We start from the raw sequence: 72,089 nt of genomic DNA on the forward strand, positions 1-72,089 counted from the left end.
CCAGAAAAAAATATCAAAAATCGACCCACCCTATTCTACATCCATTGATACATTACACACTTAAATACAGACCTAGGCTACAGAGCTAGGTATCCTAAACTTTAAAGAACACTCTTCGCGTTTAAAACAAACAAAACCATAAATGCAAAAATATTTATTTATATATTTAAATCTTAATATTTCGGATTGTCAATAGTAGCATTTAGTCTTTTTATAAAAATGCATGGATTACAAAAATATAAAGATCATAATAATAATATTTTATAACAAGTAAAACTCTCTTGCAAAACTTCACAGCCAAGATGTTGGATAAACTCTGGCGCTAAAAGTCATACTAAATATGACTCAGTCATAATAAATATGACTTTATAAACTAATTTTGTCATAACAATGACTATAAATACAATATAAAATCCAATACTTTTACATAACCGCTGTCTTGTATGGGCATTACAAAAATGAATTATTAAATCTAAATGGCAGTATGGTTTAATAATTGTGATTTTCAAATTTCGTGTCAAATGCAGTATAAAGGAAAAATATTTGGATTTTGTCAACAACAAGTTGTACTCTAATAACAATGTTTTTTTTTATATTGAACGAGATCATAAATATGAAAACTAGGCCTTCAGGCAAATTAAGATCTGAGGTTTTCTTCTTTTTAGGATTTGATTTATTTAGGTACTGGGTTGAGCATAATTTCGAACTGTGTGAGCCCGAGTTTGTCCTTCTTGTTGTGTACCACTCCCTTGTACCAGGCTCTGCACTCCATGTGCACCATCTGACCCACGTGCTTGTCTGACACCTCAACCTAAAATATTAAGTTAGTTAGAATCAGATGGATCTAAAGGGATAAGATAATTGACGATAAATTGATGTACATCACTATTGATAATACACAAATTTAAAACTTATGTAGATTGCAATTATTGGTTGAATTATTTGGACACTCAACTTAATAAACCAACCAGTCATAATTCAGTAATAGTCCCCAGAGTTTTTCAGCCAACGAATAAGAAAGCGTTATTATAAAACTTTAGAACTTATGTAATAAACAGCCCTCTTCATTACATGAAATGTTTCACAATATCAATGTTCTTATAAATATGTCGTCTTAGAGCAATGATATATAAAATTGTACCTAGGCATTTTATATTTTTATAAAAATGTAGTACGGATTTTAAGTTTGTCCGCTAAGATATTGCTATATCTAATTTGAAAATTTTAAGTCTGGTTTGGATTTAAGCTATTTTTTGAGCGACTCCAACCAAGAACAAGAGTAACCATACCTGGAGAGCCATCAGAGGTGACTGATAGTTGCCCCCGGTGTAGGGGAAGTACTTCAAAGGGATGCTCTGGGTGCTGGGGAAATACTTGAGGCTCACAGCCTCAATGTCAGCTGGGAAACGGCCGAAACAGTCGAAGTAGACACTGTTGGGATTAGCCGAGGCTCTGATGGTATCCTGAGCATTAAAAAGATATTTTTAATTTCATCCTACTAATATAGATAAAGCTGGGCTGGGAGGGATGAGACAATGAACGATATGTAAATTATTAGTTTTTATCCCCAATGTAACAAAATATTAAAATTTCAGTCTAAAATTGATTTACTAGTTTAAAATAACTAGGGTAGCGTGGGGTTATTCCGGTCACTTTTTTGCTTCTACCCCAAAAAAACATACTTTTTCCGTTTTTTTGATCGCTAATGAATGATATGGCAATGAGGAAGAATCCTGTCTTGGTCCGATTAAGATCTTGCAACTAGAAGTTGGTCAAAAATCGGTGTAAAGGGCGGCGGGTGGCCTACACCGGAATTAACCCACGCGTGGGGTAATTCGGAATTCCGGCTACATACATACATACATGAAGGGCTCGGTGTTGAATAATATATAAAACTTTGGGTACCACTTCACTTACCTTGAGCTGTGCAGACATATCCTCATACTCGGGTTGGTCAAGGTCGGCAGCCATGATGGGCTCCGGGTTAAAGATAACCTGATATATAAAACTTTGGGTACCACTTCACTTACCTTGAGCTGTGCAGACATATCCTCATACTCTGGTTGGTCAAGGTCGGCAGCCATGATGGGCTTGGGGTTAAAGATAACCTGACATATAAAACTTTGGGTACCACTTCACTTACCTTGAGCTGTGCAGACATATCCTCATACTCGGGTTGGTCAAGGTCAGCAGCCATGATGGGCTCCGGGTTGAAGTTGTAGATCTTGTTCAGCTTGAAGAAGAAACAGGGCTTCACCTGAATTAAGTTTAAGTTTACCTAAGATTTAAAAATCTTAAATGGATGAATTATGAACAGACAGTTGTTTGTTCAGTTGTCATAATAAGAAAAAAGAAAGAGTGATAATATACAATAATTTACTACAGAAAAAAATCACAAAACCTTTAAACAAAAAAATAAGTATTTATGTCTCTTGAGGCATGGCCAACAAACCGACGGACAATGAAAAATTATGTTCTGGGCATTAGTAGAGGGAATCTTCTCCAAAAATTTAAGCTTTCTATTTTTAATAGCGTTCAAGAATATCACATTTTTTCAATAGCATAACGGATAGACAAAGTATTTTAAAGTTACAAACCTTATTAGGACCTATGAGATTCTCCAGAGTAAAGGAGGAGCATATAAGTTAAGTGGTTAGAAACGTACCTTTCCATCAATAGGCATGAAACCATAGTTTGGCTGGGCACAGTCCTCCAGAACATCAACGTTGAAGATACAGTTTCCTTTGTTGGCGTCATCATTGTCGGCACACTCATGCAGACCAGTGTTGTTGTTGTAGCGCTCCATAAACAGGTCCATTCTACAATAGTAAACAAGGTTTGAAATCAATAGGACAATTCTAACACTCGTGCAGACCAGTGTTGCTGTTGTAGCGCTCCATAAACAGGTCCATTCTACAATAGTAAACAAGGTTTGAAATCAATAGGACAATTCTAACACTCGTGCAGACCAGTGTTGCTGTTGTAGCGCTCCATAAACAGGTCCATTCTACAATAGTAAACAAGGTTTGAAATCAATAGGACAATTCTAACACTCGTGCAGACCAGTGTTGCTGTTGTAGCGCTCTATAAACAGGTCCATTCTACAATTTTAAACAAGGATAACAACATCCATAAAAGCAAGGCTCTAAAATCAAATGAAAGGACAAACGAACAATAACTCTTGTAGAGTTAAAAATCTACATGTTTTCTATGGACATACAGACTTTCTTGCACCTAACGTTTATAGAGTAGCTTTCTTATTCATCCCTGACTGTTATAGGAATTATCATTATTAAGGGAGAAATTATAGACAAGGGAACAGCGTTGCGGAGCCGTTTGATTTAGGTGCGGCTCCGGTTCCGGGGAGCCGCCTGTGAAGATAACGGCTCCGGCTCCGACCTAAAATCAAGAAAAACTCGTCATATTTTTTTACTAAGTCTATTTTTTACTTTTGAAGATTTTATAAGTTCAATTTTTGATAGAAATGGACTTGAAAAACTTAAAAGTGGCATTTATGCACACGACGCAACAGAGTTATTAAATTATTACCTAATTAAAATATCTTATTTTAGCTAACCCGGAGCCGTTTTTAAAGAAAATAGCGGCTCCGGCTCCAACAAAATATGGCGGCTCCGGGATTGATTATCAGACCAACAATTCTAGGAAAATATCAACAAAACCTCTTGGCGTACATTCTGTATGGGAAGGTGCAAACTTAATATATTAGGCTGTGGTCGTCTTCCATGGCGTATTAACAAGACCCTGTCACCAACTCTCAAGATTCCATTAAAATACCCATAGTTTATAAGTTACAAAGAACATATGTTTTTTTAAAAATTGGGTACAAGTTCGGTCAAAAGTATCCTCAACACAACAAAAAATCAAAGGATTAATCTTATTCCGTTTTTTAACCGTGGATACCGGAAATATAATTTTATTACCTTCTAATGATATCAGCGTTCTTAGTGCCTTCACCCTCTTTATTTGTCGGCGCAGTGGATGTATCCCCCAGGTTGAGAATATAAAGAGAGGAGTCAATATGCTCGTCGTCCATGATGGGCTTCATGCCCACTCCGGGGTTTGAACCAATCAGGGATTCGTCCAGGGTCCATCTAAAATAATAGGATGTTCTATACAAATGTTTCAGTACGAAAGGGTTAATAAAAGTTTTTTTTATCATTCAAAGGGATTATTCCATGAAATGCATTTAACAAGTTTAGATACTTAGCTTAATTAAATATTAACTTAGAGGGGGAAAACTCAACTATAGTCCCCACTCCCCAAAAAGCTTTATGACAAAAAAATATGAGGAGTTAACCTTCTTGGAACAATTAGTCATGAAAAAGTAGTTAATAAGTTCAGATTATTTTGTTTGAACTACATATACCTAGTAAATTGATCGAATATTCAAAGTTTCCCATAAATAAAAACCGCCAATTTGTTTATATTAATATTAAAAACGTCAGAATTGAGCTTAATGCTCAAGACCTTACTTTTGAAACAAATTGTTTTTTTTTATGTAGAAAAATCAATAGGTAGGTGGAAATTCAACAAATATTAAATAAGATATTTTTTATACCAAAACTTAAATTTAAAGTTGAAAAATAAGTTATTTTGAACTACGGTTATAGTTTTTAAATAAGTAAACATTATAAACTTAATCGTTATCATGTTTGACAAAGCTTGGCATAATAAATGATTGTTTAATCAAAAATTAAACAAGATAATGTAAACAGAAATATTTCAAATTAAATATTAGTTTACATCAGGGAGGGAGGGGACATTTGGCTCCTTATCACACTAGTTCCCAAAATTTTATATCAACGTTTTCTTATTCGTTGGATAACTACTTTGGGGACTATTTGTAATCTACAGAAAGGGCAATTTTGTGTATAATCAATTGAATATTCATCAATTTTTCGGCCATTGTCTTATATTTATCTTGATTTATCATATATCTTATCTTTCAAACTAATAACAAATCGAATTTGTTTATGGAACTGTATTACTATTAATGCTATAGTACCTATATATTATAGATAGAAATTTAAAACTACCAGAGATCTAAAGCGATAAGACAAAGACTAATAAATAGATGTACAATGTAAATCCCCAATGATGATGCACAAATTTACCCTATCTGTATATTACAATTAGGGTTTGAAATGTTTGGCCACTCAAATTAATAAACCAATCAATCAAAATTCAATAATAGTCCCCAAAGTTTTTAAGCCAACGAATAAGATTGCTTACCTAGGCGTATCTTCAGGTATGGTGAGGAAGAATACATGTAGGCAAGCCAACCAGAAGCCAGCCAACAGGGTGTAGTAGATGCAGTAGAAGGTGATGATCTTGAACCAAGACATGGGCGTCCTGGTCAGCACCTTGCCTGTATCGGGGTCATACAACATGTACCTGGAGGATAATGGATGTATTACTACTAGGATGTTACATCAGATATTTATGTTTTCTCTAGTAAAGTGCAACTTTCAGCTGGCTAAAATAATGATACACCCCATCCCCTTTCCTTCAACTGGATGAATGAACTGATCAAGAAATGATGTCCATGTAACACCCCTGCGAAAACAGTTGAAATCCATATATTAGGCTTGGATTAATTCAGGGTTTCAGATCCGGATCCGCAAGGATCCGCATATTTTTGAGTCCAAGGATCCGGACCCGGATCCGCAAAAAAATGCGGATCCGGATCCTTGGACTCAAAAAAATGCGGAAAAAATGGAAAAATCTACCTAAATTTATATAAAATCTCAGACATTCTCTTTATGAGAGCCAATCTTTAAGGTTTAGGGTCAGACTTGAAAATTAAATGTATTTTTGACTTCGAATTAAAGAATAAATATTTTTGAAAAATTTGGTGATTTTATTTTTATTGTCAAGGATCCGGAACCGGATCCGGTAGGATCCGGATCCGGATCCGCGCTGACCAAATTTGGAGGATCAGGATCCGGATCCGCAAAAAATCAATGCGGATCCGAAACCCTGGATTAATTATAACATTAAATGAATAAAGGTGTTGTATGTTAAAAAAAAAAAGTTTTCTAAAAATCAAGATTTTATAAATTCTCATTTGATTGATCTAAATTGTTGCATAATATACTTTTCATTGCGCAGGCGTTCGAGTATTTATCCAATTTCCTCTATAAAACTTGAAAATACAAGTTTATTTCATGATTCTATGTGGGTTTGGCCATAATAAAGTTATTTTTAATGATAGATTGGGATGCATAGATAGATACCTAAATTAGTTCCGTTGAAAAATAATGGATTATGGAAAGAAAACGAAAAAGCGGGTTTCGTCGTATTTTGACAGTAGCTTTTCTCCTATTTCTAACCACTGCAGTGGCTCTAACCCTGCGGGGCGATTATTAAAATTTACCTCAACTAACCTAAAATAAACTTTCAAAATCTACTGTGAAAATATGAAGAAATCCGCTACCTTGTTCTCTTTTTATGAGGATTCTAAACATTTAGGTGGACTTACTTGAACGATTCCCAGCCGGACCTGTCCCATCCCTTGGGCTTGATGGCGGTACCTCCCAGTGGTTGGTTAGCATCGTTATTTGTTGCCATTTTATTAAAAATTAGTTTGTTGTTGCTGTTGTAACCTGTCTAAAACTTTTTTGCAAGAGTCTGAAAATATAGAGATAATTAACTTGTACAGATTAGTGGATGAAACGTTTGGACACCCAACTTAATGACACAACAAATCTAAATTCAATAAAAGTCCCCAAAGTTGTTAAGCCAACAAAAAAGAAAACACAACTAAAAGACTTTGGGGACTAGTGTAATAAACAGCCCAATATCCCCTCCCTCCCTGGTTCTTTCCAGTATGGTTACGAAACCAATTAATGTCCGCTGGATAAGAATCGGTTTCTCAGACATACTGAAAAAAAACACTGATATATCATCGTATTACAGATAATTCCATAAATATTAAGACCAATTTTGTTAGTCCAGGCCTTCGGTCCCTCGGGACAACTAAAACTGGTTTTAATTTATAAAAAATTTTATTGTCTTATCCCTAGATATTCCTGAAGTGTACACTTTATTTGCTAAGCTAATTTAGCTTAACTTCTTGGTATAGTTAGGCAACGAGCATTACTAACAAAAAAAAATTTCTAACGAAAAAGTATTTCAGAGAATTTGTTAATTAAGCAAAATATGTCTAATTGTAGAATGAAAAAATAACCTTTTTTCATTTAGTTCATTTCTGAATCAATTTTAAGAATGATTTGATCACATGGGTACTATTAGCAAACTAAGTGAATAATCCCCCCCCCCCCCAATTCAAATTATGTGTAGTATTAACTAGTCTTAAAAATTCCACATTCCCAATGATTATACTCAAAACAACCCTTTCTATAGAGGTTGAAACGTTTAGACACTCAACTTAATTATCCAACCAATCACAATTCTAAAAAAAAGTCCCCGAAGTTGCTAAACTAGCTAATAAGAAAACATTATTATAAAACTTTAGGGACTAGTGTAATAAACAGCCCAATATCCCCTCTCTCTCTCTCTCTGACTAACTTGTAACTAACAACAGCTAACTACTACCGCACCCTAAAAGATAACTGACTGAGTAGTATTTGTAATTTGTATTAGTATCAACATGTGGTTTCATTTTTACAAAGCTAGCCCAACAAGTCATAGATAAGGAATAGGGATGCTGAAAACAAAATTGAATATGACTTCGAAACCGATTAATATCCGCTGGATTAAAACCGGCTCTTGGTCATACCAAAAAATCATTATCGTATCGTATATCAGACAATTTTCTACGAAAGTTAAAATAAAAACATAAGTTTTGTTAGCCCGGGCCTTTGTCCCCTCTCGGGCAACAAACTGATTTTCATCTTATAATTTTTCATTTTAATAACTGCGGATAGCTGTCTACAAAACGATGCGATAAATGAACTATTATTCCATAATTTAATCTTCTAACTATTTGTAAGAATCTTTATTCAAATCAATATTATGTATTTTTCAATTCTTGACAAACAGCTTTTTATGTTAAATTTACATGCCTCTACCGGGATAAATATTTTCAATTTAAAAAAAAAAAAATTGAACTCGATTTTCAGATAATTTAGCGGGGATCTAAAGGGATAAGACAATAGCCGATAAATTGATGTACATATTACACAAAATTTATATTTAGTGGTTGAAAAGTTTGGTCTCTTGACTTAATGTACCAACCAATCAAAATTTAATACTTGTCACGAAAGTTATTAGCCAACGAATAATAAAACTTTTGGGACTGGTGTAATAAACACTCCAATCTCCACTCCCTCCCTGGCTTTTAGGCTATTTTTTGGGGTTAGTAAGTAGCTTATATATATACTAGCGGCTTCGCCCCTAGCCTCTAGGGGCTTTGCCCCTAGAAAAAAATAATTTTCTGCACCAGCACCAGCAGCACCAGCTGCACCACCTGCACCAGCAGCACCAGCTGCACCAGCAGCACCAGGAGTATTTTTTTGGGGGGGGTAAATTTTCATTTTTGGGGGGGTTGGGGGTGTCCCACCCCCCAAGAAAATAGCTTAAAACCACCACAGGACCAGTAGGTATATTCCCTGAAGAGTAGAGCCCATTCGGTTCAGCGGTTACCGAGATCTTAAGCTTCAGACGGACAGACGGACAGACGGACAGACAGACGGACAGACATCGTTCTACTTTGTATTATAGATATCCCTGTTTTAATTTACTAGTATAAATTAAAATAGAATGAACTTGTTTGGTCCAATTTGAATTTCTAACACACACAAGTGTCGAATATCATTCAATTCAGGGAGGGAGGGGACAATTGGCTGTTTATTACACTAGTCCCCAAAGTCTTAATAACGTTTTCTTATTCGTTGGCTTAACAATCTTGAATATTTATTGAATTTTTATTGGTTTGTTAATTTAGTCGAGTATCCAAACGTTTCAACCAATGATTGTAACCTACATATGGGGGTAAATTTAGTGTATCATCATTGGGAATGTACATTATCGGTTATCCCTTTAAATCCCAGCATTCAACATATAAAACAAGGATAGCAACGTCAAGAAATAGCGAAGCTTAAAATAATGTTTGCGAATTTCAAAAGCCTATCTTGAAATCCATACAAGCTGTGTGCGTTCAAAGATCTATTAACGGCTAGGTTAATCAAGTGGAATTTTTTTAGGCAATTTTCAATTTTCTTATATAAAGTAACAAAATCTAGATTTGTCTGTACCAAAAGATCTAGCTAACCGCTGAACCAATATGGGTTTCGTTCACAGTGTAGCTTCTCTTTGGTCCTGGGAAAGTTTATATTATCGCTTCTAATTTTGGGGGAAAGTACCAGAACTCTCCCAAACGCTACCATAAAATTTATTAAGAACTTTCGGATAATATAATCTTTGTTTATACAAAAACATCGCATCTAAAAACATTTGATGAAAAAAAGGACATAATTTTTCGTTTTGAAAATACAAATTTAAAGTTTAAAAAATAAATAATTGCACATCTTACATAATCTGTAGGTTGATAGAGATTACTCAAGAGTAACTAACAAAACTAAGGCACTACCTACCTAGTACAAAAATATTTTTAAATTTAAAATGGACTAAAAACTCATTATCACATGTAAAACACATGTAGGCATAATATTCATTTATTCTTAGTACATTTTTTTACAGTAACGAAATTATGCAAATTACAATTAAAAGAGTCAATAACTGGTTTTTCTTCACGGTCAAGATCCTTACTCCTTTTCACTTGGCTCATTAAAGCATTGAACCATGAAGGAAATCTAGGTCTTACAGGCCATTTTATAAGAAATATCTTTATAATTTCTTATATGATCTTACACCAGATCATTATGTACTGTAATAAAGTGAAACTTTTAGCTGACTAAACTTACGATCCCCTTCCCATCCACCCCTTTAACCCCATCCCCTCAAGTACTACTGGATAAACGAACTGACCAATAAATGATGTCCATGTGAATAACCTAAATTCAGTGTTCCGGAGCCGGAGCCGTGAGCAGCAACATTTTTGGTGGAGCCGGAGCCGGATCCGTATTTTTCGATAAAAACGGCTCCGGCTCCGGACTAGCTAAAAATGATTTTTTAAAGTAATATTATAATTTGGCAACGGTCTATTTCCATATAATAAACTGAAAAACTATTGTTACTTAACAAATAGACACACATCCTTCTACTTTTATATAGCTTTAATCAAATAAAAGCAAAATATTTTATATTATTTATTTTATTTTATCAAATTCAATAATGAAAAAAATTAATATATTAATTTTAAGGTAGGAGCCGGAGCCGCATCAAAATTATACGGCTCCGACAACCTGCCTAAATTGATAGCAATTTTTCCCCTGTCATAACATTCATATGTTATGTATATACCTATTCTATACCCATTTTATTTGATATCCTCTTAACAGATTTCTACAGCAAAAATCATGGTTTTCATGGAATTTCAAAAATAACATTAAATGGTTGAAGGCTATTTTTAACTTCTAAACCGCCGTCCTTTGAGGCTAAGGTCAATAATACAAAGATTCTTTTTTATCATTATATTTTGTATCCAATAAACCCATCAAAACAAAAAAATGTACAAAGCTTGATTTCAACACTTATGTTAAGAGAAATGAATATAAATATTTATATAAAATGTGCGAACTGAAAAATACTCTCTCACAAAACTGACGTTTATACCAGAGAGAGATCTAAAGGGATAAGGCAAAGGCCGATAAATTGATGTAAATCTCAAATAAAGATAGTCAAATTACCCCTTCTGACGCGTAAATTTAGTGGTTGAAACGTTAACACTTAATTTATTAAACCAACAAATCAAAATTCACTTAAATCCCTTAAGTCGTTAAGCCAACAAATAAGAAAACGGTATTATAAACTTTGGGGACTAGTGTAATAAACAGCTTTATATTTATGTTTTCTTATTCGTTGGCTCAAAAACTTTATGGACATTAAGGGGGGGGGGGGGAAGTTTTGACACATTTGCGTAAACAGGAAGCATAGGCTTTATCTTTGCACTGAGAGGATAGGTTATTAGGGATAAAATCATTCATATATGTTGAATTTTCCCAAGTTTTTGGCTTTTTTGGATAGATCTCCAGGTTCAGAAGCTGCAGGCCTCCAGGTACAAGAGCTGCAGGCCTCCAGTAGGTCTCTGGACAGGTAAAAAGGAAAATTAATTTGTCTTTAAAGAGATAAGGTAACTTATTAACAAAATATGCATCTTTTTACTTCAAATATGTAAATAACATTTAAAAATATGCATATTTTGTTATATAAAATGACCTCTAACTTTTCAACAACACAAAATTTATTTTGATTTTTACCTGTCCAGAGACCACCTGGAGGCCTGCAGCTCCTGAACCTGGAGGCCTATCCAAAAAATCCTAAAACTTTAAAAACGTATATGAATGATTTTATCCCTAATAACCTATCCTCTCAGTGCAAAGATAAAGCCTATACTCACTGTTTACGCAAATGTGTCAAAACTTCCCCCCCCCCCCCCCCCTCTTGAATTTTGGATTGGATGGTTCAAATGTTTCAACCACCATTGTAAACTACAACCCCTCAAAAACTCAAATTCCCCTAGAGAACCTTAGGGGCTTAGCTTCTAATAAAATGTATTATAACAACAAGGATGACAATTTTCAATAATTAAAGCGAAGCATGACAAACACATTACAAATTAATAAGAAATTAATATTGGACATATTTACATTACTAGACTTGTTTATCTTATTAACCCCATTGTAACTAGTAGAATAATATGACTAACAAACATTAACACTTGTAGAGTGTCAAAAATGAAAAATCTTAATATAAATGAACAAAAGTAGAAACAAAATTGTTAGTAATTTTTGTCAAAAAACTGCTTAATTACAGGATAATTTTCAAGGACATACAAAAGTTTTAAATAGAGATGCTTCGCCTATAACATTGTACTTTGTTGTCCCAGGAATTATTAATCCAAAAATTAGAAAAATCGGATGATTTTATTACATAAAATTGGTTGTTAAAAAAGTTATAAATACGTACGGACATTCTGGAAACGATTATAGAGTTGCTCCGCTTTCTAAATTGTTTCTAACTGCTACAGGAATCATAATGCAAAGTTTGAAATCTATAGGGCAATTCTAACATGTCTAAATTAACGAAAAAGCTATCGACCGATCCTAATTATAGAAAAGCTTCGCTTTTCAAAATATATGTGAATATATACGTATGTATAGGGTTGTAACAATTAAAGGCAGGTGAAACAAATAGAATAATAACATATATACGTACAATATACAGGTAAATAAGGCAATTAATATGTAGAAATACATACAAACACATACATTATTCAAAGTACATTTCAAATAACACATTTTACTATATAAAATAAATCACTAAAGTCATACTTATACCAGCCAATCATTTGCATTCTAATCAAATATTAATTCAACTGTAAGATTAATTGTAATTTGTACTATTATATTTTCCAATTTTATTTTGGCTTGCTTGCTTTTCTCCTAGAAACCAAACCTGTTTGATTGATCCACGGACCACCTATCCCACAACAATACTACACTACACACACACACACACACACACACACAGCGCAACGCAACAAGGCCCCCTCCCTTCGCTTCCCTCTCGCCACATCTTGCCCCACCCCACATCCCATCCATTAGCCCCCCCTTCCTTCTTCCTCATTCAATCTACTGGTTGTCGTACATAGAGCATTTAATTATTTTTAGCTAAAAAGTTCAATATCATAAAATTCTTCATTTAAATCTACAAAAAAAATTTAAATGAAATTGTATTTTTTATAATATACAATAATTTTATTTACATTTTTCACTAAAATGTATAAATACTATTTTTATAGATGGGAAGAGAAATTAAGGGGAAGGAGTAACTCCCTCGCCCTTCTTATACTTCCTACGTCACATATACAACCTACTACAGGTGGTCAGCAAGTTAACAATTGCCGAAAAAGTTTGACAATATTTTAACGAAGAATATTTCGATCTTTTTTTATAAATATTAGGTTTTTTTCCTTTTTATTTAGATTAAAATGCTTTCACCCCAAACCATAAGATTTTTAATTAATTGTTTTATTTATAGCCTAAAACCACTGCTATGTAACTTTGTCATAAGGGCGGGGACCCTGCCTCGATTTTGTATTGGATCTTTGAAACTAGCCAACAGCGTCGGAAATATAAAAAAACAGCTGAGTTCCCACTAATGATCAAAGAGAATTTGCTAGCAGACGAAAAGACTATTTATCATTTTAGCCAGTTGGTCTGGATAAAAAATTTATTCAACTGTTAAGGTGAAGTAAGTTGTCACTATAATATTTTTTTAGCATCAACATATTTTTAAAAGTATTTTTGCAAAAAAAAAAAAAATTACATTTTGCAGTTTGTCTTTTTGCCGAGAACAAATACTTGTTATTATTGCCATTCCCAACTCAGTTGGGGGGGACAAGAGAGAGGGTGGTGGTGAATGGGGAAAAGGGCCTTTATCTATATATGCATGCTCCTACTACTTTCTACTACTGCCTTCTTTCCCCTTTTCTGAAAGCCCCTTTGTTGTTGTGATATATTTCCAATTGTATTATAGACAGTTTTCTGCGGATATCAAAATGAAAAAGATTAAGAACAGTTTTGTTTGTCCCAAGGGGCCTTAGGTCGAGTTAATAAACCTGACATTGATTTTATGATTTTTATTTTTATTTTTTTTATGGAAAATTATCCCACTACAGAGCTGAGAACCTTTTTTCTAATCCAGCGGATATTAATTGGTTTCAAAGCCGCTTTGCAGAAAATGTACTTTGCACTCCTCTCCTCATATTATTATATATTTTCTTCTTTAGCCTTCCCCTTCTATCCAAACAGAGCACTCTTTTCCTTTACACATGTGCATTGCGGGTGTGTATATATGTGTGTGCCTGTGTGTTATGTTTGTAAAATTCATGTAGGCAACAAGTTTTGAGAAATTTCAAAGGGGACCTTCCAGTTCCACTAAACAGGATTGTACTAGATTTTCTAATCGGACGGATTCGCTTGCATTTCTTCATACGAATATACTAACATAATTCAGAGATCTAATTAGGGATAGGACAATGGCAGATAAATTGATGTACATTCCCAATGATGATACACAAAATCCCCCCTTCGTAGATAGAAATTAGTGGTGGTAACGTTTGAACACTCAAGTTAAAGAACCAACCAATCAAAATTCATTATAGTCCAGAAAGTTGTTAAGTCAACGAATGAGAAAACAGTATTTTAAAACTTTTGGGGACTAGTGCAATAAACAGCCCATTGCCACCTTTCTCCCTCTTTGAACATAATTATCATTAATGGTCTAATAGACTAATATACTGTATTTTTAAAAGCGAAGCTTTCTATAAGTAGGGTCGGTACGTCCGTCCGTCCGTAACGGATAGCTTTTTTCGTTAATTTAGGCAAGTTAGAATTGTCCTATCGATTTCAAATTTTGCATGTTGATTCCTTTAGTAGTTAGGTACGATTTAGAAAGCGTAGCAACTCTATAATCATTACCAAAACTTCCGTACATCCATTTTAAACATGTTTATTTTTTTACTTTTTTAACAACAAATTTTTATGTGATCAAATCATCCGATTGATCTGATTTTTGGTATATTGATTCCTGGGAGAACAAAGTATAATGTTATAAGCGAAGCAACTCTATAATCAAGTCCTAAAAATGTAGGTATGTCCATAAACATTATCCTGTATAAAGCAGTTTTTCAACAAATTTACTTAGAATTTTGCTTCGACTCTTATATATTTATATTCTGATTATTTAGTTCTGACAATATATAAGTGTTAATGTCCGTTTGTCCTACCGTTTCAGTGCTTCGCTTTTATGGATGTTGTCATCCTTGTTTTAAAACTTTAAAACTAATATAGTAAAAGTTAGACTTGGATAGGGGGATATGTGATTAATTTTCTTGGCTCCTATAAAAGATAGAAGACTAATTTTTGACAAAATTCCTATTATCAAGGAGCATAACCAACTATAAAACATCCATAGCAGTCGAACTGTCTTTTAGCAGGTTTTTGGCTATTTTTATATTGTACATATTTCCCCTTATCTTTGGTGTTTTTGGTCTGAATTTCAAACTTTTTTTGGATGACAGTATCAAAATAATCATTTCCATTGTTCTTAGCAACCAGTATTTTATTTACTTTGACTGTCGGTCTAACAGTCATCATACAAAATAAAATAGGGTCTTGTGCTTTTTTCTCAAATAAATCTAAATCTACGATTTTTTTTGTGCTTTGCTACTAATGGATGTTGTCATGAAATAATCCTATCCCCTTAAAACGCCCTTATTAAAAATAGGTATATATAATCAAATTGCCACTGTCATGACAATACTAAGACTGTCATGACACCCCCCCCCCCCCCTTCTTACTGGATGAACAAACTAACCATTAAATGAATTCCATATTAGCAAGCTAAATTGACGACAAATATTCCCCTGTCCCAATATTCACGTATATTCTATATCCATAATTATCTTATTGGATTAATTCCTTATTCCAATTTACAAAGACGACATTTTTCTATTCAGTAAATTTGCGGCATTCACGCTTTGTTTTTATTATTTAGTAGACATGGCCAACTTTTAGTATGTTTGTTAAAAACGAAAATTTTCCATAACTAGGGTCGGTCAATCCGTCTGTAACGGTCAGCTCTTATCCTATATTTAAGGTTGTTAGAATTGTCCAATCGATTTCAAACTTTGCATAACAACTCTATAATCATTACCAGAAAGTCCGTACACGTCCTTCATATAAAACATGGTATTATTTAATTTTTTGTATGATAAAACAATCCTATACAATATACATCCGAGTTTTGGAATAATGATTCCTGTGACAATACGGTGCAATATAATAAGCAAAGCGTCTCTATAAACAAATATCCTTAAAGTTAAGGTACGTACGTCCTTTTACTTTTATCCTGTATTTAGAAAATAAAAATATTAAATATAAAATGTACTATATATACATTATGGTTGTGCCGGATATCCGGCCAACGCCGGTTATCCGGAAAATATCCGGTTATCATGCCAAATTACCTGATATCCGGCCGGATAACCGGCCAAAAATACGGAATACTTAAAGTAACCTCCTCTGTTTTTTTTCTATCCCATTTTCTGTGTATAAAAGGTAGATGGCTATAACTGAGTGACTTTCGAAATATGGGTATGACACATAACTGAGAGTTGAAATTTTTTTAATACCTCCATCCTGGCGGGCACAGGATGCCAGCAAATCTGGTAAGGTCATTAAAATATTTTTTTTACTTAAACAAAGCATTTTATGTTATCTAATATTAAAGTATCTTATTGTCGTACATCCTCATATGTAATATAGGTGTTCAAGTCGATTTCAGGTTCCAGTTATAATCCTGCAAGTCCTGAACCTCCAGGTCTCCAGAAATCTTTAAACGGTTCCTGTGACCGCAAATTTTTACTTGAAGATTTCAAATTTTAAACTTAGGCTTTTTTATATCTTCATGACATATTACAATTTCATAAAATCCGTTGCCGTTTACCTGCCAACCGTCGGTTTGCGGCTGGCAGCTGCCGAGTACTGCTGCCACCGCCAAAATTTATTTTTTTAGATTTCTAATATAAAATTTACATAAAGATAAACCTATTTAGAAAAAATTGTTCTTCTAGCTTTAATAATAAGAAAATTAAAGCCATTTAAGATTAAAAAAAAACAGAGATTTTTGTTGTAAAATATAAAAGATTATATTGCCGGATATCCGGCCGGATAGTTTCAATATCCGGTATCCGGCCGGATATTGAAAATGGCCGGATATCCGACCCAACCCTACTATACATACTATTTTACAATGGTAAAAGTGTAAAAAAAAAGAACTGATTTTTCAGATATAGCCATAATGTTATTACGCTTAGCCAAGCCTGTACTAATTCTGCCAGTCAGAAATCTAACCAAAAAGCCTAAAAGTATAATTACTAATTTAAATTACTTCAAGTCTGGTAAATCAGATGGACCTCCATTCACCCATTTTGTTCAGATAGGTAAGTTTCGGATTAAATTGGGTAGTTTTTTTTTTCAGAGATATAAAGAATTATGTCAATGTCCGATTTATTGTGATTTAAATCCCAAATGATGATACACTAAATTACCTTTTAGGTTGATTATATAGGAGTTAAAACGTATAGACACTGACTAACTAAATGAACCAATCCTTCAAAATTAAAGTACCCAAGGTTGTTGAGTCGACAACGGATAAGAAAACTGGTCATATCCTCTTAGAATTTTTTTTCAATTTTGAAAATTTGAAAATTTGAGAACCCCCCCCCCCCCCCCATCCCTCCCCGACAGAACTTTATGAACTCTGGCCGCAGCGCTCGGCTCCCTAGCCTGCCTAGCCGCAGCGCTCGGCTCCCTAGCCTATAACCTAACCTAAAATAGTTGATCGTTGTCGAGGGAGGGGGGGGGGGGTGTTCACTCAAAAAGAGGAGAAAGCCAGAAGACTTTGGCAACTAGTGTAATAAACAGCCCAATACCCCCCCCCCCCCTTCCTTCCTGAGGTTCTCTAATTTACCTTTTTATAATGCAACAGTCTAAAATATCTCTTTTTTTATGAAGCTTCCCTGTATAATAAAACCATATCGGTTCTGTGGTAAGCAAGATCCTTTGCTTTAGAGGAAAAAAAGCTTAATGTTATACATCATCGAATATAAATTTAATATAAATATAAAGTTTAATTTAAATTAACTGCTTGACCGATATCATAAAGTTGTCCTTTTTAGTCAAGCTACTCATAGGCCTTGTAAAGGTTTCAGACTGTTTTGGGAGAGGGTATATCAACATTCTACTAAAATAAATCGCTCCCTGAAAAAAATACTTTTTCTAATTAAGGTGATCCCGTACTAAAAGAAAAAAGTCAGTCAGTACCTATCGAAGAAATTAAGTCTGATGCAGTTCAAAATATTATCCAAACAATGGTTTACACTTTAGGTAAACTATGGCGTTACATTCATTATTGTTTATCTAGGTTGGTATATAATTTTTCTGTTTGTTTGTGAAAGTATTAGCAATGGATATATGATTTACGTGGATATATTGACATGATAAAATTTGTCGTTGATTTAGCTTGCTTTTTTAAAATTCATTTATTGGTTCGTTCGTTCATCCAGTAGATGGGGAGGGGAAAAGGTAAAGGGGTGGATTGGGGTATAGTTTTTTTAGCCAACTGCGAGTATTACTTAATCAGAGTATATGAAACTCTGGTGTAACATCCCAGTAATAATATATTGATTGTATTAGCTTCAAACCCAATAAACGGCCTTTCCAATTTGAAATGAATTTTGTCAAACTTGGGTGAAGAGGATAAGGACAAATAGCTTTAGCTAAAAGATATTCTGTATAACAACCAAAATATCTTTAAACTGTAGGTAGGTATTTAAATATTTTAAATGTTGCATATCTTTACATTTTAGAAAGATATGACGGCATCGGAATATCAGCTCCTCAAATTGGTGTCCCACTTCAAATTATAGCTGTCCAATTTACTAAGTAAATTTTTTATTAGTGAAGCTACTTTACAAGACATGTGTGCAGGGAGTAAGGGAGGGGACAATGGATCGAATATTCAATTTTTAGGAGGCTCAGACTTTGGGTACTGGCTTAAAGGGAATGTGCAGGAATTTAGCAGTTTCTGACTGAGTTTGGGTACTAGCACATGAAATGCCGCTACACGTTGTGTTTGTTTTGAATAGAGCAGACGGGGAGAAGGGAGGTGGGAGGTGGGGGCAAGGGAAATAACTAATCATAGTGTTAGTTTTGAATGTAGCAGACGGGGAGAAGGGAGGTGGGGGCAAGGGAAATAACTAATTGTTGTGTTAGTTTTGAATGTAGCAGACGGGGAGAAGGGAGGTGGGAAATAAACAGAATAAAAAGGGGAAGTCATATTCTTGCCCAGCCAGCTAGCAGCTAGCCGGGTCCAATAATCTTGTAATATAAAAATCACACCATAAAACCTCAATATATTTCATCAAAAACAAGTTATGATTTCACTTTACATGACGCTATGGAAATCTATTATTCAATTAACAATCCCTTTAAAATTTCCGCATAATTTATTGGATTAATCTGGATTTCATGGCCTTTCTTTCATAACTCTTTAATTAAATTAATTGCCCATTGTCCCCTCCCTTACTCCCTGCATGTGTGTCTGTCAACTGTTAAATAAAATTTGGTTCGGGGTAGTCAATTGCCCCCCAATTTTAATCTAAGTGTTATGAAAAGAAACTTCCTCAAAATAGTTGTAAACAGGGATAAGGGATGGGAAACGTAGGAAAATATTATTTCAGGCCTATTTCAAGCCTAGGCCTAATAAACCAGTTTTGGGATGACGCAGTGGTTCGTCCTAAACGCGAATAAAAAAGCTGTGTGTGTGTGTGTAGATAAAGTATAGAATCAAATTCAGGTAGCTAGTTTAAAGTAAAAAACATAACTTTTTATAAACCTATATATTAATGGCTTTTGTTAAAATGAAGTTTTTTCTCTCCCAAAATTTTTTTATCTTTTACTTTGGTAATTTGAACTGTCAGAAAGCTATCGTTGGGTTTCCCTCAGACAGATTTTAGTTTGTATTATTTGCATTTTTATTAATGAGTAAAAATTTTATTTGAAAATTTCATTGCTAATTAAAATTCAAAATAGATAAATAAATATGCACTTGGGTAACATTCTATCAAGTTCTTTGGATACTATAATGTAATGATATATCTGTACTGTGTTGTATTGTACAAAAATTAGGGTTAAGGTGTTGTATCAATTCAGTACTAAATTTTTAAAATTCAAAATACAACATCTAATTTATAAACTACCAAATGAAAATTCGTAGCTACCTTCTTTCCAAAAAAATAATCCCGTTATTTTTGTTTTTTCTATATGGCCCTTTTTTAATGTTTAACTCTAAGCAGATTTAATAATTAAACTAATGTGATCTAACACCATTTATATTTATTTTTTCGTAGCAGACGAAATTATTATTTTTTCTAGAATTGTCTGCTTCTAAAATTTCCGCCATCTGTGATTTGGCGGCGCCAATTGGTGATTGGTTGATACAAAACAAGCCCAAATCACAGAACACTATTGCACAGTGCAGCAAAGCTGGACATTTCAAAATTTTCAACCATCGAATTTGAACCTTAACTTTTAATAAATATATAATATTAGCATAATGATGAAGCTAGCAATTGAAATTTTTAGAAAATATTTAAAATTGACTGAGTACCAGCTCGTTGAAGTTGGCTACCTAAACATGAAATTATCTAAATTCAAGGAATTTGAAGATTTCGACCTTATGTCAATTGAGCAATGTTTTAACATATAAATTAATTTTCTAGTCGCTTTTAATTTTTAAAATCAGTAATGGCAATGTTAATACTAAATAAAAAACATAAAAAAGATATATTTTTTATATCATTATTTTGAATTAAAGGCATTTTTTCTAAAATGATTGTTTTTTCATACGTTTCATTTTTACGTTTATTTTACCTATGTTCTTTAGATTATTTCTTTAAAAAAGCCGCTTGGGTAACCTTCCCACATACATTTCAAATTTAGCAAGGTTATAATAATTATAAAAAAGTGGGTCCAATGTTTACCCAAGAGGCTTTTTTTCGTATATTCACATTTTTATACAGTCCCTACTTAGTGAGAAAGTGTGTAATATTTGACTTTATCAACGCATTTGTTAATTTATCTTAGCAGTTATATTTAGCTTAGGAAAGGAAAAACAACATAAAGAACCCTATTTCTTTATACAAGAACAATGAAAATACAAAAGGAAAAATTTTAGGCCCCTTTATTGAAGGGGAAGGGTGATTAATATTATCCCCGCAAAGATTTTAAAAAAAGTTTGGTTTTCATTATAATAAACTTATTTACAATCATAGTAGCGAAGATACTCTTATAATTTCAAATGTCAAACATTTTTCTTAGGTGCTATGCAAGATTAAAATTGATCTTTGTTTTAGCATTTCTATAAGCATCATTTATGTAACTCAATTAGTCCATCAAAAATGCTATGAGAGTAAAAATACTATTTTCTAGCTTCTTTAGATTTAATGTTCTATCATGGACATAAGGGAAAAATTGTGTATGTGTATAGATTGTACAATTTTTTATGATGAAACCTCTGACTCTAACCGTTAAGGCCCATCTACACTGCAACTCATTTGTTCGTCTGTTAGTCCAATTCTTTAATATTTTTATTGCTTTTTACAAATGAATATTTTAAGATTTTTTATCATTCTAGTCACATAGAGAAGAGGGAATGTCACGACTTCCCCTTAGTTTTTTAAATTTAAAACTTGGGTAAAGGGTTATTTTTTTCAGTGCGGTTTATCTTGGTAGGGTGAAGCAGTATACACATAATATTTTAAAACTTTCGCCTGACATTAAGAAGCTGCATGAGCATTTGGCGATATATGTCTTAATACAGGCAGGCAAACAATTTCTTAACTTATTTATAAAGGATTGTTAACATACCTATAATTTTATGTTTTTAAATATATTTTAATCTTTTGCAAATTCATTAGCAGGAATGATAAAGTCTAAAAGTAACAGACCAGTAAAAGAAAGTCATTACTTGGGAAGTTTGTTTTACACTTTTATATAGAGATTCCTAATATTATTTTAAGTTATTAAGCATTTAAAGTTTTAAAATCTGTCATCAAACAACGAAGTATAATTGTTTTACTGCTAATCTTTAAGGCACAGATAAACCTACTGACAACCCCCAATTAAAGAATAGTTGTGGTACTACCACTTGACTAGACTAGAATATTTTTTAGTAAACAATTTTGTTTTATTTATAACTAGTATAGCGGCTACGCTCACCTTGAGGCCTCTAGTGGCACTTGAGATTGTGTGTGAAGGGGGGGGGGGTGAATTTAACCCATCCCATATTTTATTTTAGCTTAAAAAATAAAATCTGAAAAAATTGTTGGGGGGATGAGTATTTTTTTCTTGGGGCGATTTCTCTTGTGAGGGTGTTGGTCCCCCCCCCCCCAAATAGTTATAAAGCTTCCCAGGATCTATGTGAAGCTACATTTTAAAGGATAATAATATCAGTTCAGCGATTATTGAGATCCTACAGTACAACTACACACTGACGCACACAGGTCCTGTTACTTAATTAAAAGGGACAACTTATACAAAAGTTTATAATTTATTTTAGGTTATGTTTTGACGTTGAAAAATGATAAAATTCATAATTAGCTAAGCCAAAAAAGGGATCTACTGTTTTCTCAATGCATTAGCGATTCTAAATTGATATTCTGCATTGATTTATCCCACGAATTGATCGATTTATAAAGCTTTTAGTAAACACAGTTAAAATGTCCAAAAAAACGTACATTTGCTGCACTGTGTATTGGTTTAGAGCGGTAGCCAATATGAGCCGTCCGCCAGTAAGGTCATTAAATTAGGCAAATGGTAAAAGTTGCATGATCCCTTTCAAAACCAGGCCGAGACCTAATTTATGGCCAGGTTTCCTATCCCTTATCCCTGGTTGTAAACCTTTCCAGGACCCATCAGAAACTACATTGTAAAGGTACATGAGATCCTTCGGTAGACAGACAGAGACAAAGAGCTCTTGTTACTTTTATAAAGGGGGGAGGCGGTTGTGACACTTTTTGAAACCAAAACTACAGGAATTCAACTTCAAAAATGAGTTACAGCACTGAAATTTGGAATGACATTCGCTTTAAAGAGGCACAATGTGGAACTGTGAAGGAAAGTTGGTGAAACCGCCGCTACCGCCGTTTCCCGCAAAAAATAATTGGCGATAGCGGCGGTTCCGCCGCCGTTCCTTCAAAGTTACACATTGTACCTCTTAAAAGCAACTGTAATACCAAATTTCAGTGCTGTAACTCTTTTTTTAGTTGAGATCCTTTCACTTCTAGTTTTGGTTTCAAAAACTGTCACAACCGCCTCCCCCTTTTATATATAAAGTTATATTTTGCTAGATCTCAGTTAGAGGCGTGGTCAGATAAAATGCAGCAAGAGAGGAAAATGGAAGTTATCCCCCTGCAGATTTTTATCAATCCAAAAATTTCTGTTCTGGATAATTCTCAGGTTTTTAAAAGTTTGTTTTCATAAATTAATTAACGGTTACGCCTCTATATTTGCCTCTAGGGACATTAGGGGACGGGACATTTCCAATTTTAGTTTTTAAAAGCAAAAAAAAATGTTTGGTAGGTATTTGCATTTTTTTCAATGGACGATTTCTTTCGGGTGATTACTTTTATATAAGGATATGATTCTATATAATTTGATATACTGAAATTAGGTATTACTCATTCAAAATCATACCTTTTCGCTACAGGAATCTCCATGAAGTTCTTTAATTGATATGTTTGGACGTACAGACGGATAATTAATGTAGAAAAGCACCGCGGGAGCGGGAACAATAAATAGGCTGTTTTTTACACTCTTCCCCAAAGTTTTATAATAACGTTTTCATATTCAAAAGCTTAACAACTTTGGGGGCTATAGTTAATTTTGATTCGTTGGTTAATTAGATTGAGTGTTCAAACGTTTTAACCAATACTTTTCATCTGCAGGAGGTGAATCATTTATCGGCAATTGTCTTATCCTTTTAGATCCCTGCTTTAATTGATATGTATGTAGTTCTAGATAACTCAGAGAGTAGGGTGCTGTAGCTTGCATGGAATGAGTTGTAGGATCTCAAGGAGAACTCATATTATACCATACCTTTTCGATATAGGAATCTCCATAAATAAAAATAACTTTGTATATCTAGATAACCCAGAGAGAAGGGTGCTGTAGCTTGCATGGAATGAGTTGTAGGATCTCAAGAAGTTCCTCTATTAAACTTAATGCCTTAGATCATAACGGTAGGAATTTGTTCTTTTTAAAAGCGAAGATTTTCTATAATTAGGGTCGCTCCGTCCGTACGTCCGGAACGGATAGCTTTTTTCGTTAATTTAGACATAATAGTATTGTCCTATATCGATTTCAAACTTTGAATTGTGATTCCTGTATATAGTAGTAAGGTGCAATTTAGAAAGCGTAGCAACTCTATAATCATAACTAGAATGTCCGTACGTCCATTTTAAACATGTTGATCTTTTTACTTTTTTAATAACAAATTTTTATGTGATATAATTATCCGATTAATCTGATTTTTGGTATATTGATTCCTGGGACAACAAAGTATACTATTATAAGCGAAACAACTCTATAATCAAGTCCTAAAAATGTAAGTATGTCCATAAACATTATCCTGTATCAAGCAGTTGTTCAACAAATTTACTTACAATTTTGCTTCGAATCTTATACATTTATATTCTGATTATCCAGTTCTGACACTAACAAGTGGTAATGTCCGTTTGTCCTACCTTTTCAATGTTTTGCTTTTATGGATGTTGTCATCCATGTTTATGGTATAGGTAGGTAGGTAGTTATTTTTTCCTATCGTATTATAAAAAGCTTTCCGCGGATATAAGAATTATAAGATTTAAACCAGTTTTTTAGCCCCGAGATGCCACAGGCACGAGCTAACAACTGGGTTTATTATTATGATTGTCCATTTTAATGATCGTAGAAATCTGGATATGATACGATACGATACATGATTTTTCTATATGGCTTAGAACCAGTTCTAATCCAGCGGATATTAATAGATTTTGAAGCCATACTGCAAAATGTTTTTAAAATATTTGTTTTCTAGTATAAATGTTTTCTTCGCCAGAGGCGGTATATTTAAAAAAAAAACTTTTTGGTTTTTCTTTAAGGGCGATTTCTTGTTAAATGCAATAGATTATCTCAATAAATACCCTTTATAGAACTACAAGGAGGTTGGGGACTTTGGACTATTTATAACACTAGTTCCCAAATTACGGTTGTTTTTGCTGGCTTCACTACAGCTATCGGAACTATAATTAAAGATTGTTTTATTAAGTAAAGTGTCAAAAAGTTTCAACCACTTACTGTTCTGCCACCATTGGGGATGTATACAAATTTATCGGCCATTGTCCCTTTATATTCTTGACACATTAAGGTGACCCAGTAGAAGTAAAAGCTAAAAATTGGACGGCAAGAACAATTCAACATGAAGTGGATCACCTACATGGGACACTTATAACAGGTATTTTTTAGTAGATTTAGATGCCTTTTTATAATAAACTTTCAAAATACAAAGGGAATAGTAGATTTTGCAAAATTCCGAAAAGTTGTGAGAAAGATTCCAATCAAATGCGCTTAGGTATTAGGTATATTTTTAAATACGCGTTTGATTATACTATGCATTTGGTCAACATTAAGAACAGTAAGACTTAATAAGCGCATATGACTGGAAGCTTGCTCACGGAATATTGCTAAAGTTACTATTCCCTTTTCTTTGTCTGTAGCGAAGTTCTCGCTAACCGCTGAACCGATAAGGTTTTCCTTTACAGTGAAGCTTCTTATAGGTCCAGGGAAGGTTTTAAACTATTTTAGGGTAGGGTATCTTATTTTTCAACCTTCCTAATAAAAAAATACCCAAACCCCCTTAAAAAAAAGGCCCCTAGGGGCGTAGCAGCTAGTTAACCTAAAACTTTTAAAGATAAAATGGAGCCTGGAAGTTTGGTAAATGAATACTGGAATGTTATCAATAGAAGACATGGAGATTTCAAGCTCTCATATCAGGGAATTAAGGTCAAGTATTTTTTATTTTAAGTATCATTATCAAACAACAAATAGACATTTAATAACATTTTAGTCTTACTATTATATAAGTAACTACATTTTAAATCTTCTTATTTTATATATAAGTAATAGAATGGGAAGGTTTATAACTATTTTGTTGGAGAAAATATATCCCCCCCCCCCCCGCCCCTCCTAAAAATATGTAAATATACACCTAAAATATGTAGGTACCCAGGGTTTCGGATCCGGATCCGCAAGGATCCGCATATTTTCGAGTCCAAGGATCCGGATCCGGATCCGCAAAAAAATGCGGATCCGGATCCGGATCCTTGGACTCAAAAAAATGCGGGAAAAAATGGAAAAATCTACTTAAATTTATATAAAATCTCAGACATTCTCTTGATGAGAGCCAATCTTTAAGGTTTAGGGTCAGACTTGAAAATTAAAAGTAGTTTTGACTTCGAATTAAAGAAAAAATATTTTGAAAAGTTTGGTGATTTTATTTTTATTGTCAAGGATCTGAACCGGATCCGGTAGGATCCGGATCCGGATCCGCACTGACCAAATTTGGAGGATCCGGATCCGCAAAAAATCAATGCGGATCCGAAACCCTGTAGGTACCTAATATATAATCAATATTTTTGAAAATCCGAAGAATAAAACCCGAAAACCCCTAGGTTTTATTTAAAAACCCTACTGGGCTGGGTTATATTTTTAAAAAATAGGTTTTTTCTAACCCTGCTTGCAAAATGTAATAAATTAATTTTTTTCTAGGAAGGGCCAAGAAAGTGGTTTTCTTCTTCCAAGTTTTGGAGAGCCTCGGATTAAATAATTTTCCAGTATGGCTTCGAAAACGATTAATATCCGCTGGATAAGAACCGGTCCGAAGCCATACAGAAAAAAATATTTATTGTATCGTTTTATAGGCAATTTTCCAAGAATAATAAAAAAAAATTAAACTGGAATTAACTTTATGATTTTCATTTTACTACCCACGGAAAGCTGTCTGTAAAATGATTCGATAAATACCCAACTATTTGAATTTTTGTTTACCCTGTATTTGAATATACATATTTATTGATTAGATTTATTGTTTCTTATTCACACTTAACTTGAGTGTTTATACAGCTTTGTTTCACCTACACTGTGTGTTAGTCAAGGAGGTGGCAAGGAGGGAGGGTATACAAAGTTGTATAACTAACAACGAAAGGTATTGTTTTCATTGAGTCAATAACTTTGAGTTCATATATTAAACTTTGATTTTTTAGTAGTTTCAAAACTTTTCAACCAATAATTTTGATCTTTAGAATTAGTAATTTTGTTTATCATTATGTGTAATGCATGCATATCAATTTATTTAATAATTAGTAGAATTTAAAAAATACTTATTAAGAAAACATTTCACTGTTGGGAGGCCAGATGAAAAACGTTTATTTTATTGTTAGGCAAAAATGACTTTGCTATCGTATTAGTAAGTAACTTTAATAACACCCTTTGCTAATTTTAAAATCCAACTAAATTTAATTTGAGAGAAAATTAGATTTGAAAATTTTAAGTCCAATTTTCTTCCCCTAGGAGTTACCGAACAATCATGACAAGAAAAGCAAAGATTATTATTTTAAAATTTTGCTTTTATAAGTTCTTTATTAAACCACTCCTGAAGGGAGTTTAAACCAATGGCCATATTTATCAGTTGCTTTGCTAAGGTCACGGAAATTCAGCCTTAAATAAATCATATATAGAGTGGTTTTCTGAAAGACTTCATAAAAGCAAAGTTGTGAAGAATTGAAAAGTATGAATATTTGTTTTTCTTGTCATGGATGAGTGTAAGTTCTTAGGGGATGAAATTTGAACTTGAAATTTTCAAACTTAAAATTTTTCAAAAATTAAATTAAGTTGGATTTTAAAATTAGCAAAGAGTGTTATTAGACCTACTTAGAACTTATTTAAATATCAAGATAAATTACAATAAAAATAATACACATTCATTTATAGTTTTATATTAATATACCTAGTGCATTTCACGGTAAAAATGTTTCTGGTAACGATCATATTCAAAAATCTTTGATGTTTAAAAAAAATGGTGAAACGTATAGATTACGCTCGCACAAAATTTGACCAAAAAAGAAGGCCTACAAATAATCTGAAATAGCCGTTACTCAATGATATTTATCTCGCAGTGTACATAAATGCGTGAAAAAGATTATTTTTTCTTCAGTTAGGCTTACCCTGTAGATCTTGGCTATTCCAGATTTTAAGTCCTTCTTAACACATAAATTGTGCAGGCATGACATGTACGTTCAGCCGTTTGGCCGCTAGCAGCCTTTAAAGTTTTTAGATTTTTGGAGATATTCGTTACCGGGAACATTTTACCGCGATCTTTACTAGATCAATTTTAGAATAAGAAACTGGTAAGAAAATGAAGCAAAACATTAGCCAGGATAAAAACCATGAGGAAAAATGCCATCTGATGTTGGGGGGTGAACAATTCCACCCCAAAAGCAGCCTTGAACAGCTTGGCGCCGATTCCAAGAAACATCACAAATTCCCTAAAATAACAATCATAAGAATAGTTATTTCTTTCATCGTATTATAAACGGCTTTCCGCGGATATAGAATGTACAATTATACGATTAAAATCAGTTTTTTTGCCCCGTGGTGCCAAAGGCACAGGCTAAAAAAACTGGTTTTAATCTTATGATTGTACATTTCTATATTCGTAGAAAGCTGGATATAATACGATGCTAGACATAGTTTTTTCGTATGGATGAGAACCGGTTCCTATCCACCGGATTCGAATGAATACGAAAAAAAAATTTTATATTAACTACTGAACAGATTGAGTTCCCATAAGCTTCAAATTGGTTACTGGATGGTTTTAGGCTGTTTAATTTTTATATCTAATTTGGTTTTAGGTTTTTTTTCGTACTCCTTAGTAATAGAGCTCCTAGATACTGGTAACGCAGCTGCTAGTAGTTTATACCAGGCTAATACCACTGGGGACAACTTAGGGCTTGTATTGGGCCAGGCATTCCCCATACTCTAACTATTAATGTCATGCATTTGATATAGCAGTAGGAGAACCATTTTAATAACTTTAATTATGATGCTTTGATAGCAGGAATTTTGTTTGGAACTGTGCAAGGTTATAGGTAGCCAATGAATAAGAAAACATCTAGTATAGTGTAATAAACAGCCCATCCCTCACTGCTTTAGTAGAAACCTAAGAAAAAGAGGGAACTTTTGAAAATAAATAATACAAGACGTAGAAAAGTATAATCATAGAATTGCTACGCCAAAAAACTTACTTTGACATATCATTGTAGATGAAGGGGGGGACGTCCTTGACAATGCAAATGGCATCCCCGGTGTTACATTTCGTCACAAGTTTCATAAATCCTTCAGCAACGTATTCAGGAGTCATCAAGCCAAATTTCTTTTCAACAGCTGAAAAAGATTTATTTTTAATACTTTTGTTCAATATAGACTATCCTAATATATATAGAAGTAAGGTTTTTTGTTGTCTGAAGCTTAAGTTCTCGGAAAATGCTGGTCCGAATTGGTTGTACTTTTAAGGAAAGCTAAAAAATGTCTGCTTGGATCTGGCTATTTTTCGTATCTCACCCTTCCTACCCCTAGAGGCTAGGTTTGAAGTCCTGGGAAGGTTTATGACTGGAATAAATACCTACCCCCCTCCAATTGAAAGGATGGGGGATATAGAACCTCTCCCACTAACGTGCCTCTAGAGGCCTAAGGTTGCGTTGCCGGTAGTAATTCTTAATACATAAAGTAGTAGGCGTTTTTTGTCTGTCCCGAAGGATCTCGCTAACCACTGAACAGATATTGTTCTCCTTAACAGTGAAGCTTCTTATAGGTCCTGGAAGGTTTATTTTTGGGAAGGGTGTCTTCACCCCCCTCCCCCTCCAAAAAAAAAAATTTTTAAATTCTTTTGAAACTTAAATTTAAAATGGGATGAGTAGCCGCTAGTTAATACTAAGATAACTAGGTATCAAAACTTTTTGTAAAGAAGGCGGCCTAACTTTTTAAATTTTAATTTTAAATAGCTAGTCGGTGTTTTTAGTAAGTAGTAGATGTAAAAATTTTCCATAGAATTTAGATATGCAATCATTCTTTTTTGTAGACCTCTTACTTTATTTTATAAAATAATTTAAGATTTAAAAAAAAATAATTAAGTGGGCATAAGGTACTAGAACACAACAAAAAAAAAGAAGAAAATTGCCATTATGAACAAAAATAGTAAGATCTTTAATTTGACACCTTACTATTTTAATTCTGTTGAGTAATAATTTAAAAAATCGATTTTTTTGAACCCACGAGAATAAAAACTTTGAATATAAATATATCATTACACAGACATAAGAAATAGGTGTTTATATATACTTTTAGAATGAGAAAAATATTACAAATCCATTGTAAGCAAAATTGAAATAAAAAGTTTACAAAATAGTAAATAAACTACAATAAAAGAAATTATATGAAATTTTTATACAGGCAACCATCTTAAATGTTGTTTTGAGAATAAAAATGGAAAGGGGGTAAAGAGGTGGTTAAAGTAAGTGTTGCCTGTTTAACATAATATGTTAGGCCCTTTTTTTAATTTAATTTTTTTTACTTTTTGTCAATTTTGCTTACAATGGATTCGTAATATTTTTCTGATTCTAAAGGTATATATGAACAAATATTTTTTATGCCTGTTTTAGGATATATTCATGTTAACAGTTTTGATTAAACCGAGGTTGACAGAATTCAAAAAGTAAGATGTCAAATTAAAAATCTTAGTATTTTTGTTCATAATGGCAATTTTCTTCTTTTTTTTATTGCGTTTTAGTACCTTAAAACCGACTTAATCATTTAAAAAAAAACTTAAATTGCTTTAAAAATAATAGGTCTACAAAAAACCGATTTCATATCTAAATTCTAGGAAAATTTTACATCTACTACTTACTAAAAACACCGACTAGCTATTTAAAATAAAAATTTAAAAAGTTAAGACGCCTTCTTTAAACTATTTCCATTTTGAAATCACATTTTTTATTTTATTTCAAAGGTTGGATTTTTTTAGGCATTTTGAAAATGTAGGATAACTTTAAAAAGTCCTACCCGCCTTTAATATTGGAATTTTGTTGATAAGGAACCCTTGCATCCCACCTACATCACTTATCGGACCTATAAAAAGCATATATGCTATTATTTAAAACTAGCGCCTTCGCCCCTAGTGGGTACTAAAAGTGGTGTAGTCCACCCATTTTTTCTTTTAGTTTAAAAAAAGATTTTTAAAAGAATTTTTTTTGGAGGGGGGAAGTACCCTCTCACAAAATACTCATAGATCTTCCCAGGACCTATGAGAAGCTACATTGTAAAGGAGAACCGTTTTTAAAAGCGAAGCTTTTCTATAATTAGGGTCGGTCCGTCCGTACGTTACGGATAGCTTTTTTCGTTAATTTAGGCATGTTAGAATTGTCCTATTGATTTCAAATTTTGTATGACGATTCCTTTAGAAGTTAGGTACGATTTAGAAAGCGTAGCAACTCTATAATCATTACCAAAATTTCCGTACGTCCATTTTAAACATGTTGATTTTTTTACTTTTTTAACAACAAATGTTTATGTGATCTAATCATCCGATTGATCTGATTTTTGGTATATTGATTCCTAGGACATCAAAGTATAATGTTTTAAGCAAAGCAACTCTATAATCAAGTTCTAAATATGTAAATATGTCCATAAACATTACCCTGTATAAAGCAGTTATTCAACAAATTTACTTACAATTTTGCTTCGACTCTTATACATTTATATTCTAATTATTCAGTTCTGACACTATATAAGTGTTCATGTCCGTTTGTTCTACCGTTTCAGTGCATCGCTTTTATGGATGTTGTCATCCTTGTTATTCAGCAATTAGCTAGCTAGATCCTTCGGTGCAGCCAAACAGAGATTCTGTTACTTCATCATATGGATTTACAGTAAAGAAAACTGTTTGTTTGCTTTATTCTACTTGATATCCTTGTTTGACATGAATTGGATTTTGCCATCGAGTCCAACTGCTTAAAATTGCTCATTTTCATCAAAAATATTGGTTTTTAAACGCGAAGCTTTTCTATAATTAGGGTCGGGCCGTCCGTACTTAACGGATAGCTCTTTTCGTTAATTTAGGCATGTTAGAATTGTCCTATCGATTTCAAACTTTGCATGATGATTCCATTAGGAGATAGGTACGAGTTAGAAAGCAAAGCAACTCTATAATCGTTACCAGAAAGTCCGTACGTCCATATTATACATGTTGATTTTTAACCTTTTTAACATCAAAATTTTATGTGTTAAAATTATCCGATTGGTCTGATTTTTGGAATACTGATACTTAGGACATCAAAGTACATTGTTATAAGCGAATCATCTCTATAATTAAGTCCTAAAAATGTAAGTATGTCTTTAAACAATATTCTATATTTAAGCAGTTTTTCATCAGATTTATTTACAATTTTGTTTCCTTCTACTCTTAAACATTTAAATTCTGATTATTTAGTTCTGACACTATACAAGAGTGTTCGTTTGTCCTAACGTTTCAGAGCTTCGCTTTTATGGATGTTGTCATCCTTGTTTTTAATTGATGCCCTACTGATTGTTCTTCTTTATAGGGCTCTTCAGCCGCGACTAAGCCTCAAATTAAAACTCGGTGATTTGAAAATTATTTTTGAAAAGAGGGATTGCTAGGAAGGAAGGGGACAATGGGCTGTTTACTACACTAGTCCCCAAGGTTTTATAATAACGTTTTCTTATTCGTTTGCTTAAAAACTTTGGGGGCTTTTAATGAATTTTGATTGGTTGGTTTATTAAGTTGAGTGTTTAAACCACTAGTTTTAATCTACAAAAGGGGTAATTATTTGTATTAACATTGGGGATGTACATCAATTAGTCGGCCATTATCTTATCCCTTTAGATCCCTGGTGATTACCTGAAAAAGCCTGTGTCCCAATATCCGCCAGGATATTTGTATCCGCAAAGGAAGGACAGATGCACTGAACTTTCACCCCAGTTTCTTTCAACAGTTTGCTGGTGCCTGTGGTAAATAATAGGGTGGTAGTACAGGGAGGGAGGGGACATTGGGCTGTGTATTACATTACTCCCCAAAGTTTATGTATTAACGTTATCTTATTCTTTGGCTTCTCAACTTTTAAGACTTTTAATGAATTTTGATTACGGTTCATTAGGTTGAGTGTCTAATAGTTTTAACCACTTTTTTGTTATCTACAGAAGGGTAATTTTGTGTATCATCATTGGGGATGTACATCAATTTATCTGCCATTGTCTTATCCCTTTAGATCCCTAAGTTCTACCTCTTACCTCCATGTTCAGCAACAAAATATTAGGCAGACTCACGATTCCATACGGACTGACTGGCGAACAGACAAAGTTATTTATAGAGTAGCTTCGCTTCTAAGAAAACCTAAAGTTCTGGTAAGAACGACAACTCCGTGTTTAGCAACAAAATAGCAAGCAGACTCGCGATTCCAAACGGTCTGACTGGACAAAGTTAATTATAGAGTAGCTTCGCTACTAATAAAAGTGAATCAAACCTAAAGTTCTGGTAAGAACGACAACTCCATGTTTAGCAACAAAATAGCAAGCAGACTCGCGATTCCATCCTAAAGCATATAAGAATGAATAAATCTATAAAAGCAAGTATTTGCCAAAAGTTGAAAATAACTTTTGTTTAACTAAAATCTTTAATACTGAAGCTTCTCATAAATTGGGTCGCTCTGTCCGTCCGTTACAGTTAGCTCTTTTCGTCCATTTAAACAAGTTATAATTGTCCTATCGATTACAAACTTGATGATAATTCCTATAACAATTTGGTACGATTTAGGAAGCGAAGCAAATCTTTAACTGCATTGTTACCAGAAAGTCCGTACATATGTATGTCCTTAATCAGTATCCTGTTCATATTTACGAAGTTTTGCACTAAATTTACTTACAAATTAATATGTTTGGACTTTTGCATTAATATGCTCATTTTTCAGTTCTGACACTCTACAAGTGTTAATATTCGTTTGTCCTGCCGTTTTAAAGCTCCGCTTTATGGATGTTGACATCTTTGCTTGGTAGTAAATTTAGATTTAAAAAAAATATATTTGCAAAATTATGCATAATTTTTGGTTTCAAAAAAATATAAATCAATGTGAAAGCCATACTGGAAAATTAAATAATAGTTTTTTCTCGTATTCAATCGAATCTGGTGGATAGGAACCGGTTCTCATCCATACGAAAAAAACTATGTCTAGCATCGTATTATATCCAGCTTTCTACGAATATAAAAATGTACAATCAAATTGTACATTCTATATCCGCAGAAAGCCGTTTATAATACGATGCGAGCAATAACTATTATCGCATCGTATCATAAAGAGCTTACCGCGGGTATAAAAATGTACAATAAGAGGATTAAAACCATTTTTTTATTATAAGATTATACATTTTGTATTCGTAGAAAATTGGATATTACGATACATAATTTTTCATTATGGCTTAGAAACGGTGTCAATCCAGCAGATATTAATCGGTTTTATAGCCAAACTGAAAAAAAATTACCTACAACTATTCCAGCTATGGAAGCAGTGTTCACTATTAATCCTCCTTTTCCACCTTTCCTGAAAAGTAAACAAGGATGACAGCACAGAGAGAGGGGAAAAAGGGTTGTTTATTTCACTAGTCCCCAAAGTTTTATAATGGTGTTTTCTTTTTCGTTGGCCAAACAACCTTGGGAGACTTTTATTAATTATTGTTTGTTGGTTCATTTAGTTGAGTGTCCAAACGTTTCAACCAATAATTTTAATCTACAGAAGGGATAATTTTGTGTATCATGATAGTGTATGTAAATTAATGTATCGGCTATTGTATTATCCCTTTAGATCCATGAGTATTCACTATTAATCCTCATTTTCCACCTTTCCTGAAAACAAGGATGATAACATCAGGGAGGGAGTGGACATTGGACTGTTTATTACACCAGTCCCCAAAGTTTTATAATAACGTTTTCTTATTTGTTGGCTTAACAAATTTGGGGATTTAAAAGAATTTTGATTGGTTGGCTCATTTAGTCGAGTGTTCAAACATTTCAACCACTAATGTTAATCTAAAGAAGGGGTAATTTTGTGTATCATAATTGGGGATGTATATCAACTTATCGGGCATTGTCCTGACAACATCTATAAGAGAAGAACAACAAAAACCTGGATGAAAACAGTAAAAGAGTCTGACTATGACGTCCATTTGTCAATCCAGGCGAAAACAGTAAAAGTGTCTGACTATGACGTCAGAAAAAATTAACAATTAACCAATAAGAAGCCAGTATTCACTGTGGTAAAATATATAGCGGCCTCTCATTGGTTAATTGTTAATTTTTTCTGACGTCATAGTCAGACACTTTTACTGTTTTCACCTGGATTGACAAATGGACAAAGGGAATCAAGCAAATGTTTTGTGGTCATAAAAAAAGACGGACATTAGAATAGAATATTTTAGGAATGATCACAAAACGTCCATTAAAAGAATATTTTTTTTATGTTTTTTTTTAATTTGTTGCAAAGAGTGAGAAAAGATAAATCAAACATATAAACATTACCTACTTTTACATAAAGAAGTAACAATTTGAAACTAGTAGGGTTGGGCCGGATACTTTTTTAGTCGGATACCGGATATCTGGCTGATTTCCAGCCGGATATCTGGTCAACGTTCGATATCCGGCAATTAACCGGATATCCGGCGTAAAAAATCAGCCGGATATCATGTAACCGGATAGTTTTAATATCCGGTATCCGGCCGGATATTGAAAATGACCGGATATCCGGCCGGATAACCGGCCCGACCGGATATCCGGCCCAACCCTAGAAACTGGGCAAGTGAAAATGTATGAGTAAGTTCGATCATCCAGTAGGAAGGGGGAGGATGGGGGAGTATTGCTTGCAATTACATTTAAATCTGGTGCAACATCCAAGAAATAATATATCGATTACCTACACAAACTTGTTAAACTTTCCCAAGTGATCTAATATCTAATGTGATTATCTGAACAATAACATATACCTTTTATCCATTTTATCTATAACATATTCTGCGCACTCCATAACCGCCATTATATCTATATCCATACACAATCTCCAGCCTGAAATTTTAGAATATCCATTATTTTTTAGTAGCGTAAGCTACTCTATGAGAAGGATCTGTTTAATAGGGGACAAGCGTACTAGGTGACGACCATACTGGAGGTCAAAATTAAAACGGTCCTTGATTTTTTTTTACCGTATCATGAGTTAATATTTTTATGCAAGGTTGTATTCAGTTTTTATATAATTTTTTTTACAGCCTATGTAAAATTTATTTAGTATGTTTGTCAGTGTACCGGTAAATCTAAGATATATAGAACAACATTTCATGGCTTTAAAACTGAAAAATATCCCCTAGATTAGTTGTCAGCCATACTGAAAAATCAGTATCGCATCGTGTTATAGACAATATCAAAATAAAAATCTTAAAATAAAGTCATTTTTGTTGGCACCAATAATTTATCACTTGAATAATAACGGAAAGCTGTCTATAATGGTGAGATCATAAGCTACAGTGAAATTATCGTAGATGCTGTAATAGGGTTGGCAATCCGAATCCGCCCAATTTTTGGCCAATTTTGGAATCCGAATCCGGAATCCGTTTTTAATGGCGGATTCGGATTCTTAATTATTAGGCTTAGATTAGCGTCTTGTTTTTTTTTGGTTTGAATATATATTTTAATTTTTAACAGTCATTTTGGCCGCTGTAGGGTCTAGAAAAGACAATGTAAAAATATGAAAAAACGCAGTTCCGGGTAAAATTGAATCCCTTAATTTATATTTTAAAAAAGCCGTATAAAATATTGCTAGAATCCGGAATCCGTAAAAAATAAGAATCTTGAATCCGCAGAGAATCCGTTTTTTTGGACGGATTCTTGTAAGAATCCGAATCCGGTCCAAAAATTAGACGGATTTCCATCTCTATACTGTACACAATTTTACCTTTAACATGATTAATTCCAGCATTGTTACAGAAAATATCAACAGACCGTCCAAAATGCTTCTCACAACCCTAAACAACCCTAATTAGAAGTAGCAAAACAATAACAGTTTTGGAACCAGTGTAGTTCAAGGTAAAATGTTTGTTGAAGCTGTAAGAGAAGGGTCGGTTTTCTGCAATAGTCAGAACATACTGGATAGAAGAAACATTAAGCTTTAGATAGATGGTCAGACAAACAGTTGCATAGTCAATTTATCATTACTTGAATGTTACACCAGATTTTTATGTTTTGTAATAAAGTGAAACACACAGGGGGCTAAAATAACGATTACCTCTTTCTACGACCTTTACCCCATCCCCTCTTACTGAATAAACAAACTGACCAATAAACAAGTCACACGTTAGAAACCTAAAATGGCGACAATGTTTCCCCTGTCATAATATCCATTATTTTTACCTTATATAAATTAACCCTTTTTATTAAATAAATTAACTCTTTTTATACCAAAATTATCGTCAATTTAGCTTGCTAACAAAGAAAGCATTTATTGGTCAGTTCGTTCATCCAGTAGTAGGCAAGGGGGTTCAACTATGCAGAGTACATGAAAATTTGGTGCAACATCCAAGTAATAATGTATAGTCATTGTTATTACCTCATATACATTAACAATAAATTAACAATGGCACATTATATTTGAAAAAATGAGCTCTGTTTATACCAAAATTGTCGTCAATTTAGCTTGCTAACTTAGAAAGCATTTATAGGTCAGTTCGTTCATCCAGTAGTAGGAAAGGGGTGTAACTGTACAGAGTACATGAAAATCTGGTGCAACATCCAAGTAATAATATTATTACCTTATTATAAACTAGCGGCTTCGCCCCTAGCCTCTAGGGGCTTTGCCCCAAGAGGTTTGATCAACCTAATTTTTCGTATTTTAGATTTAATAAGAAAAAGTAAAAAAAAAATTTTTTTTTTGGGGGGGGGGGGGGGTATTTTTCATTTTTGGGGGGGTTGGGGGTGTCCCACCCCCCAAGAAAATAGCTTAAAACCATCACAGGACCAGTAGGTATATTCCCTGAAGAGTAGAGCCCAATCGGTTCAGTGGTTACTGAGATCTTAAGCTTCAGACGGACAGACATCGTTCTACTTTGTATTATAGATTAACAATAAATAAACAATGGCACATTACATTTGATAAAATGAACTCGGTTGTTCTTGAGTTTTAATTGGTTGGTACAATACGTTGAGTGTCTAAAATGTCTACTTATTATAATCTACAGAGAAGTAATTTTGTGTATCATCATTGGGGATGTACATCAATTTATCGGCCATTGTCTTATCCCTTTAGATTCCTGATTACCTCATATAGATTAACAATGTCGTCTTTCTCCAGCACATTACATTTGATGAAATGAACTCGGTTATTACCAAACTTCTCTGCAAACTCGAGTGTTGTTTTTTCACCTAAAGGTTAAAAGGTCAAGGCTAACAAAACTGGTATCAATTTTATGATTTTATTTCAATATTCGTGGGAAATTGTCTGTAATGCGTGCTGCTATACATGATTTTTCAGTAATCCAGAGGATATTAACCGGCTTTGAAGCCATTTTATACCTGTAGCCTCATCCACATCTGAGATACAGACCATAGCCCCAGCCTCTAGAAGCTTGATGGCAAATGCTTTGCCCAGCCCCATACCTGACCCTGTTATTATGGCCAATTTACCCTGAACAATTTTCTCTTTGATTAGTTTTCTTCCTAGTGCATGGACAACCTAAAGTGTTGTTTGAGTAGCCATTTTGAATGTGCAAGTGTACATTTTTTTCTATGATTAGTTTTCTTCCTAATGCATGGACAACCTAAAGTGTTGTTTGAGTAGCCATTTTGAATGTGCAAGTGTACATTTTTGTTATGCTACACTTTTTAAAAGCGAAGCTTTTCTATAATTAGTAGGGTGGGTCGATTTTGAACATTTTTTTTCTGAGGCCAAAGCGGGGATCTGCACTCAATTTATATAGATATAATACACCTCTGGATGATTTAAAATTTATCCTAAGTCTTAAAACCGCTGACGACCAGACATTCAATTGTATAGCTATTTGTAAATGGGAGTCAAAAATTTATTGAATCAGAACTATGGATTCATGGTGCTCCCTGGAAATGCCTTGAGGAGCTGAGTCAGGAACTTTTGTCCGTTTCAAAAAATCTTGTTCCTAGCCTGAGAAAATCTGAAAAACCTCTACAAATTGGACAATTCTCAATAAACCTTAAAAAATTTTGTTTTTTTAGTGATTTCTAAGGCTAGGAACGAGATATTTTGAAACGGACAAAAGTTCCTGATTCAGCTCCTCAAGGCCTTTCAAGGGAGCACCATGAAGCCATAGTTCTGATTCAAAATTTTTTTTGAATGTCGTCTTTGCATACTAACAAGTAATGAATTATATTTTTAAGTGGTCGTGTTCTAAAACTCAATTTTTTAAAATTCTTTTTCGGTCAGAAATGTTTTTAAGGTTAATTTTATCTGTTGCATATCCCCGCTTTGTCTAATTCCGATATGAACCCACCCTAATAATTAGGGTCGGTCCGTCCGTCCGTCCGTACGTCCGTCCGTACGTCCGTCACAGAGAGATAGCTCTTTTCGTTAATTTAGGCATGTTAGAATTGTCCTATCGATTTAAAACTTTGCATGGTGATTCTTATAGTAGTTAGGTACGATTTAGAAAGCGTAGCAATTCTATAAGCATTGACAGAATGTCCGTACGTCCATTTTAAACATGTTGATTTTTTTACTTTTTTAACAACAAATTTTTATGTGATCTAAGCAACTCTATAATCAAGTCATAAAAATGTAAGTATGTCCATAAACATTTTCCTGAATCAAGCAGTTTTTCAACAAATTTATTTACAATTTTGCTTCGAATCTGATTATTCAGTTCTTACACTATAAAAGTGTTATATCTGTTAGTTCTACATGATTAAATGGACGCACAGACATTCTGGTAACGATTACAGAGTGTAGAACTTAATTAGCAGAATATTAATTTTTAAGTTTAATCAAAATTGTGTCTGAATTTGTTGCCAAATATCTTAAATACAGGATACTGTTAAAGGGCATACTTACATTCTCAGGACTTAATTATTGAGATGCTTTGATATTAAACCTTGTTGTCCTGAGAATCCAAAAATTGTCCCGAATTTGTATTAATTTTGAGGAACACGACTCCAGTTACGTCATATTTTTCTTTCCCGAAAAAGGGAAGGGGGGAAGAAAAAAGAGATGGGAGAAAAGGGGGTTTTCCCCATCTCTTTTGAAGAGATTTTCTTCCCCCCTTCCCTTTTTCGGGAAAGAAAAATATGACGTCACTGGAGTCGTGTTCCTCAAAATTAATACAAATTCGGGACAGTTTTTATTGTGTCCCAAAAATTCAATTAATAAGAAAATTTTACATCACAAAAAAAATATTTTACATGTTAAGAAAGTTTTATCAAAAACAAAAAAAGAAATAGTTTCCTTAACATCCATATTTACAAAGTTTTATAATCTAAAATAAGACAAAAAAATAATAAATCAAATTATAATAAATATTTTAGTATGGCTTTGAAACCGATTAATATCCGTTGGATTAGAAACAATTCTCAGCCAAACTGAAAAATCATGTATAGCATCGTATTACAGACAATTGTCCACGAATAATGAAATAAGTACTATAAGATAACTGCCAGTTCGTATGGATGAGAACCGGTTCTCATCCAGCGGATATTAATCTGTTTTGAATGAATACGAGAAAAAAACTATTAAAACTTTTAATAGATTAGTTTTTTAGTGTATTTGTAACAATAGGAAATTTAACATTTTCTATTTTTAAACCAATATTCTCACAAAACACAATGCTTTAATGTTTTCTCAACTAAGATACTGAGCTAGCAGACAACTTAAATTTCACTACGAATGATGATAATGTTGTATTGAAAACTGGTATCTAATCTCTGTGTATGTTGCTTGGTGCGCCGTTGTTCAGTGTAATGGATATACAATATACGTGGATATTATGACAGTGTTGCTAACTTAATTAGGTTGCTAACTTAAAACTCTCTTATTGGTCAGTTCGATCATCTTGTAAGAGGGGGGAGGGTATGGTTTTTTCCGTTATTTTAGCCCGCTGCGAGTTTATTAGATAACATAAAAAATATGGTTTACGATCCAAGTAATAATACATCCATTTTGATTGTGCATATTACGGGGAGGGAGTGGACATTGAATAATAAATTTAATTGACAAAATTATTTCCACGTTATTGTATAAACTGGCTCAAAACTTTGGGTACTTCTAGTGATTCATTAGTGTTCAAACTTTTAAGCTATCTATAATACAAAGTAGAATGATGTCTGTCTGTCTGTCTGTTTTTTGTCTGTTTGTTTGTAGCGAAGGATATCTCTAACCACTGAACCGATTGGGCTCTACTCTTCAGGGAATATACCTACTTGTCCTGGGGTTGTTTTAAGCTATTTTCTGTGGGGGTGTACACTCCCCACCCCCGCAAAAAAAGAAAAATTAACCCCCCCCCTACCCCCCCAAAAAAAAAAATTCTGGAGAAACTACTTCACAAAAAATTGCAGCACCAGAAATACTTCATTTTTTGGAAATTACCTCTTGGACGGGGCAAAGCCCCTAGAGGCTATGGGTGAAGCCACTAGTCAATTATAATGTAAAGAAGGGGTGATTATTCGTCCATTGTTTTATCCTGTAATAGAGAGATTGGTAGGTACAATACATTGTTTCTAAACACAATCTTCCATTCGTTTACGTAAAACTTAAAATTTTGGTGGTTAATATTGTATATCGGTTTGGTTTTCCAAACCAAAGTCAAAGTGTTAAAATTTATCCATCAATGATCTTAATTGATATAAATAAGGGGTGATTTTATATAATTGAAGACAATTTATCATCTATTGTCCTATCCCTTAAGATCCGTGGTTTGTATTGGAATGAATTGCAAATAAAGTGAGACTGCAGGGATTTTGATAGAGCAACCTATGTTTTAAATGCATACCTTGTTTTTTCGCAAGAAAACGAAAAAGAGAAAAATTATTTATCCTAAATTTATATATCCCTTCTACTGTTAATAAGTTAATAAAATTTAGTTAAAATCTTATATTTTAAATTCTTATTTTTTAGATAAAAGATTGAAAACGTCCAATTTTTTTTAGTAGCGAATCTACTCTTTAATTTAATACAGTTTCTCTTTTAATTGGTGCAATAGATTTATTATTACTTTGAGCTTACACCAGATTATCATTTATTCTAATAAAGTAAAACTTGTAGCTGGTAAAATAACGATGATATCCATGTTAGCAATTTAAATTTACGAAAAATATTCCCCTGTCATAATATCCACGTATATTCTATATCCATCTTAAAATGTTAAACAGTCGCCGCACCGCGTTTGCAATTTGTCTTAGCCACCAGCTTTGAATTACACATATCGAAAATGCTCACAGATTCAAAAGATGCAGTTATTTAGGGAGGGAGGGGACATTGGGTTGTTTATTACACTAGTACCTAAAGTTTTATAATAACATTTTCTTATTCATTGGCTTAAAAACTTTGGGGACTTTCAATAATAATCGATAGGTTGGCTCATAAAGTTAAGTGTCTAAACGTTTAAACCACTAATTATAATCTACAGAAGTAGCAATTTTGTGTAACATTATTGGGGATGTACATCCACTTATCGGCCATTGTCATATCCCTAGCAGTTATTTTTTTTATCCAATTTTGAGTTATGTTATTTGTTATTTGTTTAATATAATATAAATATCAACAACAAAAAGTCTAAAGAGATAATTTCCTGAACGTCCATTTTTCACAATAAATTTTGACTTACTGACTACATAATAAAAAACAATCTTATCTATCTATTGTATATAAATTTTTAAATGTTCTTAAACGTGCCTTATCTATAGTTTCCTTTCAATTCAGTTTAACTCTCTTCAACATACTTTTTTTTAGAATGAATGTCTATCTGTGTAAAAGGATCTCGCTAACTAATGAACGATATGGTTATACTTTACAGTGACGATTCTCACAAGTCCGGGGAAGTTTTTTTGTGGAGGGTTTACTGCCTTCCCCCTCCCCTTCTCCTTAAGTACCCCTAGAGGGACGTTTGGGCGAAATTACTTATTATACTTTATAGCAAAGAGCCGAGAGAATTTTTCTTCTATATTCTAACCCCCCTCCTCGCTTTGGAGGGGTAGGAACAGTTTATTTCAATCAAATGCGAAAAATTACTTGAACTTTATATTACAATCGATATATCATAACATGGATGTTCATATACCCTAAAAAAGTGAAACTCGCAGATGGCTATAATAATGATACTCCTATCACTTCTCTTTACCCCATCCCCTTACCTGCTACTTTATGAATGAACTGACCAATAAATGAGGTCCATATGAGAAACCTAAATTGGCGACAAATGTTCCCCTGTCAATATATCCACATATTCTATATCCGTTCTTATCACATGTCCGGAAATTTTGCTAGTTGCGAAGCTACTATATACATCCATCATTTATCTTCAGGGATCTAAAGGGATAAGACAATGTCTAATAAATTGATGTATATCTCCAATGATGACAAACAAAATTACCCCATCTGTAGGTTACAATTAGAGGTTGAAGTGTTTGATCACTCAACTTAATAAACCAACCGATCAAAGTTCAGTAAAAGTCTCTAAAGTTCTTAAGCTAACAAATAAGAAAACGTTATCAAGAATTTTGGGGACAAGTGTAATAAACATCCCATTGTCCCGTCTCTCTCTGATTCATCATTGTCACTAAGTAATATCTGTACAGTTTTCTTTAAAACAAGGATGACAACATCCATAAAAGCGTAGCTAAATATATCTGTCTGAAAACTAACTTAAAATTTTTTTTTTAAAATTTAAATTACTTGAAAAATAAGAGGTCTACATAAAACCGATTAAATATCTAAATTCTATAGAAAATTTTACATCTACTATTTACTAAAAACACCGACTAGCTATAAAAATAAAAGTTAAGACACCTTCTTTGGGAACTTTTATGAATTTTGATTGGTTCATTATTTTGCGTGTCCAAACGTTTTAACTACTAATTGTTATTTACAGAAGGGGTAATTTTGTGTATCATTATTGATGATTTACCTAAATTAAACAGCCATTGCCTTATCCCTTTAGATCCCTAAATGGAAATACCATTTTGTTTTGTAATCTTTATTTTTTATTTTCCATACATAGCAACAATTAAAAATCTATTTATAAACCATAAATTATAAATTGTTATTGTTTGTAATAGAGATAAGAAAATAATATATTTTGTTTTTTAGTGTTTTAAAGAATTTGCTATGTTTTGTAAGAAATTGCTATGTTTTGCAAGAATTAGCTATGTGAAGGACAGAAAACCAATTTTATGCAAGATTTTGCTATGTGAAGGATCAAAAAGCTAGGTTTTGTGAGGTGAAGGGAGGCTACTTATGTCCTCAATCTTGCAAAATCTTTGTTAAGGGAGGCATGTTATGCCCTTCATCTAAGAAATTCTCACTTAAGGGAGGCTACTTATGTCCTTCCTAGGAAGGTGACTTCTGTCCTAATTTAGGAATGACTTTGTTTTCTTTCCATGATCCTAAAATTTTAAATTCTTATCTTTTAGATAAAAGATTGAAAACGTCTAATTTTTTTTAGTAGCGAATCTACTCTTTAATTTAATACAGTTTTAGATAAAATGATTTTAGAAGGGAGGGAGGGGACATTGGGTTGTTTATTACTCTAGTCCCCAAAGTCTTAAAATAACGCATTCTTATTCGTTGGCTTAACAACCTTGGAGACTTTTAAAGAATTTTGAATGGTTGGTTTATTTAGTTGAGTGTCCAAACGTTTCTACCACTAATTGTAATCTACAGAAGGGGAAATTTTGTCATAATTTGGGATAATTTATCGGCCATTGTCTTATCCCTTTAGATCTCTAGAGACCTTAAAAATCCATTCTAAGTTTCTAAAAATATGAAGAATAATAGTTTGGCCCTAAAAATGTCGTCATAGAAAATAATCATATTGGAGTGATTTCAATAATAAGCAGTCTCTCCCCATGCATCAAGGGGAGGAGGACAAAAAATAGCATAAAACCATGCTGATATTTATATTGAGCTTTTCTAAAATGGGGAAATGCTAGTTTGTTAGTTGGCGAGATCTTAACAAATAAAAAAAACCTTACTATAATAATATACCAATGGCTTCGCCCCTTGCTCCTAAGGGTTTTGTATCTAAGTAAGGCTTAGAGGTGGGTATATCCTTATACTAAATAACAGGATGTTTGTCTGTACCGAAGGATCTCGCTAACCGCTGAACCGATCGGGTTCTCCTTAACAGGGTAGTTTCTCATAGGTCCCGGGATGGTTTATAACTATTTTCTTAGGGGGTGGGACACCCCCAACCCCCCGCCCCCCCAAAAAAAATGAAAAATCCCCTCAAAAAAAAACAAAAAATTTTCAAATTTTTAACTTAAATTGAAAATGAGGGGGGGCACCCGGCACCCCCCACCCCCCCCCCTTTTAAAATCTAAAATAAGAAATTGAATTATTAAATTCGACTCTCTCCTCCTCAAGTGCCCCTAGAGGCCTCTAGGGGCGTAGCCGCTAGTATACACTAAAGCCACAACAAAAAAATAAAAATAAATCATCAAACCTTTCTTTAATAATTTGTAAGTTAAGTTCCTTGCACCTATAAGAAGCTACACTGTAAAGTAGAACCATATTGGTCCACCGGTTAGCATGATGTTAGTGCACACACAAACAGACAGACATCATGTTACATTTATAAAATAATAACAAATTTCTTTTTTGTAAAACTAAATATTTTTTTCAAAAAACTGCCCGGTAATTTATATCTTATTAGACTTAACCTAACCTAACCATTTTCCATCCTAAATTGTGATTCTGTGAAGATCTATATGGACACTCAACGTAATGAACCAACCAATCAGAATTCAGTAAAAGTCCCCAAAGTTTTTAACCTAACAAATAAGAAAATGATACTTAAAACTTTGGGGACTAGTGCAATAAACAGCCTGATTTTTAACCACTTTAAAAGCTCCGCCCCTTCCAATAATCCGCTTTGAGATTCATAAATACCTTCCGGCTCGACTAGTTTCCAGGAAGGGAGGTGATAATAGGCTATTTATTACACTAGTCCCCAAAGTTTAATTACTCGTTGGTTCTATAACTTTTAGAACTTTTATTGAATTTTGATTGGTTGGTTCATTAAGTTGAGTGTATAAAACGTTTCAACCACTAATAGTAAATTCAGAAGGGATAGGTTTGTGTATATATAATCATTATGGATGCTTATCAATTTATCGGCCATTGTCTTATCCCTTTAGATCCCTGGCTAGTTGCCACTGGGATCCAGATTTTATGATTGTCTCACACACTTGTATGTACTCCGCCCACTTTCTACTTGAGCTGTAGCAAGGCTACTCTATAAAGTCATCTTGTTCGTATGTTTGTCTGTCCATATAGAAATACATGGAGGAATTGTAATCGTTTTTGGCTGCTATTAAAGTTAGAGGGATAATGTAATTTATATTCACATTCAGATATGGCTTTGAAAACGATTAACATCCCATTGTTTAGAACTAGTTCTCATACCATACTAAAAAATCATGTATAGCATTTTCATTTAACCGCGGAAAGCTGTCTATAATACGATGCGATAATTAACTATCTAAATGTTATTTTCTTGGCTGTTATTGTAAATATTCATCCATTAAACATCTAGTGCCTTTAAATCTTGCTATAGTGGAAAGAAACGTCTTTGCATCTAGGGGAAGATATAGTGTAGAAAAATAACTTAAAACTGTCCAAAGTAAAAAATCTTAAAATAAAATAGCATAAATCCAATATGGGATCATGTGAAGCTTACCTTAAGTAGTTACATTAAAATCTTAATTGATTCAGACATAAAAAACCTTACTACTTTATGTATTAAGGTGCTTCTAAAGATTCTTACAAATAAACATTTTGTCTATGTGCCTTTTCATATCAGTGGCTGCTTTATTAATAGGTAAATTGTTTTATTTATGAGCTCTGCTATTTGTACTAATGTTTTCATCCTTGTTTTTGTTTAATTTCTATCAATATTATATCTCCGCCCATTTTTTCTGCAACCCTCTTGAATGAGAACAATTTTATGCATTTATTGTCATGTGTTGTCGGCAAGTTTTATCATTCAGAGATCTATAGGGTTAAGACAATGGCCGATAAATTAATGTACATCCACAATGATGATAAAAAATACCCTTTCTGTAGATTACAATTTGTGGTCAAAGCCTTTGGACACCTAACTTAATGAACCAACCAATCTAAATTCCTGGGAAATTACATGCTATTTACATGTGGACTGTAAGGCATTAACTGGCCTTGTGTGACATAAAATCAACACATCGATAATCTAATGATTTAAAATCAAAAGGAAGGACAAACAAACAATAACTCTTGTAAAGTGTCAGAACTTAATAAACATAACATTGATTTGTAAGTTTATTTAAAAATTGTACATAGATTTGTTGCAAAATTTCTTAAATACTGGATACTGTAAAAGAAAATACTTTAATTTTTAGGATTTAACTATCGAGATGCTTTGTTATAATATCGTACACTGTTGTCGAAGGAAACATTATTTTAAGAATCAGATGACTAGGATGATAATATCATACAAAAACTTGTTACTAAGGTTTTTTGTCTGAAGCTTAAGATCTCAATAACTACATAACCGATTGGGTTCTCTATTTCAGGTAATCTTCACATCAGTCCTGTAATTCTTTTAGGCTATTTTATTTTCAGATTTCATATTTTTGGATGGTTCTAAGCTATTTTTCTAGTCCCTAAATTACTAAGTAGTTATTATGATGATATGAAGTTGTTTAATGACATCATATAATCAGAGAAAAGAGGACATCGGGCTGTTTATTACTCTAGTCCCCAAGGTTTTAGAATAACGTTTTCTTATTCGTTGGTTTAATAACTTTGGGGACTTGTATTGAATGTGGATTGGTTGGATCATTAAGTTGAGATTCCAAACGTTTTAACCACTATTTGTTTAATCTACAGAAGGGATAATTTGTGTATAATTATTGTACATCAATTTATCGACCATTGTATTATCCCTTTATATCCCTGTCATAAAATATGTTGATATAATAACATCACAAAAGTTTAACAGGGCCAGCTATGAAACTCAAGCCGTTTTAGTGATTTTAAACACATTACACAAAATACATTTGGTCTGGCATATATGCAATAATTGCCCTTAGCCTCGAGAGGAGGACGGATTTGACAGGAAAATAGCATAAAACAACCCTAAAAGACAAGCATAAACCTACCTTTAAAAGAATTACCCATTCGGACCAGATCTTTAGCTACAGACAAAAAAAACTTTACTACTTTACATTATAGTTTAACTAGCGGCTTAGCCCCTAGAGGCCTCTTAGGGCCCTTGAGGAAATGGGGAGAGTCGGCATGCCAATTTTTATTTGTAGTTTTAAAAATAAAATTGTGGACGAAGAAAGTCGCTCAAAAAAAATCTGACGTTATAAAAATGAGGGATGAGGATTACAAACAAAAAATGTGGGAATGTCTTGTAAGCCAATCAAAATACAAACCCCCCGACAAATATTTCACAAACAAAGGGCCATTTATATGCACATTAGGGACATATGCGGTATGTCACTTTAGACAGAGACCGCCACCGACATAATTGCGACAACCATGTGGGGCGGCGTATTTATGCTAGACATTGGCCGAAAAGAAGTAATGTCTCTTTGTCGGTGAATTTTCTTTAAGATCCCGCCTTGGACTAAACTAGGGTGTCTGTGTGTGTGTGTGTGTGTGAGTGTGTGTGTGTTACTCATCATTTTACATCTTTTCTTTTATTTGAAAATTCTTGTGATCCTCCCTCCCCCCCCCCCCCCCCCCCACTTCGTTTCCCTTTGGTTACAGATGACCCAGGGAGTGAGGGGACATTGGGCTGTTTGATACACTAGTCCCCAAAGTTTTATAATAACGGTTGTTTATTCTTTTGCTTAAAAACTTCAGGGACTTTTATCGTATTTTCATTGGTAGGTTCATAAAGTTGAGTGTCCAACGTTTCAAGCCACTCAATGTAATCAATTTATCGGCCATTGTCTTATCCCTTTAGATCCCTGCTCCAAACCAATATAAACAATTTCTTGGTTTATTAAATTAAAATTAGCCATGACTGATCCCCATTCTCTTTGCCTTTGTATGATTTAATAATTTTTTATTTATATTTTGGAGAAAAAAATTTCTACTTGTTACATTTGAAATGGTCGTACGGACATTCTGGTAACGATTATAGAGTTGCTACGCTTTCTAAATTGTACATTACTACTACAGAAATCACCATGCAAAGTTTGAAACTCTAACATGCCTAAATTAATGAAAAGAGCTAACCGTTACGGACTGACGGACGGACGGACTGACCGACCCTAATTATAGAAAAGCTTCGCTATTTAAAACTAGCCTAAATTATTGAATCATTATAAAGCTTTTATAAAAATCCTATAAAACTTACGAGTTTATTTAATAGCAGAGAAAATCAAAATTGTATTAAAATTAAGAAAAACTACAAGAAATATAATCTTAATACTATAACATACAAAAAAAATAAAATCTATCTAAAACAACAAAGATAAGTCGGAAGCCAGTAAAAATAAAGCTGGAACTAAGCAGTCAGACTGCCATTAATGTTATATCCTTAATGATCCATAATAATGGAAATGTTGACAAGAAAAACTGATGTCTAGATATAAAAGCAGCGTTACAGACTGATAGACACACAGACAAAGTTAACCATAGAGTAGTTTTGCTATTTAAAAGAAATCACATTTGGGTATTTTGTACAGTTTTGAAATCAATAAAATATTTGCTGCGTTTACAAAATTAATTAATTTTGCCTTCTAATAAAAATCAATAATATCCATACATGTAAAATAAACCGATTAATTTTAAATTTTTTATCATTCTTGATATCTTCTATTCTTATGTTCGTTTACTCTTTCTTTCTTATATGACCTTTGAAATTGTGCATGGTTCACTTTGTCCGTTTGACAAACCTTGTTTTTTTTTGTTATTTGATACTTATGGATGTTGTCATCCTTGTTCTATCTTTATAGAGAACATACGGAATATTTTCTGTTAGACGATTTGATTTTAATCAATCGATGTTATAGATTTAGTGAAATAAGTCAATAACAAAGAAAATTATCGGTTAATGGAATTATTATTACTAGGATCGTACACCAGATTTTCATGTTCTATAAAAAAAAAAGTGAACTCTGTAGCGGGCTAAAATAACGATTTCCCCCACCCCCTCCCTTCCTACTGGGTAAACGGTCCGACCAATAAATGCGAGGTGATATTGCAACCTAAATTGACAATTTTTTCCTGTCATTATATCAACGAATATTCTACATCAAATTATCAATTATTAGTTTGTATAGAAAAGTAAAATTTATATTTTTACTTATAGGTATATTCCCTGAAAAGTAGAGTCCAATTAAGGGGTTACCGAGATCTTAAGCTTCAGACGGACAGACATCATTCTACTTTGTATCATAGATATTAAAAATCATTTAAACCATAAATTTTACTCTCATTAAAGGCGAAAATATTTATCTAAAATACTTAAATACTAATTTGAGGCAATACAAAGATTCCGAATTAGGAACAACTCCGCCCCCTTCTACACATAGTAGTCGCGGGGGGCCACGCCCATTTTAATCCTCATTTTCCCAGGAGGTTAGATGTAATAAATACCAGACCAAAATTTACGTCGCTTCGGAATTTGGGGGGAAGAATTTAGTTTTACTCTGACCTTCATACAAGCAACACATATCTAAATTAAATCCAAAAATTTATAGTGATCAAAAATCATGTTTGACACACATAATCAAATCAGTGAACACCAAATGGAGCCACTTGACTTATCATCAAAGGCCGCCAGTGATAATGTTTCAACTTGTTCATCACCAACATTCTCGTCAGTGCTGTCCTTAGCAAGATCTTCACCTCTCCCGCCAATAGCAAGATCCTCACCTCTCCCGTCTTCACCATCAACTGCTATACTAAGAACATCCCCATCGAATGCTTCCAGTTCTTCCCCATCAACCTTAAACTCAAGTGATGCTCTAAGAACCCCATCATCATCAAGTGGCAGAGAATCATCAGCTTCTTCATATAGTTCAAGTCAATCAACATCATCATCAACAGAATCTCCCAAAACATTTTCAGTAAAAAATCCGCCAACCAATTTAGCGCCAAATTTTGCATCAGCTGATCCTTCCTTGTTATATGCCTACAACTCATATATGACAGGTTTTCCTACAACAGAAATGACACCAGCAATCTTTCCAGCGTCTTCCATAGCAGCAGTAGGAACTCACGAGTATTATAACCCTGAAATGCACAGCCATCATCCGTTTAATATGCAGGACTTTTTACAAACTTATTATTATATTTCAATGAGAAATTACAACGGCTACATGAATTATAACAACCAACATCAAATGTCTAGTGATTTTACAGCGGCGTCAACACCAAAAACCGCCAAAAATAACCGCCGTGGTGATACCGGTAAAATTTCAAAGGCCAAGAAACGCTTGCTGTCAAATGACGTACCCTTAAAGAAAGATATTCGCAACAAGAAGCGGAAAATCGCCGAAAAATTGGAGAAAGAGTGCAATTGCAGATTCTGTTATGAAGATCATATTTTGCGAATGAGAATGCAAACTTCAGCTACAACTCCCCCCCATTGCGCCGCCCGCAGTGCAAGATGTAAAAATTAATTGAGTAATATATTGATATTTAATTGAAATAAATTTGACATTGTACATAACAAACATGCATTTTTTTTCTTTCCTTTTTTTAAAGCCGAAGCTATTCTATAATTAGGATCGGGCCGTTCCGATTTCTGTAATAGCTAGGTATGATTTAGGAAGCGTAGCAACTCCATAAACGTTACCAGAAATTCCATGAGTTCAATTAAAACATGCTTATTTTTTAACTTATTTGTAAATTTTTTTGTATTAAATGATTATCCTGTTCATCTGATTTCTGTAATAATGATTTCTAGGACATCAAGGGTCAATATTATAAGCGACGCATCAAATCATAAAAATGAAAGTTTGCCCTTATACAGTATCCTGTATTTATGCAATTTTGTAACAGATTTAGGTACACCTTTGTTTGGACTAACAAATCAATGTTCAAGCTTCTTATTAATTTTGATGACATTCTACAAGAGTTATTGTTCGTTTGTACTTACTTGTTCGCTTTTATGGATGTTGACAACCTTGTTTTGATAAATAAGAATCGTTTCTCAAACTAATTTGTTTAGTCTGTCTGTTTAGCTCATAAATTAGTCCCCAATGTTTTATAATGACGTTTTCTTATTCGACGGCTTAACAACTTAGGAGACTTTAGTGATTTTTTTTTGGTTGATTTATTAAGTTGAGTGTTGAAACGTTTCAACCACTAATTTTAATCTACAGAAAGGGTAATTTTGTGTAACCTTGGGGATGTACATAAATTAATCGGCCATAGCCTTATCCCTGGTTTAGCTTTACTTCAGATTTCAACTTATTTTTTTTTACTTCTGTGCTTCGCTACTTAACAAGGATGACAACATCCATAAAAGCGAAGCACTAAAACTGTAGGACAAACGGACATTAACACTTATATAGTGTCAGAACTGAATAATCAGAATATAAATGTATAAGAGTCGATGCAAAATTGTAAGTAAATTTGTTGAAAAACTGCTTGATACAGAATAATGTTTATGGACATACTTACATTTAAAGACTTAATTATAGAGTGGCTTCGCTTATAATATTGATAATATTGTACTTCGTTGTCCTAGGAATCAGTATACAAAAAATCAGATCAATCGGATAATTAGATTACATGAAAATTTGTTGTTAAAAAAGTAAAAAAAATCAGCATGTTCAAAATTGACGTACGGACATTTTGGTGATGATTATAGCGTTGCTACGCTTTCTAAATCGTACCTAACTACTACAGGAATCACCATGCAAAGTTTGAAATCGATAGGACAATTCTAACATGCCTAAATAACCGAAAAAAGCTATCCGTTACGGACGTACGGACGGACCAGCCCTGATTATAGAAAAGCTTCGCTTTAAAAATGTTCTCATTCTTATATATTTGCATTCATTGGATGTCAGATAATTCTGTTTTTGCAAGTTTTACTTGTTAAAGGCAGGACTTATCTACAATTAGAGTAGGTCTGTTCGCCCGTCCGTAACAGATAGCTTTGATCCTTAATTTAGGCATGTTGGAATTGTCCAATATATTAAAAAAAGAAAAAATTTTATTTCAATTTTGGGGCGGTTGGTAATTTTTTTCTATGGTCGAATTCTCTTGGGTGGGTGGTGGTACTTTCCCCCCAAAAAAGTTATGAACCTTTCCAAGACCTATGTAATTCTACATTATGAAGGAGAACCATATCGGTTCAGCGGTTAGCCAGATCCTTCGGTACAGACAGACACACACATACAGATCCTGTTACTTTTATAACTCACTAGCGAATGCTCCCCTAGCATCTAGGGACTCTAAAAAGGTGGAAGACAGAAAAATAGCCTAAAACCGTACCTACCCAGTCATTTAAAAAAATAAAATAGCCTAAAACCATCCCAAAACCAATATGTAGCTACACGGTAAAGGAGGACTATATCGGTTCAGCGGTTGGCGAGATCCTTCGCTACAGACAAAAAAAAGCTTATTACTTTATAAGTTTACTAGCGGATTCGCCCCTAGCCTCTAGGGGCTTTGCCCCAAGAGGTGATAAAAAAAAATTAATAAATGCTGGAATAAAAAATAAAAAATAAGGGGGGGATTTTTTTGTTTTTTTTTGGGGGGGGGGTTAGGGGTTTCCCACCCCCCAAGAAAATAGCTTAAAACCACCACAGGACCAATAAGTATATACCCTCAAGAGTAGAATCCGATCGGTTCAGTGGTTACCGAGATCTTAAGCTTCAGACGGACGGACGGACAGAGAGACATCGTACTACTTTGTATTATGGATATATTAGGATAAATGAAGACGTTAAGAAAGGTTCATACAGCTGATATGTCAGGTGCACAACTTTAATAGTTGGAGAAGGGGGAATCAATGGGCAAAAAACAGACGCAATTCATTACCTTACCATGCACTAGGACTTCCAGACAAAGGTCGTGCAATTAAAGGGTTGATAGGACGTTTGATGGTATAATCATTAGAATTATCAATCAAAGTATCATGATAATCTATCGGAGTAAAGGATAGTGTCATGGTTGACGTCATAAAAATTCGTCTCAAAGGGAAGGTTTAGAGGAGAAGCTTAAAAGGAAACCGCTAAAAAGAGATGGATTTAAAGGGTATTTTTATGACGTCACACATGAAACTTTCCGTATCTCCTAATCTATCTATCTTGATGAGCAATCTAATGAAGTAACGTTGATCCTTTTTATACATCTTTGTCTTCAAAGTTTTAAAATAAAGTTGTCGTTTATGAAGCTGTTTGTAGTGCCCATAAAAAATAACGTCATGACCAATGATAGGCCACAACACAGACTAAATTACCAATGGAAGGTCAGTATACATCTTAATTAACCCAATGGTTGGCCAGTACTTTTCAAAGGCACTATCAAAAGCTTCTTAATCATTTAATAATCTTTATTTGTAAAATAATCATAATTACATAGCTATATAACTTTGATTATTAGTTATTGATGTTTGTGATGTGTGAGTACTTTATGTAAAAACTTTGAATTATTAAAATGCTTCAAAACCGATTAAAATCTGCTAGATTATAACCGGTTCTCAGCTATACTGAAAAATCATAAACAGTTTTCTACGATTATTAAAATAAAAAAAAAACATAGAATTATTACAAGATTTGTTAACCCGGGCCTTTAATCCTTCAGTGCTAACAAAACTGGTTTTAATCGTACAATCTTTTATTCTAATATCCGCGGAAAGCTGTCTATAATACAATATGCAATAAATTATTATTCCTCCTTTCCTTTTACCATTGTAGAAAGCTGCTTATCCCGGGGGAAACAAGGAAAGCCCCCCCGCTGCACCCCCCCCCCACATTTACAACACACCCCACCCACGTAGAGTTAAACCCCGGCAGTTAGTAGTGGCAAGTGCGAAAATTTTCCCCCCGGTGGGTTTTCAAAACTGTTAAAAATGAAAAATAGCGTTAGAAAAATATCAATGAGAAATATTTTTTTTGAAAATGCGTATTACGGAAAAGGGGTTTCTCCAACGGATCTAAAGGGATAAGACAATGGACGATAAATTGAAGAACATTCCCAATGATAATACACACAATCACCTCTTCCGTAGATTACAAATAGTGATTGAAAAGTTTGGACACTCAACCTAATGAAGAAACAAATCAAATTTAATAAAAGTCCTCAAAGTTGTTAAGAAATAAGAAATCCTTATAATAAAGTAACAGGATGTTTGTGTGTTTGTCTGTACCGAAGGATCTCGCTAACCGCTGAACCGATCGGGTTCTCCTTAACAGGGTAGATTCTCATATGTCCCGGGAAGGTTTATAACTATTTTGGGGGAGGGTACCACCACCCTCCCTAGAGAAATTAAATTATATTTAAATTTCTCAATTTTAGAAAGAGAGTTCAACGAAAAACAAACATCAAACGTAAATTTTTTTTACTTTTTCTTTTAAAATCTAAAATAAGAAATTGAATTATTAAATTCGACTCTCTTCTCCTCAAGTGCCCCTAGAGGCCTCTAGGGGCGTAGCCGCTAGTTGTAATTAAAGAAGGAAGGATATATTTTTGGTTAGTAGCGAAGCTTCTACAATATTCACTTTGTATGTCAATCAGGCATTCCCGTAACAATATGTAGGTAATAGGATTTTCTTAGTTGCTATTCAAGATAGACAGCTGAAGATTACCTTTGAGCAGCAAGTACTTAATATTCTTTGTCCGTAAATTTGTCGGCAATGTTACAATTAAAAAGTATAAATAATCTAAAAATGAAGCTAAATATACTTTTTACTGTAATATATGTACACCTTCCCCCACTCTCCACCCTCCCCCCCGGTAAAACAAGATGCTTTGTATTTTAGCAAATATTTAGAAATAGCCAAAGATAAAATTTCAGGGATTAATTAGATACGGGATGGAGAGGATAATGGGCTGTTTATTACACTAGTCACCAAAGTTTTATAATAACATTTTCTTATTCGTTGGCTTATCAACTTTAAATTAATTGGCTGGTATATTAAGTGTCCAAATGGTTCAACCACTAATTATAATCTACAGAAGGGTTAATTATGTATATCATCATTGGGGATGTTAATCAATTTATCAGCCATTGTCTTATCCCTGTATAACCCTGATTGATATACGCTAATAAAGCTAAAAACATATTTGTTGTTTTACGTTCACTCTCCTAGAATCTACGAGGTCGAAAAACTGGGGAAATTTAAGAGGCGGTCAGAGGAAAGGGGAAAGGAATGAGTATTTATCTATCTATCTATTTGTTCTGTTTTCTTCAGTAAGTAGTAGTATTACTAATGTAAGCTTTTCATTCAGTGAAAATATTTTTTTGTGAAAAAAAATCGTGTTTTTTATAAGTAAAAAAACATATTTCAGTAGAATATAAATATTTATCCGTGAAAAAAGTAAATTTGTTATTGTTAGGCTTTAATCTATAAAAAATATGTTTATATTTTGAATAGTAAAAAGTAATGTTTTTATAATGATGAGGTAATAATGATTGGGTTATAAATTCTAAAACAAACAAAAAATAAAACTCTGGGTTTTGTTTACATTGGTTGTGGTCATTTTTTCCAGTATGGCTTTGAAACCGATTATTATCCGCTGGATTAGAACCGATTCTCAGGCAAACTGAAAATTTATGTATCGTATCGTATGACAGCCAGTTTTCTGCGAATATAAATAAAATCATAATATTAAAACTTTAACATTTTTCTTTTAACATGTGTATGCTCTTTTTTGATGTTGTTGAATGTATGATCGTTTATTGCAATGAATTTATTATTACTTAGATCTTACTCCAGATTAGCATGTAGTCAAATAATGTTAAACTTGTAGCTGGCCAAATTAACGATCCCCCATTTCAATCATCCATTGGATAACAAAAAAACCATAAAATAGAAAGAAAAAAAACTTTTAAATCATAATAAACAAGTTAGGATTGACACACTTCAATAATAAGCCACAAAAAAACTAGAAAATTGAAGCAAAAAAATACACAAAAACTTTAAGTTTAGAACAACAAGTTTTGTATATTTTATCAGGGATCTAAAGGGATAAGACAATGGTCGATAAACAAAATTACCCTTCTTATAGATTACAATAAGTAGTCGAAACGTTAAGACATCAACTTAATAAACAAACCAAACAAAATTCAATAAAATGTCTAAAGTTGTTTAGTCAACGAATTAGATAACGTTAATATAAAACTTTGGGGACTCGTGTAATAATCAGCCCAATGTCCCCTCAATCCATGAAAAAATACACAACGGGTTGTGTTAATGACCTAATAGATATTTAGATAAATTTAGCCTCTCCACCCCCCCCCCCCTCCCCCCCCACTTGAATGATTTCCATTAGAAAATAAAAATAAAAAGATAGGGGGTTATCTCAGCTACCCAGGGAGGAAGGAAACTAGTCCTTAAAGTTTTATAGAAAGAATGAATCATGTTACTTGTAGGTGCAGCGCTTATCACATGTTACTTGTAGGTTTAGCAAACTCATACATGTTACTTGTAGGTTTAGCAATATCCCCCCTCCATTCCCTATAGAGATACTAATATGATTATAAATAGAAACAATTAAGATTAATTCGTTAGCTAAACATTTATTAGTAATGGTTTTGAATATATGCAAAAATATTATAAAATAATTAATATTATGATATTGAATAGCAATCTGGTTGCACAAATTGTAAAATGTATTATCATTATAGCGATCCCTCCACATGTATTCATCCAAATAACTTTGTAAGAAGGTTCTGGTTTAATTTGGTTCAAGATTAAGGAAATTGTTTGGGGTTTTGAAGTGATGTACATCTATGTACATTGGTGATGTACATCTATTTATCGGCCATTGTCTTATCCCTTAAATGACTTTAGCTACTCACTTGAACCAAGGGCTGCAGCCTTAAATAACCCTACAAAATGAAAGCTGAATAAACAAAAACACAAATATTCAATATTTATTTAAATTATAAATAAAAACAAAAGGATGACAACATCCATAAGTAGTGAAGTCCAAGCATATCATAACGGGGAATAAGGACTAGAAGATTTGAGTAGCATTTGATGATTTGTTAAAATCAAGAATGGAAGCATTTTGAGAAAATAATCATAAAACCTTTATTTATAATTTTATATATCTATTAGGGTTGGGCCGGATATCCGGTCTGGCCGGTTATCCGTCCGGATATTCGGTAATTTTCAATATCCGGCCGAATACCGGATATTAATACTATCCGGTTAAATGATATCCGGCTGATTTTTTACGCCGGATATCCGGTAATTTGCCGGATATCGAACGTTGGCCAGATATCCGGCCGGAACCGGAAGATATTTTTTAGCATAACTTACAGACAAACGGACAAAGTAAATTACATACTGAATGCTTCATTGTTATTAAGAATCTTTACAAAAAAGGTTGTTTATCTATAATAACATCTGAGAAAATAACATTGTCTGATTGACAGACGGACAGACAAAGTGAGTTTTAGGGTAGCTTCGCTATTAAAAATAGGTTAACATGTATTTTAAATTATAGAGTAGATGCATTTTTTTTAAAATGAACATCTTTTGTCATATTCTCCAAAAATTATTGATTTTCCCCCATAAAAGCAAATATTACAGAGCATTTTTAGAAGGGTGATAATAAAGGATATAGTATACAAGGATATATTGACAAGGAGAAAATTTGCTGTCAATTTAGGTTGTTAATTTGGACCTAATTTAGTGGTCAGTTTGTTAATCCAGTAGGAGGGGTATCGTTAATATAGCTAGCTGCTAGGATGACCTTTTTAGAATACATGAAAATCTGGTGCATCATCCATTGGGATAACTTATATGATTAGTTCAGCCACTCCAAAACTCTAGTATATCTGTATGTCCATATTTGCTCAACTAGAAAAATGCACCTTTTACAAACAAAAAGTAAGAAGCTTGGACAACCTTGATTATTTAAGTTCCAAAATTTTACTTGTTTTTGTACAATAAATGTATTAGTATAGATGTATAACCCCGACAACTACCTGGTCCGAGTGGTGGACACCCTTTTCGTCTGAAGCAATTTTTTAAGGGACTTGTGTTTATATTTGGAGAGAGTAACTCATGCCCTCTTTATTCTTTTACTTAAATGTCTCTTATTTAAAATATTTTTTTTCTTTTCTCTGCAATCAAATAATTGTACAAAACATCTATTACCTTTTATTGAAAGGTCCAATATTGTGGCAGGGACTGAGGGATATGTTGATAGAAGCAAAATTAATCCAAATCCTCATCAAGGCATACTTTTTTTTATATTTCCACTGGATACAAACCTTGGGCATGGATATAGAATAAACGTAGAAAATATGACGGGGGAAAAATTTTCATCAATTTAGGCTGCTAACATGGACATCATTGATTGGTAGTTAGTTCATTCAGTAAGAGGGGAGGGGATGGGTAAAAGGAGTGGATGGAGGGGATCGATATTTTATCCAGCTACAAGTCTTACTTTATTACAGTACATGATAATCTGGTGTAATGTCCAAGTAATAATAAATCCATTCTTACATTCCATGCTATTCTAACCTTTATGTAAAATAGTATAGCTAACGCAAGCATGAAAAGTTTATTTTGATTGCAGATTAATTGGGGAATCATCCTCTTGAACCGTTTTATTTTCAATAGATGTATCCTTGACACCCTGATTATTGTTTCTCCACATTTTATCAATACCATACATACATACTACAAATATGCAGGGATCTAAAGGGATAAGACAATGGCTGATAAATTGATGCACATACCTAATGATGATACACTAATTTACCCCTTCTGTAGATTATAATTAATGGTTGAAACGTTTGGACATTAAACTTATTGAACTAACCAATAAAAGTCCTCAAAATTGATAGACCAACGAATAAGAAAACGTTATTATAATATTTTGGGGACTAGTGTAATAAACAGCCCAATGTCCCCTCCCTCCTTGATACATATTTTAAATATGTGTATTGACAATTTCTTTTTCATTTATTGGAAAATGGGTTATCAATCGATATATATTATCACTTGGATGTTGCACCAGATTTTCATGTCCTCTAATAAAGAGATACTCACAGCTGGCTAAAATAATGATAACCCCATCCACCGCCACCCCTCCTGCTGGAGGAACGTCTCACTTTAATCTATTTACAGCTCATGAAATTATAATTATAGAGTAGCTACGCTTCTAAAATATTTTCAATATAATTGCAGAAATCCAAGATTTATTAGAATACATACATCGATAAATACACAAAAATTTGATAAATTTTCTGTAATAATCAGAAAAAATAAGGGACAAAATTATTTATTATATATCCTATTAAATAAAGTAGCAAGCTTTTTTGGTCTGTATCTTAAGCTTTTAATATCTACCAAACCTAGGTAATGAGTTCCCCATTTAAGGACCCGGGATTATTTAAGTTGTTGTTTCCTCCGTCTTTTAATAACCTTCTTTAATACAGAGCCCTAGATGCTAGTGGCACAACCACTAGTAATCCTATGATTTATAAAAGTTGAAGTTATCCAATTTATGTTTTACTAATTATAAGAAAAATCATGTATCGTATCATATATATCCAATTTTCCACAAATGATAAAATAGAATAACTATTCCTTTTTCTGATTGTAACCCGCAGTTTAATAGTAATTTATCGCATCGTATTGTAGACAGCTTTCTGAGGATAATAAAATGAAAAACTATAGGATTAAAACTAGTTAAAACTTATGGCCCTGCCTAATAAAAATAGCATTAACTTGTAATGTTTATTTTAATATTTGTAGAAAATTGTTTGTAATACGATGATATACATAAGTTTTACGTATGTCTTAATACCGGTTCTAATCCAGCGGATATTAATCGGTTTCGAAGCCATACTGCACTGATTGTAACCCGCAGTTTAAAATGGATGATAACATCTTACACATGATGATACACAAAATTGCCCCTTCTGTAGATTACAATTGTCGGTTGGAACATTTGGACACTCAATTTAATGAATCAACCAATCAGAATTCAACAAAAGTCCCCAAAGATATCATAAAACTTTGGGGACTAGTGTAATAAACAGCCCAATGTCCCCTCCCTCATTGATTGTAACCCGCAGTTTAAAATGGATGATAACATCTTACACAGCTTACAAGTTGCAAAGAGTAACTTTTATAGAGTAGACAAAGTTCATATATATTCATAATCATATTATATAAAGTAGTAAGCTTATTTTCTGAACAGATATGGTTCTCCTTTACAGTAAAGCTTTTCCTTACTTTTTTGTATCATCAATTGGAATGTGTATCAATTTATCGGCCATTGTCTTATCCTTTTAGATCCCTGAGTTACTCTTTTATTAGTTACTCCATGTTAAAGTATATATGTTTACTCTTGTGTTGTTTACTCTATGTCAAAGCTATATATGTTGTGAAAATATTGCTCCAAATCTTTATGGAAATTTCATGTTGATTTCATTTCAAATACAGTATCCACAAAACTACATAAAAACAAAAAAAACATCTGAAAATAAAAAAAATTGGATAAAATATTTCCAAGAAAAACAGTTCTGGTCAAAGTTTATTAAAATGACTAAAGTTATATTTCTAATTTAAAAACTTTTATAAACAATAGTGGCCTAAGGCCCAGGCTAACAAAACTGGTAGGTATTAACTTAATTTTAATATTCGTGGTTTCGTTTTCGAAGCCATGCTAGAATTGTAATTAATTTTATAACTATAAACATTACTTATCAAATTCAAATATTAAATTTTTTTCTGATTCTCCTGTTTTTTTTCAAATTAATTTTTATATAAAAATCGCTATTTTTATAATTGGCTGTTTTGGGGAAATAATACCCAATATATTGAAGCTACTAAGTTATTCTGCCTCTAGTAGTTTAGAAATACACGCTGATATATGCGTCAATAAACATTTACATGCCAGAGATCTAAAGGGAGACAATGGCCGATAAATTGAAAATATACGCTAATTATATATGCGTCAATAAATATTTACATATACCAGGGATCTAAAGGGATAAGACAATGGCCGATAAATTGATGTGCATCTCTAATAATAATACACAAAATTGCCACTCTTTAGATAACAATTAGTGGTTGAATCATTACAACACTTAACTTGATGAACCACAAAATACATATTCAATGAAAGTCCCCAAAGTTGTTGAACCATGAGAAAACGTTATCATAAAACTTTGGGGACTAGTGACGTAATAAACAGCCCAATGTCTTTCCTCTCTGCTATGAAAAGCTACACTATAAAATATTAGCGAGATCCTTTGCTACAGACACACATTTGTTTGTTTGTTTATTTGTGTTTCATCCTTTCTATAGTGGCTTCATTTTAAATATTCCAATGCAGGGAGGGAGGGGACATTTGACTGTTTATTAAACTAGTCCCCAAAGTTTTATAATACCGTTTTCTTCTTTGTTGGCCTAACAACTTTGGGGACTAATATTAAATTTTGATTGTCCAAACGTTTCAACCACTATTTGTAATCTCAAGAACGTGTAATTTTGTGTATTATGATTGGGGATATACATCAATCTATCTTCCATTGTCTTAGCCCTGATCTAAATGTATCTTTAACAAGGTTGACAGCATCCATAAAAGCTAAGCTCTGATATCAAACGGTAGAACAAACGAACTTGTACACTTCCAGAGTGTTAAAGCAGAATATCAATTTGGATGTTGTTATCCTTGTTTAATGTGAAATCTGCATGTATTTAACTACTCAAAATCATATTCACACACTCACACAAACACAGACAAACACACACATACACACACACTCACGCACATATGCAAAAGGAAAGAAATAAACATTCTAAAAAAAAATTTCGAAGGGGCAAATTTGTCCTAAATCCATTTCGACAATCTGGGTCATTTCTCTTAAAGTGTATAGTCGAGCTCAGAACCCTCACCCCCTTATTTGAAAAAATCTAAAAATAAGGGGCTAGGTGGTAGTTTTTGTTTGTTAGTTTATTACTTAATGTTAGGTTAGGTTATATTGTGTCCTGGGAAGCCCTGCGGGTTATAAGCCTCCGGAGGTGTTGGGCATATGAAAGAAAAAAAATAACCCACATCCTCTTATTTCCAATTTAATTATAAAATTTGGGGGTAGGCCAGTGCTCAATAAGCATTTTAAAGGAAAGCACTGAAACATATGCTTTAAAAAATAAGCCTTTACTCTGTAATAAAATCATTGTCGGTCAGGATATAATATTATTTCTCGTATTCATTCGAATCCGGTGAATAGGAACAAAAAAATGTACAATCATAAGATTAAAACCAGTTTTTTAGCCCGTGCCTTCGGCATCGGCATCTCGTGGCTAAAAAAACTTGTTTTAATCTTATAATTGTACATTCTATATCCGCGGAAAGCTGTTTATAATACGATGCGAGAAATAACTATTATTTGTTTGAATACAAGCCTCTTTTTATGTAAGTGTGTGTAACATGCACATTAATACTCATATTTATAGTAGATATTTGTAGTAGTCACAGTTTAACTTTCATATGTGTATAAGCAGGGATCTAAAGGGATAAGACAATGGCCTATAAGTTGATATACTTCCTTAAAGATAATACCTAAATTACCCCGCTTTACACTCAGTGGATGTAACGTTTTGACACTCAACTTAATGAACCAACCAGTCAAAATTAAATAAAGTCCCCAAAGTTGGTAAGCCAGCGAATAAGACTTATAAAACTTTAGAGACTAGTGTAATAAACAGCCCAATGTCCCCTCCATTCCTGATTGAAAGTGATGACAACGGAGGTGGGTGCCTAGTGAAAAAGACTACAATTCTCAAGGCTCGGCAGCCGCGTGTAAGCCTCATTGAAATCGTCATTTAAAAACTGAATTTTTAATAAACTTTATGATTATTGCTTACTAATAATTTACTAATCCTATCTATCAATGAAACTATGCAACAGACTTCATACTTACAAAAAGCTTTAGTCTAAACTAATATTTACAATTTATTGAATAATTTACATATGTTAATTGAAATATTTTTAGTAGCGTGGCTACTTTATAATTCACTTTGTCTGTCCGACATTCCTCTGTGGAGGAAAAGTGGTTTTCTCAGTTGTTATTCAAGATATATGGCTATTTTTTGTGAAGATTTTCTATATCAATTAGCATTCATTATAAAATTGACTTTATTTGTCAGTCATAATACAAAATGTAACATGGATGACAACATTCATAAAAGCAAAGCTCTGAAACGATACGACAGACGAACATTAACTTTTGTTGAGTGTCAGAGCTGAATATACAAAATATGAAAATATAAGGTTTGACAAAATTATATGTAAATTTGTTGCAAAACTTCTTAAATTCAGAATTCCGTTTAAGGACATACTGACATTTTTAATACTTGATTATAGAGATGCTTTGCTCATAATATTGTACCTTATTGTAATAGGAATCAGTAATCAAAAAATCAGATCAATCGGATGATTTTATCACATAAAAAATTGTTATTAAAAAAGTAAAAAAATCAACATGTTTAAAATGGACGTACGGACATTCTGGAAATGATTCTAGAGTTGCTACGCTTTCTAAATCGTACCTAACTACTACAGGAATCAACATGCAAAGTTTGAAATCGATAGTACAAATTTAACATGCCTAAATTAACAAAAAAAGCTATCCGTTACGGACGTACGGACGGACCGACCCTAAATATAGAAAAGCTTCGCTTTAAAAAAAAATATGTGAAAAATATGTCCGTATTCCCATCTATGATTTCTTTGTGCTTTGCTACCTATGAATGTTGGCATCCTTGTTCTTGTCTATGTAAATCTAAATGAATTTTGTTTAATTAAACAAACAGCTTCTATATATTTCAAAACATTATTGGGGACATTGAGCTGTTTATTACACAAGTCCCCAAAGTTTTATAATAACGTTTTCTTATTTGAAGACTCAACAACTTTGGAGACTTTTATTGAATTTTGATTGGTTGGATCTTTAAGAGGAGTGTCAAAACGTTTCAACAATCAACCACTAATTAAAATCTACAGAAGGGGTAATTTCATCATTGGGGATGAAAAATGTACATCAATTTATCGTCCTTTGTCTTATCCCTTTAAATCCCTGACATCAATGCATATTTAATCATTTTCTAGGTAAAATCAGGAATCTAAATGGATAAGACTATGGCCAATAAATTGTTGTACATCTTCAATGATTATACACTTAACTTAATGAACAAACAAACCAACAAAAAAAGTACCCAAAGCCGTAATACCAACGAATAAGAAAACGCTATGATAGAACTTTGGGGACTAGTATAATAAACAGCCCATTGTCCCCTCCCTTCCTGGTTAAGTATTCACAAATCATGATTAATTTTCAAATATAAATTTCAGAAAAAAAAATGTTGTGAAAAAAATCCGCATAAAACTCAAACAGTCAAACACAAACAAAAAAAATCCATGAAAAACATTGAGTTGTGAAAATTGCGCAAAAAAATTGTGTGTGTGTGTGTAGTGTATGATGCACACATAAATTAGGACATTTTTGCACACCCAGAAGTTTAACCAGAATTTGCACGCAATTTTATTGAGGAGGAGGAGTGTTTTGGTGCAAAATGGAGCGAATTGTTTTATTAACAGCCACACAAATTATCCATCATGCATATGCAGCTGTAAGTTTTTTATTAGCGAAGCTACTTTATAATTCAAATGTTCTCCGTCCGTTAGACACGAATTGGGAGAAACGTGATTTTCTTGGCTCCTATTTAAGATAGAAGACTGAAACTTTTTGTGAACATTCCCACCATTATTTAGCATAATTAACTTTAAAACATCCATGGCGGTCGGACTGGTTTTTAGCAGGTTTGTGGCTATTTTTATGTTTTTCCACAAATTGCTTGAAAATGGAGCGAATTGTTTTATTAACAGCCACACAAATTATTAAGTTTTTTAAAATATTTCTAGTAGCTAGGCTACTCTATAATATTTTTATCTGTCCGTCTGTCTGTAACGCTATGGGAAAATAATAATTTTCACTGTATTTGTTAGAAATAGACAGCTGAAATTTTTAGTGAAGATTCCTATGACATATGCGCAACTGATCTATGCATTGTTTTGTCCTACTCTGTCGGTAATGCTTTTAATAGATATAAACATACTTCTTTAAGGTTTCGTGATTTTCTTGTTTTCGCAAATTATCTAGCAGATATTAAGCTATACTGGAAAGAATATTACAAAAGTGTGAGAAAAGGGGGGTATAAAAATATTATAAAAGTGTGTAAAAAGCTTATAAAGAAGTCAGTAAGAAGGGCTTTAAACTTTTTTTTCCAGGGAAGAAGGGGATATTGAGCTGAACAACTTTGGGGACTTTTATCAAATTTTGATTGGTTGTTTCATTAAGTTGAGTGTCTAAACATTTTAACAACTTAGTGTAATCTACAGAAGGGGTAATTTTGTTTATCATTATATGTTATTTAGTTGTAAGTTAATTTATTTGCCATTGTCATATCCCTTTAGATTCCAACTTTTTTTCAACAAAGATTCACAAAGTTAGAAAGGATTAGGATTACAGACCAATCCTTATATAATCCTATTATATAAAGTTGTAAGCTTTTTTAGTCTGAAGCGAAGAATCTCGTTAACCGCCAAAACGATATGGTTCTCCTTTGCAGTGTAGCTACTTATAGGTTCTTGGAAGATTAAAATCGATTTTGGAGGATAGTATTTTGGGTTGTCGAATTCACTCCCCCCCCCCCTCTCAAGTGTCCCTAGAGGCCTCCTAGGGCGTAACCGTTAGTTGAAGCCAAATTGATAATACTTTTTAAAAAAGAATATTTTGTGGAAGATTAATTAATCCTTTATTTTCCTAACGCTGTTGTTAATTTTTTTTCTTCAAATGATAAAATTTGTTTTTTTAAGAGAAAAATGTGAAAGTTTTTCTTTTTATTTATAACTTTCGGCTACTTGAGGAGGAGAGAGTCGAATTTAATAACCCTATTTCTTATTTTAGATTTTAAAAGAAAAAGTAAAAAAAAAATTTTATTGGGGGAGGGGGTGCTCCCCCCCTCATTTTTTATTTTCGATATAAAATTTTTTAAAAAAATTTTTGGGGAGATTTTTCATTTTTTGGGGGTTGGGGGTGTCCCACCACCCAGGAAAATAGACAGACACACAGACAAACATCCTGTTACTTTAGTATAAGGATTTCGGGAAAACTTCCTTTCGTGGCAACGCCCCTTAAAGGGCGATTCGTCGTATTTTTAAAATGGCTTTTTGTAGGTTATTTTAAGTTTGGTTATATTGGGTTAGGTGATTGGCCCCGCAGGTTTAGAGCCCCCCGCTTTATGACCTCATGAGAAGCTACATTGTAAAGGAGAACTATATCGGTTCAGCAGTTAGCGAGATCCTTCGGTAAAACAGGTTGTAGTCACTGGAAGAAAAGGGGCTAACAAAACTTGATTTTTTTAGGCCCCTGCAGCTTTTTGTCCAATGCCCGGTGCAGAGTACTATGACAGGGACAATGATGAAACAATACAGGTACGTACGTACATCCTTATTATACATTAGCGCAGCTACGAACCTAGCCTCTAGGGGCTAGACAAATAGACAAAAACCATCACAAGAACCGTATAGCTATAGGGAAAATCACATTTCTTCCTTGTCCGTCGGTCTGCCAGTCATTAAACCACTAATTTTAATCTACATGGGTAATTTTGTGTTTTATCATTAGGGATGTACATCAATTTATCTGCCATTGTCTTATCAATTTAGATACTATTAAAGTGAACAGCAATTTGCAGCTAAATTATTCTGTATAAATATATATAATGATATAAAGAGATAGTTAGGATGATTTACTATAAATTGGAATTGTGTCCTATCTTCATTTAGATGCTTGCATTCACAAAATAATAAGGGACACCAAGTATTTCAAATTATTCTAACTTTAACTTGTGACTGCAATTAGATTTAACAGACCAATTAACCAGAGAGAGAGGGGATAATGAACCTTTTTATAGTTCCCAAAGTTTTATAATAACGTCTACTTATTCGTTAACTTAATAGCTTTGGGGACTTTAGTGAATTTTGATTGGTTGAATCATCAAGTTTAAATGTTTAAATGTTTCAACCACTTATTTTAATCTACAGAAGGGTTAATTTTGTGTATCATCATTGGGGATGTATATAAATTTATCGGCCATTGTCTTATCCCTTTAGATCCCTAAGAAAATTGGCTATTCTTGTAAAAACAAGTATCATGTGTGACGTCATAAAAATACGTATAAAAAGGAAGGATGAGAGGAGAAGGGGCAAGGAAACCCCTAAAAAAGAGATGGATAATTGACGTGTTTTTTTTATTTCACACATGACACTTTCGCTGTTCCGACAAATACCTTTAGTTTAAAAAGTATGCAAAAAAACTAAACTGCTGTAGTATCCTACCAGAATGCAAAGATGAGCATGCTAGGCCAGGGATCTGAAGGGATAAGACAATGGCCGATAAATTGAAATACATCCCCAATGATGATACACAAACGACAAACTTATTCATTCTGAAACGTTTGGACACTTAATAAACCAACCAATCAAAATTCACTTAAGTCTCCAAAGTTATAAAACCAACCAATAAGAAAACGTTATTATAAAACTTTGGGGACTATTGTAATAAACAGCCCACTATCCCCTCCCTCCCTGGCATGCTATTTCCTTATTTACCAACTGACACTTGTATTCAGTATTATATCTACATCATATATTGGCTAAGGAGAGGCTTTTGTTTATTTAGAGGCTTCTAAACAAACAAGTATAAGTTAAATGCAAATATTGATCAACTTAAGGAAGCGCTGGAAAGTGTCTGTGTGAATTTATAAAGATACGTCTATAAAATAGTGATGAGTGGATGAGTGTGAAAGAAACCTCTAAAAAGATATTGGTAATAGACGTATTTTATGACGTCATACATGACATTTCCAGCGCTTCCAACTTAAGTCTTAAGTTTTTAAGCATTTTTTTTTTAAAAGCAATCTTGTAAAAATTCAATATTCACTCCCTATCATGCCTCATAAGTTCTTTTTTAAATACATAGTTTTTTTTTAAATTGGTGAACAATATTTAGCAGATAAAATATAAAAAGCGAAAAAGTTTCTCTAAATGATTGCAATTTTATGCAAACAAAATGATAAAAAGTTGCCATTGAGTTATTTATATTCTTGCAGCAGACAGTCGCCTAAATCTATCTGTTTAACTTTGTCTCTTTTAAATGGATTTAGAATATAATGGATATTATTACAGGGGAAAAATTGTCAACTATTTAGCTTGCTTATATGAAACTCGTTGGTCGACAGTTCCTTCATCCAGAAGGAGAGGTGAGGATGGAGTAAAGTGAGTGGAAGGGAGGAATCGTTATTTTAGCCCGCTGCAAGTTTCATTTAAAAAGAGAACATGGAAATCTTGTGTAAGATCCAACTAAAAATATATTATTATCTTAATTTAACAGTAATGTATTGATAGAAAAATGAGCTTAAAACATGCCTAAATTGTCAAAAAGAGTTGTGACGGACGGACGTATAGAGCGTTTTAGAAAAGCTTTGCTTTACAAAAACTGGTTGTTTATTGAACTATTCTGAATTTAAATGGTCCCCGAACGAATAGAATAAATATAAATGAGAACATCGAACATTTCTTTTATATTCTTGATTTAAGTTTTCTGTTTGTATATTTCCCAATTTTTATAAGGGTTTGCTATTTTGGGTATTGTTATTCTTGATTTCTACATTTCTGAATTCAAATACAGTACATGTTGCCAATATAATAAATTAGATTTTAGAACAACGAAAGCAATGTATTGTATAGTGTGATAATTTGTTCTGTCAAAGATATAATGAAGGAATTAAATTTAGAAGATCTAGATATAATTTACTACTCACTTTTCTCCATACGTCTAATAATTGTATAATGTGTATGAATTCAATGAGATTGGAATAAAACAAATTTAAAGCAGTGGCGTGTACAACGATTCACCAGGGATGGGGGAAAGGGCGTTTAACCCCCCCTCTCCCCACCCCAAGAGGCACCCACAACATTTTTTGGAAATTACTAAGACATTACCCGATTTAATAGCAATGACATCCTTTATCCCAAGATTACTGTCATAAGCCTTATAAAATGTCTAGCTCAAAATGTAAAAATGTAAAATACAATCAAATGCTTTTCACAATTCGAATATGTTTATTTATACATACCATTAACACAGGGATCTAAAGGGATAAGACAATAACCGATAAATTTATGTACATCCACAATGTTGATACAGAAACTTACCCCTTCTGTTAAATACAATTAGTGGTTGAAACGTATGGACATATAATTAACTTAATGAACCAACCAATCAAAATTCCATTAAAGTCCCTAAAGTTATTCAGCCAACAAAAAAAATGTTATTTTAGAACTTTGGAGACTAATGTCTTTAATTTAATGTCAAGAGATACTTTTACTCAACTATGTCAATTCAGTGAGGGTTAGGACATTGGGCTGTTTATTACACTAGTCCCCAAAGATTTCTTATTTTTTAGCCTTACAACTTTGGGGACTTTAATTGGTTGGTTCATTGGTTGTGTGTCCAAAGGGTTCAAGCACTAAAAGTAATTAAGAAGGGGTATTTTGTATATCATCATTGTGGATGTATTACATCAATTTTGTTGACCATTGTCTTATTCCTTTAGATCCCTAATGTCAAATACTAGTGGATGCTCATCTAAACAAGGATGACAACATCCATAAAAGCGACGGACCGACCATAATTATAGAAAACCTTCGCTTTTAAAAAGAAAATAAGCTCTCTTTTAGAATAAAATTATGTGCAATGCATTAACTATTTTCAATTTATAATTCAATGTTGAACCATTTCTAGGCCTCCATGTTGAATCTAATTCTAGTTGTAATGCAATCAAATGCCTTTCACAGGTCCAAATATGTTGACCTATTGAAGAAATGTAGAGATAAATTTTCTAAGTAGTGCAGTCATACTTCTCACTGATCTTACTAATGCACTAAAAAAACTGAAGTCCGTCCATTATTATATGTTTATTTAACAATGAGAGACTTGTATAAAGAAGTATTTTTATGAATATAAAAGTTAACACCAAAATTTTAGTATTCCTATCAATTTTACTTGAAATCTATAGATATATCGGCTCACATAAAGGAGACTAGCACCGGTGCTAGTTTCCTTCATTCTACACCATTTGGTGCTAGGGTTCTTCATCCTTAAGATTTACAAGATTTCTAATAGTAGGAGGGATTTTAGGCCGGGACATATTTTGTGTGAGAAAGAGGGAGGAGAAATTTATGCATTACTAGCGGCTACGCCCCCTAGAAGCCTCTAGGGGCACTGCACTATCTTAAATTAGAGTTTCCAAGGAGTTATAAAAATTATTTTTTGGGGGAGAGGGGGGTTAAAACACCCTCTCGAAAAATAGTTTAAAACCTTCCCAGGACCTTTAAGAAGCTTCACTGTAAAGCAGAACAATATCGGTTCAGCGGTTAGCGAGATCCTTCAGGACAGACAAAAAACGCTTACTACTTTATATAATAGGATTAATACATAATACAATTAAGAAGGGTCAAAACATTAGGTGCTAGCTTTCTTCACTTTAAGACATTTGGTGCTAGCTTTCTTCATTCTTCGATTTCGGTGCTAGTCTCCTTCATGTGAGCCGATATATCAAAACTGATTACTTGAGCTTTTAAAAAAAATTTGTGAGTATATTAGGTCTGTTTTGTAATCATTATGGCCAAATAATGATACAACTTATAATAAATATATGTACTTTATAAAATTCAAATCTTCTTGTTTACTTTGTTTAAACCT

The 72,089-nt window shown here is 33.2% G+C and overlaps 4 protein-coding genes across 7 annotated transcripts in view; 2 read left to right on the forward strand and 2 right to left on the reverse strand.

Moving 5' to 3' along the window:
• Positions 1-139: 139 nt before the first annotated feature.
• On the reverse strand, positions 140-6,685 carry LOC145327147 (sodium/potassium-transporting ATPase subunit beta-1-like). Of its 2 annotated transcripts, none has more exons than XR_013882085.1 (7): positions 6,503-6,685; positions 5,254-5,415; positions 3,942-4,112; positions 2,666-2,819; positions 2,031-2,257; positions 1,290-1,463; positions 140-811 (listed from the first exon to the last, which is right to left on the reverse strand). XR_013882085.1 is itself a non-coding variant. In XM_080170712.1 (7 exons), exons 1-7 carry the CDS (start codon positions 6,589-6,591, stop codon positions 674-676), a joined length of 1,002 nt encoding a protein of 333 aa, XP_080026838.1. In that variant the 5' UTR covers positions 6,592-6,684; the 3' UTR covers positions 140-673. The 2 variants fall into 2 exon arrangements, 1 of the variants encoding a protein (XP_080026838.1); XM_080170712.1 differs by having other exon boundaries at positions 2,144-2,257; positions 6,503-6,684.
• Positions 6,686-16,923: 10,238 nt separating this feature from the next.
• On the forward strand, positions 16,924-26,852 carry LOC145327150 (peptide deformylase, mitochondrial-like). Its single transcript, XM_080170716.1, has 8 exons — positions 16,924-17,113; positions 17,961-18,059; positions 18,542-18,617; positions 23,084-23,192; positions 23,881-23,974; positions 25,141-25,227; positions 25,684-25,775; positions 26,541-26,852. Exons 1-8 carry the CDS (start codon positions 16,972-16,974, stop codon positions 26,592-26,594), a joined length of 753 nt encoding a protein of 250 aa, XP_080026842.1. The 5' UTR covers positions 16,924-16,971; the 3' UTR covers positions 26,595-26,852.
• Positions 26,853-27,104: 252 nt separating this feature from the next.
• On the reverse strand, positions 27,105-42,724 carry LOC145327149 (15-hydroxyprostaglandin dehydrogenase [NAD(+)]-like). Of its 3 annotated transcripts, none has more exons than XM_080170713.1 (11): positions 42,680-42,724; positions 38,446-38,556; positions 38,192-38,295; positions 36,833-36,902; positions 35,871-35,949; positions 34,377-34,435; positions 33,365-33,433; positions 32,743-32,847; positions 30,888-30,953; positions 29,075-29,213; positions 27,702-28,315 (listed from the first exon to the last, which is right to left on the reverse strand). In XM_080170713.1, the coding sequence occupies exons 1-11, from the start codon at positions 42,690-42,692 to the stop codon at positions 28,162-28,164; spliced, it is 969 nt and encodes a 322-aa protein (XP_080026839.1). In that variant the 5' UTR covers positions 42,693-42,724; the 3' UTR covers positions 27,702-28,161. The 3 variants fall into 3 exon arrangements, with proteins under 3 accessions (XP_080026841.1, XP_080026839.1, XP_080026840.1); XM_080170714.1 differs by lacking the exon at positions 42,680-42,724 and adding an exon at positions 40,342-40,441; XM_080170715.1 differs by lacking the exon at positions 30,888-30,953 and having other exon boundaries at positions 27,105-28,315.
• Positions 42,725-65,618: 22,894 nt separating this feature from the next.
• LOC145327151 (uncharacterized) overlaps positions 65,619-72,089 on the forward strand; it is a 28,901-nt gene continuing 22,430 nt past the window's right edge. The window contains exons 1-2 of the mRNA XM_080170718.1: positions 65,619-65,892; positions 67,688-67,756. Of these exons, the coding sequence (XP_080026844.1) occupies positions 65,836-65,892; positions 67,688-67,756 (126 nt within the window). The 5' untranslated portion in view covers positions 65,619-65,835. The remainder of the gene's footprint in view (positions 65,893-67,687; positions 67,757-72,089) is intronic.

The sequence above is a fragment of the Acartia tonsa genome, chromosome 8, assembly GCF_053477335.1.
Source record: "Acartia tonsa isolate MP-2025a chromosome 8, ASM5347733v1, whole genome shotgun sequence".
NCBI lineage: Eukaryota > Metazoa > Arthropoda > Copepoda > Calanoida > Acartiidae > Acartia > Acartia tonsa.

What these genes read in the sequence shown, in the direction of transcription:
- LOC145327147 (XM_080170712.1), bottom strand. Translation starts at nt 6,591, where the DNA reads ATGGCAACAAATAACGATGCTAACCAACCACTGGGAGGTACCGCCATC. An exon ending in TCCGGCTGGGAATCGTTCAA is followed by an intron (nt 5,416 to 6,502) that starts GTAAGTCCACCT and finishes ATTATCCTCCAG; the next exon opens with GTACATGTTGTATGACCCCG. An exon ending in TCATGCCTATTGATGGAAAG is followed by an intron (nt 2,258 to 2,665) that starts GTACGTTTCTAA and finishes AACTTAATTCAG; the next exon opens with GTGAAGCCCTGTTTCTTCTT.
- LOC145327149 (XM_080170713.1), bottom strand. An exon ending in TGGAATTAATCATGTTAAAG is followed by an intron (nt 35,950 to 36,832) that starts GTAAAATTGTGT and finishes CTAAAATTTCAG; the next exon opens with GCTGGAGATTGTGTATGGAT. An exon ending in TGGGACACAGGCTTTTTCAG is followed by an intron (nt 30,954 to 32,742) that starts GTAATCACCAGG and finishes TGCTTTTTATAG; the next exon opens with GTCCGATAAGTGATGTAGGT.
- LOC145327150 (XM_080170716.1), top strand. Translation starts at nt 16,972, where the DNA reads ATGTTATTACGCTTAGCCAAGCCTGTACTAATTCTGCCAGTCAGAAAT. An exon ending in ATAGCTGTCCAATTTACTAA is followed by an intron (nt 18,618 to 23,083) that starts GTAAATTTTTTA and finishes ATATTTTGCTAG; the next exon opens with ATCTCAGTTAGAGGCGTGGT. An exon ending in CTGTTCTGGATAATTCTCAG is followed by an intron (nt 23,193 to 23,880) that starts GTTTTTAAAAGT and finishes TTGTATATCTAG; the next exon opens with ATAACCCAGAGAGAAGGGTG.